This window comes from Clinocottus analis, unplaced genomic scaffold (genome assembly GCF_023055335.1).
Source record: "Clinocottus analis isolate CAN_PGR_092001 unplaced genomic scaffold, fCliAna1.0.p SCAF_16, whole genome shotgun sequence".
In the NCBI taxonomy this organism is placed as follows: domain Eukaryota; kingdom Metazoa; phylum Chordata; class Actinopteri; order Perciformes; family Cottidae; genus Clinocottus; species Clinocottus analis.
The window spans coordinates 5,457,905-5,525,613 of NW_027175887.1; the positions used below are offsets into that span (position 1 = coordinate 5,457,905).

At 46.8% G+C, this 67,709-nt stretch overlaps 9 protein-coding genes across 9 annotated transcripts in view; 4 read left to right on the forward strand and 5 right to left on the reverse strand.

Moving 5' to 3' along the window:
• Positions 1-2,022, forward strand: part of ccdc43 (coiled-coil domain containing 43) — a 2,961-nt gene extending 939 nt beyond the window's left edge. The window contains exons 3-5 of the mRNA XM_068578174.1: positions 702-837; positions 956-1,008; positions 1,226-2,022. Coding sequence (XP_068434275.1) covers positions 702-837; positions 956-1,008; positions 1,226-1,413 — 377 coding nt within the window. The 3' untranslated portion in view covers positions 1,414-2,022. The remainder of the gene's footprint in view (positions 1-701; positions 838-955; positions 1,009-1,225) is intronic.
• moto (minamoto) lies at positions 2,011-8,013 on the reverse strand. The gene is made up of 8 exons (XM_068578172.1): positions 7,709-8,013; positions 7,292-7,407; positions 6,494-6,666; positions 6,015-6,119; positions 4,295-5,810; positions 3,950-4,069; positions 3,421-3,598; positions 2,011-3,344 (listed from the first exon to the last, which is right to left on the reverse strand). Exons 2-8 carry the CDS (start codon positions 7,352-7,354, stop codon positions 3,148-3,150), a joined length of 2,352 nt encoding a protein of 783 aa, XP_068434273.1. The 5' UTR covers positions 7,355-7,407; positions 7,709-8,013; the 3' UTR covers positions 2,011-3,147.
• An 857-nt stretch (positions 8,014-8,870) lies between these two features.
• On the forward strand, positions 8,871-11,334 carry fzd2 (frizzled class receptor 2). The gene has a single exon (XM_068578173.1). The coding sequence runs from the start codon at positions 8,956-8,958 to the stop codon at positions 10,591-10,593; it is 1,638 nt and encodes a 545-aa protein (XP_068434274.1). The 5' UTR covers positions 8,871-8,955; the 3' UTR covers positions 10,594-11,334.
• Positions 11,335-20,366: 9,032 nt separating this feature from the next.
• Positions 20,367-30,245, forward strand: mylk5 (myosin, light chain kinase 5). The gene is made up of 17 exons (XM_068578840.1): positions 20,367-20,561; positions 22,115-22,264; positions 22,771-22,923; positions 23,304-23,483; positions 23,875-23,910; positions 24,874-25,001; positions 25,126-25,279; positions 25,425-25,736; positions 25,818-25,926; positions 26,301-26,504; positions 26,593-26,810; positions 26,895-27,018; positions 27,734-27,886; positions 27,973-28,099; positions 28,187-28,280; positions 28,395-28,535; positions 28,800-30,245. The coding sequence occupies exons 1-17, from the start codon at positions 20,432-20,434 to the stop codon at positions 29,003-29,005; spliced, it is 2,619 nt and encodes an 872-aa protein (XP_068434941.1). The 5' UTR covers positions 20,367-20,431; the 3' UTR covers positions 29,006-30,245.
• On the reverse strand, positions 29,848-30,788 carry LOC137786444 (complement C1q-like protein 3). Its single transcript, XM_068578342.1, has 4 exons — positions 30,742-30,788; positions 30,508-30,560; positions 30,291-30,425; positions 29,848-30,213 (listed from the first exon to the last, which is right to left on the reverse strand). The coding sequence occupies exons 1-4, from the start codon at positions 30,786-30,788 to the stop codon at positions 29,927-29,929; spliced, it is 522 nt and encodes a 173-aa protein (XP_068434443.1). The 3' UTR covers positions 29,848-29,926.
• A 1,355-nt stretch (positions 30,789-32,143) lies between these two features.
• si:ch73-141c7.1 (coenzyme Q-binding protein COQ10 homolog, mitochondrial) lies at positions 32,144-34,695 on the reverse strand. The gene is made up of 5 exons (XM_068578983.1): positions 34,521-34,695; positions 33,937-34,089; positions 33,456-33,648; positions 33,230-33,331; positions 32,144-32,580 (listed from the first exon to the last, which is right to left on the reverse strand). The coding sequence occupies exons 1-5, from the start codon at positions 34,622-34,624 to the stop codon at positions 32,428-32,430; spliced, it is 705 nt and encodes a 234-aa protein (XP_068435084.1). The 5' UTR covers positions 34,625-34,695; the 3' UTR covers positions 32,144-32,427.
• Positions 34,696-36,455: 1,760 nt separating this feature from the next.
• On the reverse strand, positions 36,456-37,446 carry LOC137787029 (complement C1q-like protein 2). The gene is made up of 3 exons (XM_068579215.1): positions 37,174-37,446; positions 36,931-37,065; positions 36,456-36,855 (listed from the first exon to the last, which is right to left on the reverse strand). Exons 1-3 carry the CDS (start codon positions 37,430-37,432, stop codon positions 36,569-36,571), a joined length of 681 nt encoding a protein of 226 aa, XP_068435316.1. The 5' UTR covers positions 37,433-37,446; the 3' UTR covers positions 36,456-36,568.
• A 1,626-nt stretch (positions 37,447-39,072) lies between these two features.
• On the reverse strand, positions 39,073-40,819 carry hsd17b1 (hydroxysteroid (17-beta) dehydrogenase 1). Its single transcript, XM_068579142.1, has 6 exons — positions 40,723-40,819; positions 40,398-40,559; positions 40,120-40,299; positions 39,900-39,993; positions 39,628-39,811; positions 39,073-39,228 (listed from the first exon to the last, which is right to left on the reverse strand). The coding sequence occupies exons 1-6, from the start codon at positions 40,817-40,819 to the stop codon at positions 39,073-39,075; spliced, it is 873 nt and encodes a 290-aa protein (XP_068435243.1).
• An 18,888-nt stretch (positions 40,820-59,707) lies between these two features.
• stk17al (serine/threonine kinase 17a like) overlaps positions 59,708-67,709 on the forward strand; it is an 11,303-nt gene continuing 3,301 nt past the window's right edge. The window contains exons 1-3 of the mRNA XM_068578744.1: positions 59,708-60,018; positions 63,403-63,615; positions 67,216-67,360. Coding sequence (XP_068434845.1) covers positions 59,870-60,018; positions 63,403-63,615; positions 67,216-67,360 — 507 coding nt within the window. The 5' untranslated portion in view covers positions 59,708-59,869. The remainder of the gene's footprint in view (positions 60,019-63,402; positions 63,616-67,215; positions 67,361-67,709) is intronic.

Here is a 67,709-nt window from a genome sequence, read left to right on the forward strand (position 1 = left end):
CTTGAAGTTCTTAAGGGTGGCGGCACCTTGACAAACCTTGCAGAACACCCACATACAGTGCAGTTATAATAATGCAGCCATGGATTACTAACACAACCTGTGTGTGTGTGTGTGTGTGTGTGTGTGTGTGTGTGTGTGTGTGTGTGTGTGTGTGTGTGTGTGTGTGCGCGCGTGTGTGCGTGCGCGTGCGTGCTAGGAGGCTCTTCAGCTCATGTAAATCTTGACTAAACAGAGCAAAGACAGCTGGCTACAGAGTCCTTCGTCAACATCAGTGAAACATACAAGGGGGAATTAGCTCTGTTAGTTTTAAATCATTTGCTTTGAGTTTGGAGCAGAGTGCACAAAGACACGTTAGTCTCACACAGAGATTAACGTTTCCTGGAAAGTTAAAAACATGTAAACAAAAACTGTTTCTGAGAGTGCAGAAAGTTTTTTTTTTCGTTACCCGATGACAAGTAAGTAACTTCCACTGAGTTTGGTTTGTCATCGTTATTACTGGAACGCGTGTTTGCTGCGTACACAACCATAAGGACGTGCACACTGTCTGCAGTCTCACACTCAGATGGCTGCCCTCGTGGCTCCTGTTCGTGTGCCTTCATATTGAGAGAGGAGCAGGTATCTTTTTTGATATTGCAAGTGAAGCCACATGTTATTGTGGTTTATTTACAGCTTGTCTGTGTTCTGCCCTTTCTGTCCTGTAGCCGAGGTCCAGGCCATCGCCAGCATGATACAAAAACAAGCTCAGATTGTGGTGAAGCACAAGGACGTGCCCGAGGAGTCCAAGCAGAGGAAAGAAGCCCTCCTTGCTCAGTACGCCAACATAACAGACGACGAGGAATATCCTTTGTTTTACAAACAGTTGTTTTGCTTCAGTCACACGCGTTCCTTCAACCGTGCGGTTTCATTCTTTCTGTCCACGCTTTTGAGATGTCAGTTATTTCCTTGACAAAAGCACTGAAGCCGAAGAAGAGGAGGCAACAAGTGGAAATAACTTTGCAAGTGAAAAGTGTATCCTTTTTAAGAAGCTGTTCGTATATAATCACTTGGAATTCAGCGTCACTGATTGCAATGTAAATGGTTAATGCAGTAGAAAACCCTGACTTCCCATGACGCACTGCTCCCATCATTTACTCCTCCGCAGCACAGTGGTATAATGTAGTAATGCTAAAATAGCAGAGTACTTTTGGCTTTTATCCAGCGCTGCCTCCTTTACTCAACGTGTCAGCCCTGTTTAAAAACACAAACGTGGAAGAGGTGCTGTGCAGACAAAAGCAAAAGCGGGACCAGGCTCGCGACGACGCCCAGAAGAAGAAGGAAGGGGACAAGATGCAGCGGGAGAAGGACAAACTCTCCAAACAAGACCGCAAAGAAAAGGAGAAGAAGCGCACGCAGAAAGGTGAACGCAAAAGATAAAACCAACGGGAAAGGACACTTTTTACTTGGGGAGGTTTTGTTATGAGTCAAAGATGAAATTGCCTCTTTGTAGCTGAACCTCATTGTCACATTCAGTACACGAACATGTCTTCATCAGACCCTCCATGTTGATCATGCTCCATACTTGTAAAGAACAATGGACTGCATGCTGTGCAGGGCCAACATTTGTATTTCCTTGGACGCCGATATGAAAGGAACAGAATGTTGTCTTGGAATAAAGCTGCTTGTGTTTTAGAGGATGGCGGTCGGTCTCGTGTCCTGTGTGAAGCATGCTCTGGCTGAGCTTTGACACAGTTGCCCCTGAAATGATATGTTATAAGTATGCTCTTGAAATTGGATTGCTCACGGTAGGAGTTGAGGAATGCTTGTAAAGCAACAGAGCTCCCGCTAGTCTCCTCTGTGCCAATATGCCTTTTCATTTCTGCACAAATAAACTTTGGGTTTTTAGTTTTGACTGTCTATGCATTTTGCCAGAGAATACAAACAAAAGGAGCGGTAGCTAAATTATACCTCAAATGTGTACATGTGTTATGTTTAACAAGAGGGTCATCATCTTTGGAAATGAATAATAAAAACCGTTTTTCAGCATTGCTTTATTTTAAAAGTTTCCTTTGACAGAACAAGGGACAAGAAAAATAAACAGCATGAACATTAAAATGAGGGCAAAAAAACAACTCATATTCACAAAGCATAGTCAGGGAATATGTCTACAGACTAGAGAAGTGTTGCTTTTAAATAGATGCAAGCTTTCGTCCTGAGCTAAACTGTCGCACTGATAAGAATAATATTTGATAAAACTATCTGGAAATGATGGAAAGTGTGATTAATACATTTAAATTTAAAACGCTGAACTATTAAAGTTTCAGTATATTTCGTTGCAGTTACTATTTCTAGGTTTTACCAAATGGCAAGAGAAAACAAGTTTCCAAAATGTAAAGGATTTAGCACATTGATATCAAACTGCTGATAGAGCTAATCTTCAAAGTCTTAACGGCATACAGAGAATTGCTTTTTTAACTTAGCTATGTTACATTTCACTGATAAGAATATTTTATGTATTTCTAATGGAAAATGTGATTAATACATTTACATTTAAAACACTGAACACTCTCTGAAGTCAGAGTACATTTGCCACAGTTCAGACTTCACCAAATTGCAGTTAAATACGTTTGATTACAACATGTTACGATAACGTGAGAAAAACTAAAGCTGTCAAAATTAATTGGAACATTTTAGAAAACATTTGAATATTTAGCATGTTTGTTTTAAACTACTGCCCTTATGATTCAATTATTGCTTGGGAATACCCAGAACTGAGGTTCCATTACATTCCAATAAATAAGTAAAACAGAAGAATTCACTGAAATCTTCCTCATAAATAGTGCCTTTAAATACAACGGTGATGGAGCACATTCCCGTTCATTTGAAACGGACACTAATTCGATGAAATTAAATTAAGATGCACCAGGACAAATTACATTTCATGCAATTCCCGCACGACATAAGTTAGCCAACTGATGCTCCTGGGTGCCAAGAAGTGCAGCCGTCATCAAGCTTCAAATTGCTCATCTCATATTCTGCAGTGATCACTGTGTTGCAGGTAAAATGTCACTCTAGACTTGCAGGGAACTTTAGTTTTCTTTATGTCACCCTGTTGCCGATGGGAAATTTATAATCAGGGCGTTCTGGAGTAGTTTTAATTTGAATCAGGCCCTAAATCATAACTTTAAAAGAATATCCCTCAAAAGAAGAGGAGCCTCTCTCTGTGTGTGTGGCCTCCCTGTTAGCATGGTGGTCAGGCCTCTGAGCAGCTTTCGGGAGAGTCATCTGGAGAGCACACCACAGGGCTGTGCGCATCTTCCTCGTGGTAGCGGCGAGGTCCTTCAGTGCAATGACCAGCAGCAGGGCGTCTATGGAAACAGAAGCAAGTCAGAACCGGCAGCGTTGGAGAGAGGAACGGACGTCGACCGTTGCAACACGGCTTACCTCTGTCCTCGGAGAAGGGAGCTCTCTGCCGCTGGGGTTTGGACATGCTGGTGATCTCCTCCTTGCGTCTCGCCTGGGTGATACAAATAGCCATGTGATGCCTCTCCAGCGCCGTGTGGATGTTGGCGTGGAAGGGAGTGTTGCACAAACACTCCATTCTATCCAGAAGGCTCACCACCTGCAACACAGCAACATCATCAACACTTGTATTCCCGTCCTTGCCCTTAGAAATGTCCGACATTCTGCGACAAGGGCACAGTGGCTTATTAATTAGCCATCACACAACACATAACTGCACAAAAATAGATAATTCATCAACAAGACATTATGGAAGATAAACTGTTTGCGCTTTTGAGGTCTGCGTTGTACTGTGTATGTAAAAGTATGGTTTATATTCCACACAAAAGAAATGTAAAGGAAAGCAGTTTTCTGTAGCTGCAAATACCAAACTTCCTTAAAATAATGAGGCTGCGATGACAGAATCAGCCTGTAGATGGCAGTGTGAACGCAATGTACTGACGGGTCTCACCCTCGCTTGCTCTTTCATCTGATTGACGATGAGGTGGTCGACTCTTGTGGGATTTGGTGGAGTTTTGGGCACGTTAGCATTGGCCACTGCGGCAGTCCTTTTCCCAAGAAATGTCTCGGTCTGAAATAATAATTTTAAAAAATCAAGTGAGAATAACAACCTAACACTTTTGAAAAATATGTGTTTATATTGTTCCAATTCAAAAGGTAAATGCTTAATAAGGTAACAACAAATGAAAGTACTGTTGTAACATATGTTAATAATTTGCTCAGCCAAACATAAATAAATAGGTTGATACAATGCTTGTATTTTTGGCAAAGAAAAAAATAGATTTTAAAAGCATACCCTCTTCCTCTCCCTCTCCAAACCCCTCAGTTGCTCATAACTCTCGTCCAGGTAGAAGTAGAGCTGGATCATCGGTCCTCCTTGATTCATCACCATTGAAGTTGTCATGGCCGAGGCCATGCCATGATAAGTGTTCTCTCCTCTGCAGGTCAACATGTCACTGACATAGGAGTTGAAGACGGCAGACTCTTTGGCTGACATTATATCGCCCATGTCCATGCCAGGCACGTAGCCTCCATACGGCAGTGTGGATCTGGAGTTGAAGTGGGAGGGTTTGACGGGCACGTTGGAGTACCTTCTGGGGTCATTCACAGCATACATGTACGGCAAGAGCTGCTGTGTACTCCCTGCACTGAGCATGCCGTTTTCGCCATCAAACCTGTGAGACTGCATGCTCCCCAGGTGGTCATGGTTTGGGTTTTTAGAGAATGCCTGTTTCTTCTCTCCCCCTCTCATGTTCGTGTTGCTCAGGGGTCGTGTGGAGAAGCCTTCTCCAAGAAAACCGGACATATTATGCATCCTCTTCTTTTCCCTCTGCACCTGTGGCTTGAGCTTGCTCTGCATCAGGCCCTGCTGGATGTGATGCTTTGAATACTGGTTCATGCCCGTGTTCATGGGGAGTGAAGTGTTCTCTCTGTGCATGGCCATGTTGCTCTGATATTGCTTGGGGAAGTTGAGAGGTGCAGAGAACGGCTTGGGCTGGTAGTACTCTGTGTTTTGTGGGCCGACACCAGGTAGATCTTGACATGCATCGCGCCTAAACGTTGGTCTCCTCACTCCCCCGTTTCTTTCCACCTGCACTGTTCCAAATTCTCCCACCAGCTGTTTCTGGGTCTGCATTGCAGGAACACTTTGTGTTGACATTGTGGGGCTGGTGATTTTCCATTGTTCAACCATGCTGTCTTCATGCTGCACACCCACGGTCTGCCTGTGCATGCTTGGGAAGTCTCCCCCATATAAGCTGTCATGGTCACCAGCCATGAACGACTGAAAGCTGCTGACCAGTTGGTTAATGTCTGGCGGCCCAGACTGCTCGTTGCTGATGCTCTGGATGTACTGGTCTTCATAATAAGGATGAAAGCATGAGCTGTTCATTTCGCTTTGAGGTCTAAAGACATTACTAAGGTCAGGTAAATTATTAACGGGCTGACTATTCCCTCTGTCTTTCTCAGATGACATGTAGTCGTATTTGCTCCGCGGTGCCTGTGACAAATATGTGTTTCCTCGGCTGGGCATTGATAAACCTGGTGGCAGTTTCTGAGGACGAACAGTGTAGCTGTCCTGGTCTCCATTAGGCAGCCATTGTTGCTTGGTAGAAATGCCATTGGACCGTTGATACAACTCTTTGATGTCTCTGTCCACTGACTGTCCTTGTGCTTTACTTAAAGTCTCACGGGATACATAGTTAGGGGGAAAGGTTGGGTGATCTTGCATTTTTGCCTCTGATTGAAAATACTGGAGCAGTTCTTCTCTCAATGTCTTTGGAGACCAGACGGGATTACATGTAGGTAGGCTTCTGAAAGGATTAAAAGAGACTTTCTTTAATGTCAGAGTGTATAAAACCACGACAGCATATATGAAATATATAATACATTTTTTTTAAATGTTTTTTTGTGCACAACAGCCCTAAATCCTAGAAATATAGTTATATACAATATAGTTATATATTGTACTGTACCAAGTGTAAAATACAATGTGAAAACCAGACAACATGACATACCCTTCACTGAAGTAGCTGTCCTGTGAATCTGCTTCATCCAAAATATTTGACACAAGACCCTGAAGATCAGTCTCGCCTTCACAGTCAGTACTATCAGTAAGTTTCCTGCAAACAAAACAAAACATGTCCCTAAGATTGCACTCCCATCTTTTCTTTGTTTCTTCGAGGGCTATCGTTTAACTTTCATGACTTTAATCACTTCAACCTGTGCAATATTAATACTGTTCATAATCATAGTTACATATTTGTTGTCTGTGTGTGTGTGTGTGTGTATAGAGAGAGAGAGAGAGAGAGAGAGATAATTATGAACAACTGAATATTATTATTCATTACTTGTTTCGATTTTTTATTATGTCTCTTGTGTGCACTTTACCCAGTTTAACCCACTGCGGGACTTATAAAAGAACTACATCTGAATAACAGAATAAAATCCCAAACCTATTTGAAAAATCAGTAAACCCGAACATAGTTCAAAGTACCTGATTTTAATGTTGTTCTGGGCACAACTGATAAGGCCATAGGGATCATCGTACGCATTGTGAGACCAGGGCAAGTAGGATGCAGTGTTCTGCTCCTGTAGGGAGACACTGGGGATGGCAACGAAGGGCAATGTCACGCTGTCATTGTTTCCACTACCTACATTACCACTGGCCTGAAAGAAAGAAAAGCAATGGTTAATCAATCTCAAGATCACATGAAAAAATAAAATACAAAAACTGAGTTATTTCTCTTCCTTACACAAATCAGATAAGACTAATTGTCGGTGGCACAGAAACTTTAAAATTCTTAATAATACTGCTGGGATACGGTAAACCAATATTAATAAGAATTAAGAAAGCAATCAATTCAATTGTGAGGATTTGCTGCACTTTTGATTAATATAATTGTTAAGTGAATATTTGGTTTGGCCACCCTGCTGGTCAGACAAAACAACAAGTAATATCATTCCGGGAGTTGAGAAACATTGACTGCGTTCCGGTATTTCACAGGCTGGGTGATTAATCTATAAAATAGTCCACAATTTTGACTGAGATGACTGTTCGTTCCAGCTTCATTTAGAGACAGTAATACGCATCAACAATGTAGCACTAAGCTATAAATTAAGAAACAAAAGTTACGGCATGAAGGACGTGACCTGTCTCAGATTTCACCATTAACTGTTCCGTTACAACGCATGTGTATGGCTATTGCAAAAACTCAACGAAAATAATATCTCACCGCAGCGATCACTCTAAAATAATATCTCACCACGATCTGACCCTAAAATGATGCCTTACCTGGTGTTGGTATGTGGAAAAGAGGGAACTCGCAAATGTGCTCTGATGTCCGTCAAACGCCATCTTGAACTCCCGTGAACTTGGACTGATTCTTTACTCCATTAACGTAACTGGTTCTAGGAAAAATAACAAACACACAAGTAGCTCAATGTTAAAATGCGGCACAGCCGACACGGGAGAAAAGTTTGAGATAACACAAAGTATTAGCTAACCGCTATCTCCGAAAAAATAAATCCCCTCCGCCATTAAAGCTAACGAACAGTTAACCCCTAAGCTAGCTACCATCGCTTAAGCTAGCAGGTCGTCAAGCTCAACGCAAACTCGGACTAAAACTTTTGTTTTAAAACGCTCGTCAAGCTTGGTTAACTTGGCCTCAACAAACCGCGTTAGCTCTATTAAAATACGGGATCGACCTACCACAGTACGCCAAGTAACGTCCACTTCGGGAGTTTTCTTCACAGTCTGTACATTATGCTCCAGCGGTCTCGTGCGTCCCTCAGTTCGGCCCTCGCGACCCTCGCCCACATTGGCTGAGCCCGGACGAATCTGTCGTTTCGCCCAATTAACGTCAAGTAGGAGATCCAGGCGCATAGCAACGGCCGGCGTCACCCCCTCCCCCATGGACCGGCGGTTAGGAGGTACGGCACAGGTGGTCTCGTGCGTAGAGATACACGCGCACACACACGCAAGCACACGAACGCACACACACAGACACACGTGTTATGTATTTGTAATTAATTTTTCTTTCTTTCGTGTCATTCCTCTGTTCAATTCAGTTCTGTATATATATATATTTTTTTTTACTTCAGTTTAACTGAAGAAGGTTCAAATTTATTAAAATGTATTTTTACTAAACACAATTTCAGACATTACTAGCACCAAATTACTTTATACATGCGAGTGACTGGTTGGTCACTGGATTGTGGCATTTAAAATGGAATATGAACATGACATGGACATTAAAGTACACTAGGTGGGGAAGTCTACTTCTACATGTGGAAAGTCTCGTCGGGCCCATAGACTGGATGTGATAGGAGCACGCGAGCCAGCTGTGGAGCAAAGTTTAACAACGTCACCGACAATATGACCAACATTTCCTTCAAAATAAAAAAATGCTCGTTGAAGCATACAACTTAATACGATTGCCTTTAAAACATGTCATAATATCGATGCTGTCCACTCATGAATATTATTATGATGTTTTATATAATAATCATTTAGTACTGACGAGGAATACGAATAATAAATATTTTTATTTTATTAGTATTATTAATACCAATAATATTAGTAATAGTAGTACACATACGTTTTTGTTGATGAAGTTATACATACATATTAGTCATTATTTTATACAAAATACAAGCTACGCTAATTCTACAAACTTGTCAAATTCATCGTTTAGGATCTTATTTTGAAAGTCATTACCGGAAGTTATGTTTCTTATTGAGGCTGCCTTGATGTAATGAGGGACTCAGAGTTGTAGAAAAGAAAAAAGTCAGCCAGCAGTTCTCTGCGGAGACCAGGGAGCAGCGTGCAGGTCTTCACCTCCGGATTTTCACTTTAGAAAGTTACGCTCTCTGAACAACTACTTGCAGAACTGATGATACACACATAGCAAGTTCACAGCGAAGTTATATCGGGCTGAAGTTGCTAAACTTGGGAAGATGATTTCTTGCCAGATCTGGTCGGCTGCGCTCCTGCTGCCTCTGCTGATATCAGCCCAGTATCAGGGGGACAACGGAATTGTCGTCCCGGAGCATGGATTCTGTCAGCCGATTTCCATCCCTCTGTGCACGGACATCGCCTACAACCAGACCATCATGCCGAACCTCGTGGGCCATTACAACCAGGAGGACGCGGGGCTCGAGGTGCACCAGTTCTACCCGCTCGTGAAGGTACAGTGCTCTCCGGAGCTGAAATTCTTCCTGTGCTCCATGTACGCGCCCGTGTGCACGGTCCTGGAGAAGGCCATCCCTCCCTGCAGGTCCATCTGCGAGAGGGCCAAGCAGGGCTGCGAGGCCCTCATGAACAAGTTTGGCTTCCAATGGCCGGACCGCCTGCGCTGCGAGAACTTCCCGGTGCTGGGAGACGGACAGATCTGCGTGGGCCAAAACGACTCCTCCGCCGCCACCGTCCCGCCCATCATCCCCGTGCCGGGCACCCACGACCTCAGCGACGTCACCACACACGAGAGGATTTTCCGTTGCCCGCCCGTCCTCAAAGTGCCCCCCTATTTGAACTACAAGTTCTTAGAGGTGAAGGACTGCGCAGCTCCCTGTGACCCGTCGAGGAGCGGCGGGTACATGTTTTTCAGCGACAAAGAGATCCGGTTCTCCCGCATATGGATCCTGGTCTGGTCGGTGCTTTGCTGCGCGTCCACGTTGTTCACGGTGACCACCTATTTGGTGGACATGCAGCGCTTCAGGTACCCCGAGCGACCCATCATCTTCCTGTCCGGCTGCTACACCATGGTCTCCGTGGCCTACATAGCCGGATACTTCCTGGGAGACAAAGTGGTGTGCAACGACAGCTTCAGCCCGGATCGCTACAAAACCATCGTCCAAGGCACCAAGAAGGAAGGCTGCACCATCCTCTTCATGATGCTCTACTTCTTCAGCATGGCCAGCTCCATCTGGTGGGTCATCCTGTCGCTCACCTGGTTCCTGGCAGCAGGTATGAAGTGGGGCCACGAGGCCATCGAGGCCCACTCTCAGTACTTTCACCTGGCCGCCTGGGCGGTGCCGGCCGCCAAGACCATCAGCATCCTGGCCATCGGGCAGATCGAGGGCGACGTGCTCAGCGGCGTCTGCTTCGTCAGCCTGAGCAGCCTGGACCCTCTACGGGGCTTCGTGCTGGCGCCCCTCTTCATCTACCTCTTCATCGGCACCTCCTTCCTGCTGGCCGGCTTCGTGTCGCTGTTCCGCATCCGCACCATCATGAAGCACGACGGCACCAAGACGGAGAAGCTGGAGCGGCTGATGGTGCGGATCGGCGTGTTCAGCGTGCTCTACACGGTGCCCGCCACCATCGTCATCGCCTGCGTCTTCTACGAGCAGTCCTTCCGCCCACACTGGGAGCGCAGCTGGGTCAGCCACAACTGCCGGGGCCTGGCCATCCCCTGCCCTCTGCAGACCGGGCCCCGCATGACCCCCGACTTCACCGTCTACATGATCAAGTACCTCATGACGCTGATAGTGGGCATCACCTCCGGCTTCTGGATCTGGTCTGGAAAGACTCTCCAGTCCTGGCATAAGTTCTACACGAGGCTGACGAACGGCAAACAAGGCGAGACCACAGTGTAGAATACGGGGACAACCGAATGTTTCCGGGGGGGATGTTGTGTGGGTTACTACCTGTTTGTCATGTGATGGGTAAGCAGCACAGAGAGTAGCCTTATAGGTTCTCACAGCATTTGTATTCGCCTCAGCCTTAAAGCCACACATACATGCCAAACGGAGGGTCAGGGTTTGACAAAAGGGCAAGCTGGATAAACAAGGACTGAGCCGGACTGTCTGAACAAATAACAAGCATGGCTATGGACGCCATGTGCTGAAACGCTCTCCCCCCGCCCCCCTCTCTCTTAAAGCCTCCATAAGCTCACGTTGAGAGACGATCCAGCAGCCAAGGAGCACAGAGAATGAGCGGCGGGTTGTTCTCTCTGTGAAAGCTTTCAAATGTAATTAAATGAAATTGTAAATAGTATTTGTAAAAACATGAAATTATATATTTGTATTTATAGAAAGTAAACACGTTTCCTTGTCCGCCAGTGTACCTAACTTTACTGTTGCACTGTCATGATGCCACATCCTGTAGATCTAGATTATTAATTGCTGTTTTTGAATTACGTTGTTGTTGTATGGATTAAGAGAAAATGTCAGTCCGTCGGACTACATGCAGGAAGCTTTTTTTTTGTCTTAGCCCACTGTATTATAAGTCTTTTAAAAAAACAAAACATGTGCTGGGTGTCAGCAGGATATGCAGATATAATCACCTATAAATCAAATGTTTGAGTTTTATTCCCTTGTTCAAAGGGGAAAAACTGTTTTTTTTCATTACGACTTCCCTTCCTTTTGTTGAGAATTTTATGATTAAATAATGTTGTGTTACTCTCTTTGACAAAAGACCAACCATGCTGTTTTCTTAAGGAGGGGGTGAAGTGAAGGTGTCACATGGTGTCACACCTGAACATCTGTTGCCTCAGACCGGCAGTAAAAGAGAGCATTGTCATTCTTAACGGAGTTAGCGTCTCACACAAGACCACGAAACACAAGGAGCGAGCTGCATACCGAGACAATTGGACACACCTCTCCTGTTATATTCCAACATATTCCGAGATACTTCACATCCAAGTGTTTTGTGACTGAGAAACTGGGGCCGACCTGTAAGAACGCCTTTGCGTGCCAAACAAAACAAGAATCATTTATTAGCCCGTTTTTTCTTTTTTGGAGAGGGCTCGCTTAAATCAACAGGAGTCATCCGTTTCTGTTGCATAATTGTGAAGGAAAAAAAAAAAAAAAAAGTCCCTGCCCTCTCTGTGTTTGGCGAAGGGAAAAACTTGGGTGTTCAGATTTGCCGTCGTGTTACGCCGGTGCCAAGTCGGAGAGCCCCCGAGCCACGCATGGCTGAAATTGAACCGTCTCTCCGGATGATGTCATGAAGTTAGATGGGTGTGTTTGGGGAAAGTTGATCCCTCTCGCCTCAGAGCGAAGGCTTTAAGCCGGAGGCAGACGTTGGAGAATTGCACGCACACACACACACACACACACACAGTACAGTACTGTGTGTGTGTGTGTGTTCCTATTGTTACCGCAACACAATCACTGCATCAGGCTGCATCGCTCTGGTTTACAGTGTCTCTACAGCGTCAGTAGCGCTTATGACCTGGTGGACAAGTCCATGTTTTGTCTTGTATTTTCATCTGGCTTTGGATAAAGAAACGTAATAACAGACAGGTAAGAGGTGGAAACTGATACTCCGAGGAGGGGTGAGTGGGGGGGCATAAATCTTCCCTCATACACCCCCCCCCCCCCTTCGTCTCCACCCTCCTCCCCGCTCTCTGCTCAGATGATTGGGGGGAATGCGAGTGAGTCAGTGGAGCGGTGCTGGGCCTTTGCCTAGTGACAGACAGTCTCCTGTGAGCTGCTCACTTCAAAGCGCCGCTGAAACCTGACTAGCTCCTTGTAAACAGTGCCGCCTGGCCCGAAGGCCCACTTCCTGCGCTTAACTCAACTTAATGGCTGGCTTGTTTGGCTTTGCACCGAAGCAGAGAGACGAGTGAAGAGCGAGAGAACGAAGACAAGCGGCGCGGGGCGGGTGGGGTGCTGGTGGTGGAGAGAGGGGGAGATGGTTTTTAGGGTTTGGCGGCGGCGAGAGGGGGGGGGGGAGGGGCGTGATGGAAAACCTGGTTTTATTTGGTTGCTTTTGTCTTTCTCCAGCGGGAAACAACAAAGGAAGAAAGGCAAGGAGAATCAAAATGAGGAGACGTGTGTGTGATTTAGTGAATATTTCAGTCGAAAAGTTGCACGCAGACCAAACTAAATGGAATCAGATGCTCTCCATTCAACTCTTTGAGGGGAAAAAAACAAAGAAACTTTTCAAGTCGTCAGAAAATCTCGACGTGTGAGAGGTTTTCACAGGCTTCACCTGGTGGCTTCTTCTGTTCATACGCAGAGATGAAAAACACCTCCTGTGTGAAACTGCTCCCATCAAGCGAGCACGAGGCGCTGCCTGTCCAGAGGAAATCTTTTCCTCTTTAATGTCGGTGCCCAGTCTTTCAGCGGCAGCCGTCTGCCCCCGTTGTTGATCTCAGATCTTAAATCTTGCATGCAGCCGTTTCCTGCTCGCTGGAAGGCAAGAAGGGACAAGCCGAGGATTTGGGGGTAAGACAGGAAGAATGCTCCCGGAGTCGATATTATGATGTCGCTCCGCCGGGGAGAAGAAGGCCTTGGCATGTCAGAAAAGGATCATGTTGTGAGTCACAAGCGCCAGTGTTCTTGCTGCTGCCGCAGCTATTGATTAAGTGTGTGCAAACTATATTTTTTTTACTGTATAAGAATTACAGCCGGCCTACGAAGGGGGCCTGCAAATGGACAAAGGAAATCAGGAATGGGGAAAAGAGGAAAAAAAGAAGAAAAAAAAACTCTCCAGACATGAAGTAAGTCTGTTTCTAATCAAATCTTGGCACAAGCTCAAGAACTGTTGCTCTGAAGGCTAACACTGGATTAGTTGCAGTCATACATTATCCTAACCATAGGAGAGCAGCTGAGACTTTCCAGAGCACGTACTATATCTATCTGTCTCGCTCTCCCTCGAAATCTCAACAGGAAGTGCAATATGTTCTTTCTCCTCCTATCATTGCTCTCCGAGGCGGCCACTGTGAGTGGGATGGAGCGTAACCAGTTGGCAGATTTAAATGTGCGTTTTCAGTTTCTGACTTTGATTCAGGGCTTCCAGCCATAAATGCTGGTCCCTCACAGCCGCCGTGAAGAGACGTCCTGCTTCTCTCCACTCAAATCACTTTTTAAAAGACTTTTTTCTTTTTTTTTTTAACTTGACAGACACTTTACTCTCGTTGAATTCAGAGGCAGATTTTTCCACCGAAAAATGTTCACCATAAAACACTCAACTTTTATTTGTTTTAATATCACTGTGGTGTCTTGTCCTCCTGGTCTCTTTAAAGCCAGCATCATGTCCAGCTGCTCCTAAATCACCAAACACAGCCTTTCATACCTCATTGCAGAAATAATCAGGCCAACATGTGGGCCTTGCAGCGAAGAGCAAATATAGTAGGACTGGTGGAAAAGAGTTCAGCCCACCGAGCTTCCTAACTCCCGGTGGCTCATTCTCATGCCTCGCACACACACCATGTGTCTGGGATTTTATTGCTCAGAAGCGCACGGAGCACTCAGTCGTTGCTTCGACAAGTAAACAAACACCGGTGGGGGCGAGCACGACGCCGCCGACGACAGAGGGCTTCATTTGCTCCCCTGTCCTTCAGGGCGAGGGAGCACAGTATCAGGGCTCGCCGGCGAGGGAGTGCCCCGGAGCCTCTCCAGCTGCTGAGCCGAGAGGTGCCGACAGCTGCGTGACAGATATTTTGGGAGCCTGCAGCACGCCTGGGATAATAATGGGCTTGATTGGGAGGAGCGTGCGTGGAGAGGAGGGAATGGTTAGTGTGCATGCAGACACCGCAGCGTGTACACAACCAGGCCACTCTCGTAAACTTTCGGGGTGATGGCGCAAGTAGCAAATGACAACACAGGGAGGGATGAGGTGTCTGAAGTGTTTTAAAGCTCTTGGTGTCATGCCATTGTTTCAGAACTAGGCTTTTTTTTTTGGCAAAGCCTGAGAGCTGAGTAGGCATCGAAACTAGACAAGCTTTTACCTGTTGAAATAATATGACATGGGGATGTTATCCGACACAAGAGGTTGGGATAACAATGTCTGTGGTTCACAGGCACGAAGCTACAGAGATGGATCACCTTTCAGAGTGTGAATGCACTGATGGCCCAAAGCATTCTGTTTAATGTGTCGTGTCTTGTAACGCATCTAGTAAGATGTGAGATAAGAGTAAGATGTTGTGTAGCTCGTGTGACATAGTGAGTCACAGTTTGACTGTTAGGCAGAGACCATATCGGCAGTTGCAATGGCACCTTTTGTTTTGAAACTCTTGGGCAGCGCTGCTGTATAATACTTCAAAACATAGTTCAACATTTTTCTGAGCCAAACCATCAGTCGGTGGAATTAGGAGATGATTGTTTCTTCAAAAACAATCAAACAAACAGGGTTTTCTTCCTGTGCAGCAGGGGCTCAAGCCCCTCCCCCAATTCCACAGCTGTGCAAGTAAGCGCAGAGCTTTTAATTGATGAGTCAATCAACCCCCTGCAGAAACATCACACGGCGCTAAACCGATTCTTTGATGTCAGGCTCTCAACACCTGTATCTCCAGGTGAGCGGGGCGTGCGGAACAGGGCGCCGTACGCGCCTCTAAATCCAGTCTGCGGCTCTCGTGACTCTCCCGTGGGGGCCCCAGCGAGGCCTCGGGCTTCGGCGATGACTTATTGAGTCGGCTCCTCTCTGGCGAGCGCCCCCCCCCCCGCCCCTCCATAACCCCCACCCTCTTGTTTTAATGGAGGCGCTCTTAACAGCACTTTCTGAGGAATTTACAGCCCCACTCCCGTCCAGGAGAGGGAGGGAGGCACACTGCGGCCTTGTCCCAACAGAGCCAGCAGTGGAAACGCACAGCCTCGGGCAAGGTGGCAGCAGAGCTCCTGTGTGAGAGAGCGTGTGTGTGTGTGTGTGTGTGTGTGTGTGTGTGTGTGTGTGTGCGCCTGTCTGCGCCCTCGTATCTGCGTGTGTTCACTCGGCTCCGCTGCGCTCTCCGAGCTGGCGCTCATGTGTGTCAAACCCGAGTGAATGAGCGAGTGGTTATAGGAGGGCTCCAGTTGAGAAGGTTCCCTCTGTAATTTCACTCTGCACGGTGTAATCGCTTCCATGTGGGCCCTCACCAACAACAGAGCGGCGGAGGGGCCTCATCGCAAAGGTGGGAGTTGAACACATTGACTCACAAATGCACTCGCTCATGGAAAAGGACTGCCGAGCCTGTTCACTAATGCAACAGAAGGCCAGAAGATTATTCTGCTGAGGTTATTAGAAACTGTTGGGTGTTACTTTAATTCTGTGTGATGTATTTTTTTTTTTTTTAAAGGGTTTTCAAAGTTGGATTAAAAAAAGGAAAACTACCGCATGTTTTTTTCCGTTGGCATATCGAATCACAAACGTCTCAGGCCTGCATGCAAACAAGATACAATCTTAATACTCCAATCCCTCGGTGAAATAGCAGGAAGGCCCGTGTTCATTAGTGATTTCCTTTGGAGATATTCAGGAGTTTGGTGGTTTTCCTTTGCATCCTGTGTTTTTTGGCTCCATCCACACGCGTCGAACTGTCGGTTGAGGGGTGTGTGTGTGTGTGTGTGTGTGTGTAGGGTGGGGGGGGGGGCCCTAAGGACTGCTGGGCCGGAGGGTCACGGTCAATGTGCGAAGCCAACAGAGCAGAAAACAACAGCTCCTTTTGCACAACAGGGTCGGTTTGAAGACACCTCGACAGAGCTCACTCGCTCTTTCAGCCTCAGGGAAGACAAACTATAAAAAAAAAAAAATTCAAAACGATGATAGATGAGATGGCGTAAGGAAGTGTGTACATGTCAAAAAATGTAAAGACTGAACCGAGACTGAGCTTTGAAAGCAAACATTTCATTCAAAGATCCGATTACAGCTGCAGATAATGTTAATATTGCTATGGTGAACGACGCCCCCTGCTGCTTCGGCTCATTTACTGCCACAATACCAACTCTTGTGAACACACAAGTCTATTTCATCCCAAATCCAGGCCCTGTGCAGGAACACATGCTCTTCAGTGGCAATGTGAGTGAGTGTCCTTGGCCAGCAGGCCTCTGGGCCCTGCAGCCTGGGGCCACGCACGCCTTCTTGTCTTGTCAGCCCGGGAGCTGCCGCGCGAGACGTTTAGGGGTCACCGGTCGGCTCAAGTGTGACATTTTTCCCGGCGCCTTGGACGCTTCATAATATTCACACCCGAGAGTTGCATGGGTATGTGTTTTATAAAGTCAGCACCGAATGTCAGCAAGTTCGTCAAGCTCAGCAGCTTGTGAAGGCGTGAGGAGAAAATGTATCTGTGGTGCAGGGGTGGAAGGAGTACTGCACTTACTGAAGCAACAAGTAGCAATACAACGAGTAAAAGATGCATATATATTTAAAATTATATATATATATATTAATATATACACACCCACATCACTGGAATGGCTGTGACGCACTAAATAGAATGAGACTAGAATGACTTTGTTCAATTACACCTGTGTTTAACCTGCTCTGCGACTCAAAATGGAGGCCTGCATGTCTGGTGGCATACAGTGTTTCTCTTTTATGTCAGAGAATAAAGCATCTTTGTCTCCCGGGTGCAGGAGATCCCCTCCTCTAAAGGTCACCGTGAGACTAAAGAGTGTTTTATTAAACCCGTCCATGAGGCCGGATGCAGCTGAAAAGACTGACGGTGTGGGTTCAATGTATGTTCGCCTGTGTCCCTTTACTGGTGCGTTCAGGGCACCTGACACATCGCCTTCAAGCCAAAGCCTGGACAGAGTAAAGAGAGATTATGGGATCGCAATGCAGATTTGAATAAATACAGCGGAGGAATATGACGACCCCTGTCTTTGAGGTGTTGTGTCAGATGCCAGTAGCTGTGAGCCGGTCATCAATGAGCCTACTGGGAACAGCTGGGAACATCCCAGTTGTATGAGAGCACACGCCCAGGAGGAACTCTGCTCCCTGCGCTGCATGCTAATAAATGCATACATGTGTCCCCTCCCGTGATGTGACGTTGTTTCGAGCCGGCTCTGACAACAAGAAGATTGCCGCGCTGACAGAGTGGATCACTACTCTGTCTTAAAGGACGATAAGAGTCCGCGCACAGGAAAGGAGCTGAGGATGTAGGAAGTGATGCCCATGCCGGCATGTACACCGCTGCCCTCCAGGTGGAGCCAGCGTCTTCCCATTTGGTGTGAAGGACTGCATGAAGAGGTGTAATCAACGAAACATGCATGGATCATGAGTGTTAATTGGGTGTCAGGGTTTCTTGTTTGACCCGTTGACTGCTTCATTTGCTGAATAGTTAACTACACTTGACTCTTTGTCCTCTTGGAGATGCCAACCTGACTCAACCTGCAGCAGTCCTTCTGCAAAAAAGCAAACAAAGACACTTTCCACCTGAGGGCGCTGCGGTTCCCCCTATAATCTACTTAATGAATATGCATTTGATACGTTCTCTTGTGTCAGTTTAACTACTTTTCCAATTATCTTTTTTTTTTAATCCGCTACAACTTCCTGAAACAGATCAAGACACATGCTCACAAAAGAATCAGCCGCTCAATAAGATCGAACTTTCTAAATTGTGTTGACTGCATCCAGTTTGCCGTGTGTACTGAAGCACCATGTGATATATGCTTTGCATATATAACAGTTTCAGATCCTGTCATATGAGGCTGATGCTATTGATGAGGTCATCACCTTTTGTTTGTTTTGTCAACGTAATTGTTTCATGTCCACTCACGTTGCATCAGTTTCCTCTTTGAAGCTCGACACAAATTCCTCTCCACAGACCTAATCCTGCCTTCGGTCTGCCGCGACTATCTCCAGTCTACATCTAACCCCTTCATGTTGAGCTCGAGGAGTCACGGCGGATCGTTGTGGAAACACAGGGGGGTTTTATCACAAGGAGAGAGAGCAGACCAAACTACCTGCACGCATCACCGTCAGCTGGTGAAAGCTGCAGCATGCGGGGGGAAGGAGTCGACGGATGGGTCGGTCGCCATGTCCCCTCCGGCTCTGTTCTCCTCTATTGTGTGCCCTAAGTGGCCCCGGGCCGACATTTCATTCATTATGCTCCTCCGGGCCGAGGCTCTGTGGGAGAGATGCAGCATTATCTGCTGGGTTTCCTCTCGCCAAGCATCACTGAAGCCTCACAGTCCCTGCCAACTTTCCCCGGGTGTGTTTTCTTTCTCCCACAAAGCTGTCTCATTTTATGAGAGGCATTGAGTCTGACCTAATTCAATAACGTGTTTGTTATGATGTGCAAGCACGTATACCACTGTGATTTGCTCTACTATTTGCTTCACCTGGAGGACCCATTTGCATCACTCAAACAGGGAGAGTGGTGTATGGTGGCTTGGTTGTTTGGAGCCGGAGGTTGTGTGATAACAAACAAGGCATGGAGGATATCCGTCTCCTGCAAATGAGAAAAGTAAAGAGTGTGAACGGTCTCATCCGCAGTATTACGCCAGCTTCTGAGTAAACAATATGATGTTTTTTTTTTTCATTTTAACAGGGAGGTTTGAGCGAATTCCAGCGATTTCATCCCTTCTCTGCTTTCAGTCTTATCTCAGTGACGGGATGTTTAGCAGGGACACGGGCTGGGACAGGAGCACAGCAGCACTTGCAGAAACATGCTCGCCAAACTTCTCTGGAACAGCAAAAGATCTCACATATTTACACGATAATACGGAATGAATAAAACTCTACATTATCAAACTGCCCTTACAATGGAGTCTCTGTGTGTGCAGCCTTTTGGTAAATGTTTGATTCGGGGATTCTTCCCTCACAGAAACTAAAAACAAGCCCCTCACAGTGCTTTTCTGTGTGATCACTGATGTGGAATTCAGGGCTCAGGCATGGGAGCAGGAAGAGATGTTATGATCACCTCACTGGGCCTCTGTTGTGTTCACTGGGGCGGATATATTCCTCCCCTCACGGCTGCATCCCATCGTATAGAATGCGGGTCGTGTGATCTGTTGGGTCTCAACAACACGCGTGCTCATCGCATCGCTCACGAGACGTCCGTGCTTACCATGGCAGCGGGCGGGTCTGTTGAAAAGCCGCTGTTCCCCTGGAAACCTGTATGTGTGTGTGTGTGTCTGTGTGTGTGTGTGTGTGCTGGGATATACTGCACCAAGGGCCGGCGCTCCGGCTCAAGGCCGCGTGGGATTTACAATCATTGCTTTTTTCAACCCTCAGGCGTGAAGTGAATCTCTGCGTCACCGCCATCACAAAGTTCAATTGCAACATTGATAAGTGTGAGGGCAAACAGGCAAATCGATAAACGGCAGCGCATTCGACAAACAACACACAATACGACCTTTGGCTGGTTGGGTAGATAAGTCCTCCACCCTCCCACTTTCTGTCTTCCTTTGTTTATGTGTGTCTATTAGCCACATTCACAAAGACGAGGGGTCTGAGCATTGTGGGTGGGGGCGCGGGTGGGGTCTGGCATCGGGTGACCTTTGGAGAGATAAGCGGAGCCTGCCTGAGAAGGCCAACAACATAAAAGAGAAAGATGTGTGCTGTAGGTGGAGTTAGAGTTGATCAGGGGAGGGTGAGAAAGTGGAGTTTGAACATGTGCAGAGACTTGTGAGTGAGGGCAGAGCTGCGCTGGCTGTGTGGGGAGCGCTGCCTTCACAGACACACACAGCAGTGGCAGAGGGAAGGAAGTGTGATAACCGGCTGGGGAAATGACTGCGTGACTTATTTGTTGTTTTTTTTCCGAGGCAATTTCTGTGTTCTCGCACAGAAATGAACGGCGATGGCGGCAAACGGCGTTTTGTGTCAACCTTCTCGATGCAAATCAAGCCCCACCGAGAACCGCCGGCACCGCCCGCACCGGGGGGAGGTGTTGACACCACAGACAGATGTAGTGACACAGGTAAGGTGAGGGCTGCGTGAGATCTGAACGTGTGTGTTGATGTTGGAAGGAGCTCAGCCGGTTGAATTGATCATGTCAGGACACGGTGACGTGATGGTGACATGTATCTTCACTGAGACCACACACTCCAAAGGTGTTGCTTTTAAAGTTAATATCCTGATTGTTCAGTGTAATAGGGACCTCATATTATCACGCTGAACATAATCATAAAAGCTCTAAAAGAAGAGCAAACTGCCTTTCTTTCTCATCCTACTAATATATAACTCTTTGGTGGCTTTGGTTGTGAAACTGAAAGAGTTTGAAAGGGTTGCACAGTCAGGTTTCATCATTTGGTCACCTGCATGTCATGTAATGTCTGCTTGTTAAACATTTGTATCTGTGTAAATTGTGACTTGACAGACATCAACACACACACACACACACACACACACACACACACACACGCACACACATCTGCCTATCACATGACGGTCTTTCACAGGAGTTCTTACACGCCAAAAACATCAGGAACAAATAAAAAAGGTCTACGTGGCCGTGGCGCCTCAATACACTTTTTACAGCGACCTGTATGCGTTTAGTTCAGCTCAGGGTTCACTGACTTGCTAATAAAAGCTTTGAGGTCTGCGCGTATCAGAAAAACAGAGTGATGTGAGAAGGGCGTGTGAGACGCTACCTCTCAGTGTGCAGCTCAAAGGAGGAAACATCTGGCTTCACGGTGAACACCTGAGGATTGTAAACGCTGGCAAAAGGTTGATGGGAGAACTGGTACTGCACCGGTGATACGAGTCACTGTCAATAGAACAGGATTGTGACAGCGCAGCTGTGAGCAGTGTCTTTCATGAAACAACTCAAAGTCACGCAAACAAAACAGAACATCGAGCTCAGCCGCGAGCCGGATTGCCGGTTCCAACTAGATCCATCAGCCCGGAGATCTTGGGGAGGAGAGACTCATTGACCTTTGTTGACCTGCCTGATAATTAGGCCGGCTCCAGGTGTTTCTCTCCCCTCACACGTCTGGCTGGAATGTGGGTGCTTCTAATTACCCCGCCAGTCAGCCTGCAGGGCAGTGTTTTAGGGGGCGTGGCTTTCTTTGGAATAACCACCAACAGGTTTTAACCCAGGATCCAGTTTTAATATCATCGATACTGCATTTAAAAACAAGATGGAAACGAAGAAAATTAAAAACATGATCCTCTTACCATGACGTATATATATTTGTATATCATGGAGGATTGATGTCATTGAAGTTATTTGAATTCATTTTATGTTTAAGAGAGAGAAGAAAAAGAGGAAGTGGTGTGTGTTTGGGTAGATGAGAGGATGCCGCACGCTTGCATAGCATTTCATTTAGTTTGTCTAGAAGGTGTTACTTCTCTTTTAAGACAAGGCCAAAGACATCAGTGTGAGGACGTTTAGTGGGTGAATTGATGTAAAAACACTAGTTTGTTAAGCTAAATTGAGAACTCTTGTAAAGATGAATTTATGAAAAGTCTGTAAACACTTGATATAAATGTGCTGACTTGTCTCCTCTTTCCCCTCTCCTCCGCATCCAGGGTCCGTGAACCTCTCTGCTCTTAAGGGTCTGGATCCACCCGTCTTCATAGAGCCACTGAAAGACTGCTGCGTGGACGAAGGAGGTGACATCGCACTGCGGGGGGTTCTCGCCGGGAGTCAGCCCATCAAAGTGTCGTGGTTGCACAATGGTGAGCTGTGACAATTTACACCGATACAGTAACGCTAGATCAACAAAAGCTGCCAGAACTCACATTTGGTTCAAAAACCGGTCCTTATCGAACCAACCCTCTGACATTTTGCCTTGAGGTTGTACCTTCAGCAAACTGAAACAACTCATTGTGACATTTCACATGACGGTGTTGTGTTTGTGCATGCTCCAAGCCAATGATGCATATATTACTCTACCCGCCTCTTTCCTAATTGCCCATACATTCCTGTTTAACTCAGCCTGGCTATTTAGTCATTTTGGAGAATTTGGGATATTCTTTATGATTAAAAACACAAGCTTAGGTTTGACCAATGCCTGGCCAGACAGCGAACGTTTGTACCAACAGACACACAACAGGGATCAAGAGGTTATCTGGCCTCTCTGTCGGCCCTTCCTCTCTCGCTGGCTCCTCTTCATGGCTCTTCCTTGCACATTCCACCAGCGGGAGAGAGAGTTTCTAGTTTGCTTGTTTGCTCCTATGGGCAGGTGAAGTGGCCCGTTTTGGGAATCCTTCCTCCAACGGCACGGAGACGAGCTTTGTGGTGAGGGAGTGCTTGCCAGAAGATGCCGGCGCCTACACCTGTTTGGCAGAGAACGCCGCAGGGAAGACGTCCTGCTGCGCCGCGGTGTTCGTCAAAGGTGAGGGCCCACTGGGACACAGCGGGAGATACTGCGATCCACTGGGACACACTGAGACACACTGGGACACACTGGGACACATTTAGACATACTGGGACACACTGGGAGACCCACTGGGACCCACTGGGACCAACTAGGACACACTGGGACACACTGGGAGACACACTGGGACCAACTAGGACACACTGGGACACACTGGGAGACCCACTGGGACCCACTGGGACCCACAAGTTTGATGACAACAACGTCTGCTTCTGATTTTAAAGTTGTAACACAAGCAAATTCAACACAATATCCATTTTGTTCACAGCTCGGATCACAATAAGTATCACTTCTGATTTGTCTCTTCTCCTCTTCCTCTTCCTGACAAACTGATCCAGACTTTGAAACTATCTGCGGTGTGCAGAATCGTGTCTCAAATGTCTCGACTTCTGCTTCCAAGAGGATTGTGGGTAATGGAAGGCCGCAGCCTCCCAAAGAGGAACTGCAGGAGTTCAAAGGATCTGTTTGTACTTCGGCAGCAGGCTCTGATAAGCTGAGCCCGGTCTCAACTCCAAGAGGTAATGAGATAAATACTCACATCACATATTTATGTTCAAAGGATTTGATTATTCTCGATATTTTAGGAGTACATTTCACAACACAAGAAACTGCAGCTTGTGCCAGGAAATATCTTACAACCATTATTTTGACTTCTTCAGGGTGTTGCATCTGTACATAAATACGAAACGCATCATTCCCCGTCCGTGTCTGATTGGTTGTCAGGCAACACGTGAACCAGTCAGGGATTATGCTAAAGGTGCTGGGTCCCAAGTGAGCGCCATGTAGGGAAGTGGACGGTGCACAGTACAGTGAAGCTTTATGAGCAGGTTGATTGATAGCGTAGAACAGAAGAGCAGAGCCGCGCCTCCGTCCCATTAAAACCTACCTGCGCTTCACCTGTCTCTGCAGAAGTCATCCCAAAGAAGAGAGCCAACTCGGGGTCAGGTGAGAAAGACGTTTCCTCTCTCTCACTGCCGCTGCCAAATGACAGAGCAATGCATCTGTTTTTCCATCATCCACTTGCCTTTCTGCTTCTCATCCTTCACTTCTATATTGTCTGACTTCTGCTTGTTCATGTTAATGTTACTGATTCATGAGAGTCTGTTTGTGTGTGTTTGAGTGGCTACTGGTGCTGCTGTGGTTTGCCCTGGAGGGGATACACCTTTTTGTTTTGGCCTTTGTTCTTTATATAATGTTGTCTGGCTCTAAGCTATTGTGCTCCACTCCACTGGGGAACTTTACCTTAGGGTGTAGGCTGCAGCAATAAAAACACGAGCAGTTTATATAATATGGTCTGAATGTGCACAGGATATGTAATACTGCTTTTTGTAGCTTTATGAATTATACACAATTGATGTTTAAAGCTGGATAATTTAGAGTTTGTTTTAAGAAGGTAAACTGTAAAGCCATTAAACACTTTATCAGATTGTCTCGAGTCAAATTCCCCATCATGAGGCCACGCTATTTGAATAATGATAGCTTGAGGCTTGACATTGACTCCAGCTCTTATATAGAACTTTCCATGCTGATCTAAATATATGGTCATGTTATATTACAAGAACACAGTTCATACTTCAATTGTGTGTTTGTTCCTTTATGGATATTTATCTCAGTAAATAGATCTGAATGTGAAACGTTTTTGAACTGGAATGCAACAGGTGATCTAGATTGACATATTTTTCACTTGAATGACTGCATGTACTTGTGTGAAGGAGGTCATTCACGTTTTGCATTTGTTTCCAGTTGAGACACTTAGTCTGCTGCATGCGACAATAATGAGGGCCTCGGGGCGGAAGGGACACACAGCACTAACCACTGATGATGTCACGTCTTTATCTCACACTCACACAATGGATAGTTTCCTTCTGGTCGGGTCGAACGCTCAATTCTTTTTTTCTTCATTTGCAGGTCCAGCATTACATTTTGAAAACCCTCCACAGCACCTCGAGGTGAAGGTGGGACAAACTGCACGAGTGACGTGTTTGTTCACCGGACGTCCTCCCGTCGTGTCGTGTTGGATCAGACACAAAGAACAGGTGTCACTTTAAGCCTGATTTAGAAAGTACGCACTTCCTGCAAATTGATCTTCATTTCCCTCAATATTAACCCTCTCTCTCTCTCTCTCTCTCTCTCTCTCTCTCTCTCTCTCTCTCGGTCCAGATAGTGGATGGTCCAGAGCTGTGGGCAGAAAGCACTGACAGGAGCAGCACACTAGTCATAGCGGAGGCTCAACCACATCACACAGGACGCTACGCTGTCGTGGTGAAGGACCGCAGGAGCTCAGCAGAACACACGCTCACCCTCTCTGTCATAGGTAATGCAACAACACACACACACACACACACACACACACACACACACACACACACACACACACACTTTAGCAGCTCGAACCTAAAGTGAGTTTGCAGTGACTTGAGTTCCTCCTTCATCACCCTCATCATTATCATCCCACCCAGAGCGGCCTCAGCCCCCGGCCTCCGGTCCCGTGGTCTCCCTCGTATCCGCCGACAGCCTCGTGCTGTCCTGGTCGGGTCCCTGCTACGACGGCGGCAGTGCCATCCTGGGTTACGTGGTCGAGGTGAAGAACCGACACCCCGTTGAGTCTGGGGATTGGAGCGAGATCACCGGCCAGTGTGAGAGCACCTCGCTCAAAGTGCGCTCCGGGCTGCAGCCGGGTCGGAAATACTGCTTCAGAGTGAGGGCCTACAACGCAGTAGGAGCAAGTGAGCCGGGACCAGTGTCACCAGTAGTCAAGATGGAGGAGAAAGGTGAGGCGACATGGGTTAGTGAGGCCACAAAACCGGACACAAATATAATGAGCCTACAGCTGATGTGCCTTTTTTGTGTAGGTGTCGAGAAGCCCAAAGGAGAAGAGGCCCCGCAAGCGTATCACTGTGTCACTATTAACACTTCAGAAAAGGTCACAGATCACTACAGTTTGCAGGAGAGACTGGGCATGTGAGTATCAGGCAGGAACAAACTTGTTGTTTCAAGCAGAAATTCGGATGAACAAGCAACCTTGACCTTTACAAGAAAAAGAAACATCCTTTCGTCAGTGCGGGCTGCATGTCAGAACGGCTGTCTGCCAAGTGAGAAAGAGGGAGGATTCAAAAACAAGTAGAGACACAGTTCTGCTCAATAAACATCAGATGTACACACTGCTGGTTTGAGAACACCAGCGTCTTAAAAAGTAAATGAAGGCAAAAAATAAATGCCCTTAATCTTACCCTTTGACAGGCGAAGGATTAGAATGACAGATTGTTTAACATTTCTTTCTTAAAGTCTTAGAGATAAAAATAAAAAAAAACAACTAAAACGTGTTTCTTGTTCAGGGGAAAGTTCGGCCTGGTGTTCAAGCTCAACCACAAAGAGACGGGACGCGTTTTCGCAGGGAAGTTCTACAAAGGTCGACGTGCCAAGGAGAGGGAGGATGCTCGTAAGGAGATAGAGTTGATGAACTACCTCCACCACCCCAAACTGGTCCAGTGCCTCGCGGCGTACGACCACAAGCCCGAGATGGTCATGGTCATGGAGTTGTGAGTATAGCGTCATGAAAGTGTTTGGAATCCTGCACTTTTTTGTGTTCCGGTTGCATGCAAAATAACGCGGCGTGTCTGCGTGTAGTATCGCCGGCGGGGAACTGTTCGAGCGCATCGTGGACGACAACTTCGAGCACACGGAGTCGAACAGCGTGCGCTACATGCATCAGATCCTGGAGGGGGTTGCCTTCATGCATCAGCAGAGCATCGTCCACCTGGACATCAAACCGGAAAACATTGTGTGTGTTGACACCACCGGCACCTCCATAAAGATCATTGACTTCGGATTAGCCTGCAGGCTCGGTTCGTGCAATGAAACGCTTTAATACCTCCTTGTCATTCTCGCGACGGTCCCGGGAGTAATTTTGGTGATTTGTGTTTCAACAGTTGGCGACACGCCCCTCAAGGTGATGCACGGGACTCCAGAGTTTGTGGCGCCTGAAGTGATCAACTATGAGCCTGTGTTTTTGACCACTGACATGTGGAGCGTAGGAGTCATCTGCTACATATTGTGAGTCACACGATCACTCTTTCTACGTTCAAGGAATGGTTTGACGTTTTGGGAAACATGCGTTAGGTGCTGATTTAAGGTGGATTTACATACTTTTGAGCTCGCGGTGTCCCCCTGTTTGCAGGCTTTATGCTAAGCTAAACTAGCCTGGTGATGGTGGCGGTGGCTTCATATTTATCGCACAGACAAACGAGTGTTTTCTATCTAAGTCTTAGCAAGAAAACTAAGTATATCTCTCAAAATGTAGCACTATTCATTTAAAGATTTATTTTGTGTGTGTCATGCACATCAGTCGTATTTTGTTCCACTTACAATTGGCATAACTCCCAATAACCACTTAAAGAGATTTATAAAGGCTGTTAACCTCAAAAATACATATTTTTCTTATCAGTCTGGCTTATTTTGGTAAGAGTTGTTTTGAACATATCAGCCATGGAGATGTCTGCCTTCTTTCAAATATAACAGGACTAAACGGCACTCTGATTTTTTTTTTTAAAGAAAGTAGTTCCCATATAAAACTGCTCCAAATGAGGCCTGTGGATGATTTTGAGTAACTGGTGCATGGTTTCTGGATTTAGAAGACGGATAGGACTGTGGTAATAGTCAACACGGATCGACCGCCTGTTGGTCCAGACTTTCAATGCTGCTTTGTGGTTGTAGGCTGAAACAGTGAATACAATAATCACTCCGCCGTCTCTCATTCGCTGGTCTTCAGACTGAGCGGCGAGTCTCCATTCCAGGGTAACAACGACGTAGAGACCCTCGCCCTGGTCACAGCTGCCCAGTGGGAGTTTGATGAGGAGAGCTTTGAGGAGATTACAGACGAGGCCAAAAACTTCATCAGCTCCCTGCTCAACAAAGACACCAGGTGATTTCAGAGACGCACAGCTGTGACACAGATAGCTCCAGACATCCCCACTCACAACCAGCTACAACCCTCTGTGTGTTCCCCAGGCGGAGGATGTCCTGCGAGCAGGCACTTCACCACCCTTGGATGGCGTTTGAGTCTGGAGATCTTGCCACCAACAGGAGTCTGTCCAAGGAGAAGATGAAGAGGTTTTTAGCCAGGCAGAAGTGGAAGGTAAACACCTCATCACAGTACTTTATAGTTTACCGTTGAGTTTAAGGTGTTGCTTTGTGCTCGACACCGGTTTTTTTTGTCCCATAGAAAGCAGGAAAGGCCTTGTTAGCTCTGAAGAGAATGGCTCTGCTGACGAAAGTCGATAGTTCTGCCTCTGGATCTCTGACCAGCCCGGTAGAAGGTAGGGTACTCACTTCCTTCTCTCATCTTCTAGTCCGGACCTTTTTACCTTTCTGGTTTAACGTTGTCCCTCGTTTTCCATCTCCTGTCTGCTTCCTCCCCCTCCATGTCCCAGACTCACCCCTGAGCCCGGAGGCAGAGCTCGCCCTGCTGTCTCTGGAGCGCAGGATGCAGGGGCCACCCCACTTCACCCAGAGCCTGGAGGACCAGACGGCGGATCAGGGATCCAGCGCCCGTCTCTCGTGTCACCTCACAGGTACACACAACTTCATTCAAGAGCTCGAGCTATACCTGAGTTCCTCTTTGTGATATTCTGTGTGCTTTTGTTGTTGAGCAGTGACTTGACTTGAAAAATAAGCACATGTGGGACATGTGTTCTGTCATGTTATTGGTCAGCATTCAGGCCAGAAAGACTCCTGGACTCACCACTTGAACTTTCCCCAAAACAGCTTTGTTCTTTGTTTATTTCAGAGGTTCTGCTTTATTAAACTTGGCCGCTCTCCTCCCTCTTTCTCGGCAGGATACCCTGACCCAGAGGTTGTTTGGCTGCGTGGTGAAGAGCCCGTGGTGGAGTCCCCGACAGTGCAGATAGAGTACGAGGAAGATGGCCGCTGCACTCTGGTCTTAGCCAAAGTTGGCCGAGAGGACGCCGACGTTTACACGTGTAGAGCCACCAATGACCACGGGGAGGCATCCTGCTCAGCCAAACTCATGGTTCAAAAGTAGAGCCATGAGATTTTTATTTGCAGAGATAAAAATAAAAACATATGGTTATTGGGTGCCTTAAACTGTACATCCTGTACTGTGGCTGGAATTATATAATACATGTATTATTGTACAGTACGTATGGACAGATGAATACTGTTACAGAGCTACTACAAGCATTTTTGAAGGTTTAGATTTCTTTATGGGACGACGGCAACATTACAGTTCACTTAAACAACAAGATGTTATTAAAAAATCCTTACTTTGGCTTGTGGGTGAAATATTTGTAGGTTTCCTTACAAACCTTTAGCTGGCAATATGGAGAAATCTCTTTTAAGAAGCAAACGGGCCTAAGATGATGCTGTTCCACATAGCGGAGATCTGACTTGTGCTTTCTGAAACAGCTTTTGTTGGGTGAAATAAAAATGGTAAACCTATAAAGCATGAACATATGGTTTGATATGCAGTTGTTCACACCAGGATAGCTGCAGTCTTTTTTCTTCTGAAAGGTACATGTGTTTAGTGTACACAGAAAATGGTGTAAATACTAGTCTGATCTTGACAAATAATAACCTCCCAGGAAGCTGTGTTATTATACCATCAGCGAGATCTCTGCTGTTTTCTTCACTTTGACAGTCTGTGCTTGTTGGGACTGACCTGATTTTACCCCCTGGTCTGATTAGACGTTGGAACTTTTGTGCTCCTTTCACAAGATGGTCTACGGTAATATTATTATAATCTTTTCTACAACATTTGTACCCTCAATACAAATAGCCACACTTTAAGGAAACGTGTCCAAATGATAAAATCCAAACATCACAAGATGAAAATAGAGACACAGGCCTTGTACAAATAAAGCTTGATATTTATTATTAATACAGCATCTCAAACAAATTGCTGTCACATTTCCTGTTTACGTAGTTTGGCTTCATGTATTTTAGATCAAGCAGTGAAGAGCAGAAACCCGCTGAAGCTGTTGTAGTTCATGCCATCATCATAGACCCTCCTGTTGGCCTGGAGGTCCACGTACACGTTGTCTCCCACCTGCAGGGCGATGACCACAGCGTTGCTGCCCATGTCATTGGCATCAGACCCTGAGGTGTCCCAGACGGACACCAGGCGCTCTGCGTTCTTCATGAGGCTCACAACAGAGTTGGGGGTAGAATTGAGGTTGTTGAACATTGAGAATCGAAAGACGTACGTCCCGCTGACGATTGCTGTGAAGATGCCTGCCAGAATAAAGAGATTGCTGTTGAATTTCGTCTGTCCCTCTCTTTGTCTCTTTCTATGTAACACACACACATACCTGTTGAAGGATTGTAGACATTGCCAATGTTGGAGAAGACCTTCTCATACTTCAATGGGGTATTAGTGGTGAAAGGTCCGATGTCTCCAGAGCCAGACTCCCTCAGAGTTGCAGAAAAGGGCTCCTGAGGTTTGCCTGAGAGGCAGGAATTAAAATCTGCAAACGCCTGTGGTGAAGACTATGAAGAGATGGATCAATGAGGCCAAGCTGGAGCTACAATCCTGCTTTGCCTCCACTGATTGGAGTGTTTTTGAGACCTCGATGAGCTGACTGACAATGTGACATCATACATCAGTTTTTGTGAGGACATGTTGTTCCACTGCCGACTAAAACCTTCTGCACATACAACAACAATAAATCCTAGTGGTTGACTGCAAAACTCAGACAGCTTCGTGGAGGCCTACAGAGGTGGGGACAGGATTCTGTACAACCAGACCATGAACACACTGACGGTGTGTCCCCCTCCTGCCTGAAGGTCTGTGACCAGCTGGTCGCCATCTTTACGCTGATCTTCAACCGATCACAGGAGCTGTGTGAAGAACCCTCCTGCTTCAAGCGCTCTATGATCATCCCGGTCCCCAAGAAATCCTCCATCACAGGATTAAATGACTACAGACCCGTCGCCCTGACGTCTGTGGTCATGAAATCCTTTGAGAGGCTGGTGTTGACCCATCTGAGGGACATCGCAGCTGCTGGACCTCCTGCAGTTTGCCTACCGAGCAAACAGGTCGGTGGATGATGCGGTCAACATGCACCATATGCTGCAACACCTCGACTCCCCAGGGACATACGCAAGGGTCCTGTTTGTAGACTTCAGCTCTGAATTTAACACAATCATCCCAGAGGTATTTCAACCAAAAACTCTCCCAGCTCACCGTGCCAGCCCCCACCTGTCAGTGGATCACAAACTTCCTGACAGACAGGCAGCAGCAGGTGAAGCTGGGATAAGTCACATCCAGCACCCGGACCGAAAGCACTGGCGCCCCGCAGGGATGTGTGCTCTCCCCACTGCTCTTGCCCTACACCTGCACCAGCTCAGGAAGTACAACCTGCCTCAGGAGCTGCTGATCCGGTTATCACTGTGTGGTTTAGCCACCAAACAAGACAGAGACCGACTACAACAGATAGTCAGGTCCGCAGAGAGAATGATTGGTTGCAGCCTGGACTTGTACACCTCGAGTCAGGAAGCGGTCCCTCACAGCTTGTACATATAGTTTCAGTCACGTCTTTTTATTCCTTTAACCCTGAGCAGAACCTATGGTCAGAGATAACACCAAAGTTTTGTTGTGAACTCACCTGAACCACAGAATTGAAGCTTTTCTTCAACATTATGACATGAATTGTCCCCCAAATAAAATATTTCTCATATTGTATTTATGAACTGTTCAAGTTTCTATTATCCATTACGTTTAGGTACGCTCAAGTACTTTCATACACATTTTTATTCCATTTGTATATTTCATTTTCCTCTCACTGTTTAATTTTGTTTTATTATTCTTATTTTTGTATGACTAGATTTGTATCTGTATTTACTTGTGAGCAATGCTGCTGTAATCCTGTAATTTCCCCACTGAGGGACCAATAAAGGATTATCTTATTTTATTATGTGTCTGCTGACATCATCTGTATGTCTCCTACTTGTTATAGGTGCAAAGTAAACCAGGTGCAGATTTGAACAAGGTTTTTTCCTTCATGGTTTTGTGAGTAAACAGATGTTGATACAATCCACTACACTGGAAATCTTTGCTTGCCCAGTCACCAGCTACCGGGGTCCATCGCAATTGTTTTTATAAATGCAGCCCATAAAAAATATAAATGCAGAAAAACGAGGCTTGGACATGGATTTACCGAAATGAAAGCTTTTTAATTCCACCGACAACAACTGAACAAAAATCGCTCTAAACCCTTTTATAGATGTTTCAGTGTTCAATCCCCAATCTTACAAAGAAACGTGACCATTTGAAACCATGCATTTATGCCGTACCTTTAAGGAACTAAAACATGTAGAATACAATAAATAAATTAACTTGTGGATTACAAATAAATAGTAACTCAAGTGTAATGATGGGTTTGTGCAAAAAGAAGAACCAGCTTCCTGTGTAAGACAAGCGTAGATATCAGGGTTTGGTTGAAGGTCTCATGTGGACCGCCTCCTCAACGGCGCCTCCTGCTGGTTCTTATAAAGTGTCGCAGCTCGTGACTCGAAGGCGTTGACCATCTGTTTCACCACTTCGTCAAAGAAGACGTTGGCCAGCTGAGAGTGCAAAAGAGACTTGAACTCAAATGACACCTACAGAGGACACAAGGGGGGAACAACTTGTCGTGAGTTGGTTCTACGATCGCAACCAAAGACGTCTTTGGCTGAGTTCAAAGACGCGCTTGACCGTCACGACCTTTACTTCATTGAAATATCCAGCTCATGGTGTTCCATTGAAATATAACTACTTCCTGGCTGACGCTGACGTAATCTGAGCCAACATTTAGGTCAAACTGCCTCTCAGCAGCTTCTTCACACTGTTCTCTGCCCTGACTGTTATTTCAGGCCTCCTGGGACACCAGCATGCCACTCAAGACCACATTTAGAGCATAATGAGATTGTAACCTCTTTGAATCTTGTGATCCATTCACAATAGTACAATACCTGAAACCAGTCTCTTTAAGCATGCAATCTAAGCCCCTAAGTCCCATGGTCAAGTCATTTTATTTTGATCAGTGGGTTTTATAATACTACTACTACTACTACTACTACTACTACTACTACTACTACTACTACTACTACTACTACTAATGTCACATGCTATTTGACTCCTTTCGTTGATTACATTGTTCTATTTTCATTGCAGATTTCTACTTCTAATTCAAATTACAGTGGGCGGTGCAAAAACTGGATTTCTTCATGACCCTCGGGGTCCGATACTAATGTCATCTCATAGACTTACAGAGAACTCCACTTTGCAGGAGGCTGGCAGGTCTTTGTCTGCAGGGGCGAACCTCCATATTGTTTCAAGATGGCTGAAGAGGGATCCGTCGGTACACACCGCCTGTTACAAAAGAAATGACTCTTCAATTTTTATTGACTGCCAAAAGTTAAAGTGTTAAAGTATTTTGCTTTGGAAGAGAATACTTGTCATGGTTGTTTTCTGGAGCTGGCAGACTGGGACCTACCCTGACTTGGTGGTTTGGGACGAAGGTGACCTCAGAGGTGTAGCGCTCCACAATGGGGGGGAAACCTATTTCGAGCTCCGCCCGGACGCGGCCGTTTTGTCCCTTTATGAGCCGAGACCTCTTGCACCAGGGAACAAAGTGTCGGTACTGGTCCACACTGGCCACCACATTGTACATCTGCTCTGGAGAATACCTGAACGCAGTCACATCGAGACAGGGCCACATGAGATATTTAATACAATTTCAAATTCGTGCTCAGTTTTGCATTTGTATTTCTTTTTGTGAAATCAATAAATCATATTTCTAAATGTTACCTAAACCAATTTTTCTTTGTCGAAATATTTGCATCTCAACTTTCTGATTGTCGACTAATCCATGAATTGACTCCTAACCTGTCCGTGTACAACGTTCAGATCAGGGGCTTTGTTTGGGGGCTATTGTGTTGGTATTTCAGTGGTCTGTGTCATTTTAGGGCACTCACTCTAGTGTCCGGCACTCGTTGTAGTCCATCCTGCGCCTGCTGATGGGGGACGCCAGGTTTATGAAGCTGCAGCTGTGTGTGCTGATGGGGGCGGGGCGGAGAGGCAGGCCGGCCCTTCTCAATGCCAGGGCCCCACAGGAGCCCCACAAGTGCCTGAAGGGGAAGACATACATGAGTTAGTGGGATTATATATAGTAGTTTCGAAAAAAAAAAAAAAAAACATTACATGACAGACTGGATTGAAATGTCCCTATGTATCCTCCAGTAATTATTCCTTAGCTGGTTGAAAGCACGAGACGTTATCACCACAATAGGGAGCCACAGAGTCGCGTGACTGCAGGTCAGTTGTGCGCTTCTATCACACACACACGCACACACTCTCTCACACACACACACACACTACACTCACAGTATAACTCATGCAGAAGGCAATAACAAACCGGGAATGTCATGAATATAAAGTTTAATATTTAAATCCCACCAGCCACCACATTTCGAGAAACCTCGGACTAATGGCATTTGATCGTATCTCGCCCTCCTGACGTCACGCGTCGTCTCTGCCGGGCAGTCCCGTCTTCACTCACATGATAGTCGCTCCTCTCCCGGTGCCTCGCGCCGCTTTGGAGGGCTGGGCTCCGGACAGCTCGCGCATGGCCCTGAGGAGCCGGGGGGTCGTCCTGCTGGTCATGGCGGCGTTCACGAGCTGGAGACTGGCACGAGCGCTCTCAGGAGACACGGAGGCACTCGCACCCCGGCGGCAGCAGCAGCAACCCGGCTTTGTTCCGACTGAAGAGCCGCTCCACTTGTCCGATACGGAATGCAGTGACGTAGCAGGAGGCTGCGGCCAATCAGAGAGTCCGGCCGAGTTTAAAAGTCACTTATTTGTGAATTGAGGTCCAGCTGGACTTTTTTTTTTTAGTTTTTTTTTTCTCTCTTCATTTCAGATGTTATCTCTTTTGATTGAACGTGACTTGTTTCCATGATTTCTAGTAGAAAATGCATCATAAGCAGTATTGTGATTATGGATGGAAATATAATGGTTGGGAATAATCTGGGTTACTCAGAGAGAGTTGTGAATTTAGACTGACACTTTTACTCTCATCACGCCAAAATAGATAAGGAAATGCATATGTGTGTGTTGTTCTACTCTTCTACACATTTGTGATTAAATCAATGAACACATTTGACTCCATGGGTTCAAGGGGTTTTGAGGTTTTGATCCAAAGGTGACCAGGCAAAGCATGCTGTGCTCATGACTCACCCTGGACTTTGGCGCTGCATCGTCTCCAATCAAATGAAATGTATGAAGCTGAGGTCGATACCAGTATGATTGTAAACTCCATTTCATTTGAATGTGCCAGTCTGTATAACTCATAATTATTCTGCATAACACTGCAGGCTCTAAGAGGCTGTAACACCTCTGTTAGAACAGGTCCAGCAGGATCCAGTTCAGGAGCTTCAGACTGGAATTAAGGCACTTGATCAGGGAGGATTTGAGAACCTCAGCCATGCAATTAAAGGCCGGAGACGTAATGCGTAGACGTAGAGACAAGGTAACACATTCAGGTGACAAGACAACATTAATGATTAACGGCCCTTCAGTCATGCGTCTAGTAGACAAATGTCATGTCATACTGAAAAGCTGGGAAAAAAAGTTTTCAGCCAACGACCCCCCGTCAGTTTGGAGAGGCCTGGAAGTACTCACCAACTACAATAGACAACACCCCCCCCCCCCCGCCCCCCCCACACACACACTAAGGAAAATCATCGACACCATCGACCTGAATGGGTTCTATTGCAGCTTCGATAAGCCCACTTCCCCTCCGCCCAACTACCCCATCAGCGAACAATCACCTTCACCACCTCCACTCTCTGCCTCCTTCTCACCTCACCCATTCAGCCCGCCCCCTCCCCCCCCCTCCTCGTCCCCCCCTCTTCGATCTCTGCTGTTTTATTCACTTTGAGAGTCTGTGTGTGTTGGGTCTGCCCCGATTTACCCCCTGGTCTGATTAGACGTTGGAACTTTTGTGCTCCTATCACAAGATGGTCTAGTACAAAATTAGCAGAGCTGGGATTCAAACCTTTGATCCTCTACTTATAAGACAGACATGCAAACCGTAATTGATGTGAGCACTGATATTATTGTGTTAGAAGTCGTTAGAAGGGTGAAGTCGTGAAAGTGGCGTCACAAACGTGTCACAAAGCGAGAGGATCTGCAGAGGAGAACCCGGGCAGAAAAACACAGGGCTGATTTTTGGTCTTTATGTTTCTAGGTAATTGTTAAAAGACCTTAAATTAGAGTTTATCGTCTAAAAACCTTCACCAATGATTTAAACATAAAGAAACATTGTCGTTAATTATGCGTTATTATGCTGTGATTTTACTGGTCCGAGTTTGACACCCCTGGTCTACGGTAATATTAATCTAATCTTTTCTACAACATTTGTACCCTCAATACAAATAACCACACTTTAAGGAAACGTGTTCAAATGAGAAAATCCAAACATCACAAGATGAAAATAGAGACACAGGCCTTGTACAAATAAAGCTTGATATTTATTATTAATACAGCATCTCAAACAAATTGCTGTCACATTTCCTGTTTACGTAGTTTGGCTTCATGTATTTTAGATCAAGCAGTGAAGAGCAGAAACCCGCTGAAGCTGTTGTAGTTCATGCCATCATCATAGACCCTCCTGTTGGCCTGGAGGTCCACGTACACGTTGTCTCCCACCTGCAGGGCGATGACCACAGCGTTGCTGCCCATGTCATTGCCATCAGACCCTGAGGTGTCCCAGACGGACACCAGGCGCTCTGCGTTCTTCATGAGGCTCACAACAGAGTTGGGGGTAGAATTGAGGTTGTTGAACATTGAGAATCGAAAGAAGTACGTCCCGCTGACGATTGCTGTGAAGATGCCTGCCAGAATAAAGAGATTGCTGTTGAATTTCGTCTGTCCCTCTCTTTGTCTCTTTCTATGTAACACACACATACCTGTTGAAGGATTGTAGCCATTGCCAATGTTGGAGAAGACCTTCTTGTACTTCAATGGGGTATTAGTGGTGAAAGGTCCGATGTCTCCAGAGCCAGACTCCCTCAGAGTTGCAGAAAAGGCCACTTTAGGTTTGCCTGAGAGCATCAAATTACCACAAACATATCAAAAGTTAGAATTTACTGTACATAGGAAGACGGATAACGTGATTATTACATGAAATGGTTCTCTCTTCGTTAGCCTACCTCCTGTCAGGCTCCGCAGCTCCAGGACTTCTTTCTCAGTGTTGAGCAACTTGGCCTCCAGGAGCGTTATTTTCTCCGCCATGTTGGCGACCTTCTCTCCCACAGCTCCCAGGGTTTGACTCAGTGAGGTGAGGGAGCAGATGTCACTGCAGCTGGTGGATCCTGGGCAATGACGGTCGTTGCCATTGTTTTTAATGACTGGCACCTCTTCACATACGCAGCAGCTGAACGCTAGAATCAGGACCGCAATCTTCTTCATCCTCGTGGTTTTGAGATATCTGCCTCTGTGCAGTCCTTCTGTCAGACGCCTCCCTTTTATACTTCACAAGACATTGTGTAAGAAAAGATAAAACAGTTCCTGAACACTTCCTCATTTATAAAGTAACTTCCTTATTGATACACATTGGGAAACTCAATCCTGCTTTGCCTCCACTGATTGGAGTGTTTTTGAGACCTAGATGAGCTGACTGACAATGTGACATCATACATCCGTTTTTGTGAGGACATGTTGTTCCACTGCCGACTAAAACCTTCTGCACATACAACAACAATAAATCCTAGAGGTTCACTGCAAAACTCAGACAGCTTCGTCAGGCTAAAGTGGAGACCTGCAGAGGTGGGGACAGGATTCTGTACAACCAGACCATGAACACACTGACGGTGTGTCCCCCTCCTGCCTGAAGGTCTGTGACCAGCTGGCCGCCATCTTCACGCTGATCTTCAACCGATCACAGGAGCTGTGTGAAGATCCCTCCTGGTTCAAGCGCTCTATGATCATCCCGGTCCCCAAGAAATCCTCCATCACAGGATTAAATGACTACAGACCCGTCGCCCTGACGTCTGTGGTCATGAAATCCTTTGAGAGGCTGGTGTTGACCCATCTGAAGGACATCCAGCTGCTGGAGTGAGTAATACATGCATGTAATAGTCTTTTATACAATGTGCATGTATTACTTATTTATACACTGTGCATGTATTACTCATTTATACTCGGAGCATGTATTAATCATTAACAGGTCTTCATTCATAGAAAACGGTCATGACATATCATGTCATGTCATTTATCTTCTGACATTTTATTTGCACCTGGCCACTTTCAAAGCAGCACTTAAAACCCATTTATTTAAATATGCATTTAGCCTGTAATACAAGTTTTTTTATTTCTTGTTGCTTCCATTGTTTTTCTTTACCATGTGAAGCGCCTTATACCTTTAAAAGTACTATACTTCTTCTTTTTTTTTTAAAACAAAGGATTTTTCCACTTCGACAAAATACCAATAACAAAATGCAGAATTCGATCAGTATGTACCGTGTTTCTCCTCGTTGCCTTTATTATGAAGTAAGTAAGTAAGGTACAACTGCACAGAGTGTAATAACAGACATCATCCAGTTTGGTTCAAGTACTTCAGTACTTGAAGCATGGAATGAAGAAATGAAACTTTTCTTCATTCCTTGCTTTGGAACAAGGAAGTTGTTCATGTTGCTCCAGGAAGCCAATCAAAAACATAATGAGCGAATTCTTGGAGCGTTTTATATTTAGTAGGGCGGTAACGTCGAGAAGCTCGCCGATCCCTTTGAAACTATGCCAACCGGTGTGGCGGGAAAACCATTGAAAGACAGAAACGCGTTGAAAACATAACCCATTTCCAATAATTCCACCAAGCAGGAAATGATCTATTTTTTATCCTTATAAATACAACTTTTGATAAGTGACAGACAAAAACAGACGCAGGGAGTCGCTCCGTGTGAACTAACACAACTGAACTCACCGCCCTTCGAACAACCAGTGAGTCACAGCACGTCAACTTTATTCACCAAATCTGGAAGAGAAGAAATGTTGACCTGTGCACGTAAAGAAGGGGAAGAGGAAGTGATGGCTTGGTGGAAAACGAGGCAACGTTATTGTTCGTCAGCGGAGAACATGATTTTGCTCAAAGCACTGATGTACCGCGAGCCATCTGGATCTGTGACCTTCAGTTTGGTGAGAGGTGGCACTCCACCGCCGGTGAAGTATCTGAAAGCCGGGCTGGCCGCCTGGATGGCCTCCAGAAACACCTTGGAGACGAAAACACACACAAACAAACACACACACACACAAACACACACACACACACACATGCAGGCTGAAGTGGAGCAGGGCTCGTACTTTGACACACTGACTTTGCTGTGATAAACTCAAACTATCGCGGTATTTTGATCTCTACTAAAGTAAAAGTAGCCAGATGAATTTTTTTTTCATTATTATTATTTAAAGTATATTATTACAAATCTGACTTCAAGGGAAAACAAAATCATAGTCAATGCACTTTTAGAATGAAAAGTAGAAGTTATCCATATACATACATCATATATAGTGCAGTTATGATCTAAAACAAGCATTTTGAGAGATGAGCAACTCATGAGCCTTAACGTTAACCTTCTTGGGATTCCCGTCAAATCTTATCTTCAACACACCTTTACGATGTCCTCCGTGTCCTGCGCTGCGTTTTGGAAAACAGAGCCACAGTGCTGCAGGTACTTCTCGTAGAGGCTGAGGGTGAGGGCGTCGACCTGTTGGAGGGACGCGTCCCCGAGCTCCGCCCTCTGCAGGTTGACCAGGAAGTCGGTGTTGACCGGACCACACTCAATGAGACTCACGCTGCGGGATGAAACACGATCAACCTTCACGGTTTACAGCCTCCAAACAAAGGAAAAGAAGACGCATACGACCAACCTTTCAAACTCACTGGATGTTGAAGTGTTGCAGGAGGACAGCCAAACTCTCACACGCTCCCTCTATCGCAAACTTACTGGCACAGTACACCTCATTAAAGGGCAGACCTGCAAGAGAGCGGGAAGCAGGAAGGTGGCTTATTGCGGCAATTTCCTCAAACGCCAACAGCCATTTTCTTCTCGGGATTCCCGTCAAATCGTTTGAAGAACCGCACGACCGCGCACTGGACTCACCCTGAAGCCCTCCGGTGCTCCCGGTGACCAGGATGCGGCCTCGGCCCTGAGCCTTCATGTCCGGCAGGAAAGCCTGGATGGTCTGGATGGTACCGAAGAGGTTGACGTCCAGGATCTGCCTCATCGAGTCCAAGGACTGCGCCTCCAGCGGCCCCATCAAACCCACTCCGGCATTACACACTGTGAGCGGCGAGGGTGAGCCCATTAACGCGCGCGCGCACGCAACGCGACACAAAACCCACAAAACAAAATGTCAACGCGTCGGCACGAGGGCATACCCAGAATGTCCACGCGCTTCTCTGCAACCCTGTCCCTCGCCTCCAGGATGGACTGCCGGACGGTCACGTCCATTTGGAGTATGTCCAAGGTGTCCTTGTGCAGGCTTTTCACACACTCTAAAAGACGCTCCTTCTTGGCCAGGTTTCTCATCGTGGCATACACTGAACAGATGGTTTGAACGTTTCAATGTTTCGCTTTTTTAGACAGATCGCCGGCTGCAGGTTCAAAGTACCGCACGCGGCACACGCTGCACAGCGCACAGTGTCTCCGTGCACCGCAGCGGATCCTGACGTCAGGACTGCGATAAAAGACAGAAGTGCTTACCTTTGAATGTTTTGTTGGGGTCGGAGGCCAAGCGGACAGCCAGGCTGAGGCCGATTCCCGAGGAGCAGCCTGTGATCAGCACCACCGTCTTGTCCATGGAGCCGCCGAGTGGTCCGCTTCGGAGAGCAGCTGGAGCACACAGGATAAGATGGAGGCACGGGAGAGCGCTTCTTCTCATTGTTTTCACATATTTATCTATCACAAGGCCAGTCCACTCTAAACATGGTATCTGCCACCTGGAGTCCTCCATTCTTTTCACACGCCCTTGATGGGACAGACACATGGGAAACAAGTTGATTTGCTTCCTTACCACACATTTGCTGATACAATATAATTAGCTCAGGATGATTTAGTCGGTGGGGGTGCTCGTGTATAGCTCCAGTGACGTAAAGGCCCGATGGTGTGTAATGTATAATAAATGTATTGGAGGTGTCGACCTTGCACCAGGTATAAGCACTAGGTGGCAGCAAAGCATCGTACTAATCGCCACGCTGGCCTCTGGCTGCTCCACTGACCACGACACACAATGAGCATGAGAACAGCCAGAAAGGAGCACAATGGGTTTGAGTTCAGGAGGTCGAGGGGGGAAATCGTTGAGTGCTGTTCTCGGAGACCTCGCATCCTTGTTCCAGGCGTGTGAAATAATGTGTTGTGATGTGTCTCACAGAGAGCTGTCGTTTGCTTTGTTCAATTTCTGACGACGTAATTTCATTTCAGATGTCACATTCTGAGCTTTTGAACCACAACTCGCGGTTTTCACCAGACGATGACCGCTCTGGATGAGGTCTGGAGCTTTGATTTGAGAGTATTTCCCTCTTAAACACGGTTCCCAAGATTAAGAATGAACTTCCATGCTCAAAAATTGAAAATGGTGTTGAACTCGAGTGTTGCTAATCCGTCCCTGTTGGACATTTTATTTCAATCCAGCACTGCTGCTCCCAGTTCAAGATGTGATCTAATCTAGACTAATACAGCTGAAGGGATCAATACGGCTCATATGGATTTTTTAAATGACGTATTTTACAGTTATTAATTCTTTCACTTCAGTAGTGGTCAAGTGTTGATAAGCCTGCTGGTCTTTGTGTCCCTTTTAAGAGGATTATAATACAATAAGGAATATCATAATATAATGTTAATGCTATGCAAACTATAACTATAAAGATGTTTGAACTAAATATGTGTTGTGGTAGGTTTATTGAGCACAGTGGTGTGTCAGAGGAAATGTGGCCCGTTTCAGAGCGAGACGTTCTGACCAAAGCCAACTGCCCCAAGTGTCTTTTATTCAGTATTAATCCAGCATGCAACTTCTGAGCAGTAACCGGAAAATAAGTTTTGCGACAACAAGATGCCATTATATGCAGTTTTCAATAGGTGGCACCACATCCTCAGGGAGGAAGCATTCATCCTCCAGAGCTGCGTTGAGTCTAGCAGAACTATGGACTGACTGCAACAACGCATCTGATCAAACTGTGCAGAAAAACATGACATCGTGCTGGAGTTGGATGCATTCTTTAGGTAAAAAAAAGTGTGATTTCTTCTCCTAAGTGTAGAATATGAACATGACATTTGACTTCATCCTATGTCACGGTCCTCTTCTTCCTCTTTAGTGCCGGGTTGCCATGTTTCTGCATCTAAGCTGGTTTCCCGTCCCATGTGCGTACTCCCACGGCTTTGCCTCCGACCATTCCAAAGAACTTGCATATTTGTGCAACATTTCAGCAGCCTCATTTCAAAGAATTTCTCCTGCTGATGAGAGCAAACCAAGTAGGAATTTCCTGCCATTTTGCTGCGCTCCTCTCGAGATGGCATCAGCTTGGCTGCTGTCCCAGAGTCTGTGGGACAGATAACAGCGGGGTCTTTAACCTCTCTCAAATATCTACGACTCCCGAGCTTTCTTCAAACTCTTGGACCTCCTGACCTCGGACGTTTACTGAGTTTTAGCTGCATTATGATATCCTGTGTGTCATTATTTTCACTAAAAACCTGTTCAGGGTCATGCAACTTGTACCTGCATGTGTGCAGGGAGTTGTTGTTGTTACTGTTCTTGTATAAGAAGTAATGAGGCACATTTACGTTTTTTTTAAACTGGGGTGGAGAAGCTCATCTTCTTCTCTCTCTGTCTGTCTACCACGCAGAGCCAAAGAAGCATGCGCTTCACCTCCTCCATTAGTTGCCTCTGTATCCATCCGTGCTCTAAAGGATGGTGCAGTCTATGGTTCATGGTGTAGGCGGTGGGCCGCTTGCTGCTACATGTGGTCATCGTCTCGCTGTGGCCCAGTAATTACCCAGGGAAGGTCGAAGGGAGGTGCACAGTGGTCTGGAAAAGCTTTTAAAACAACTCCTGGACCAGCTTGGCCCACATAACCCAAACGTAAACAGACTTCTGAAGACCTGACATCCCACATGTGCAGCTGTGTGTCATTTTTGGGAGAAAGGTGAAGTGCTCGTTGGAAGTTGCGCAAACGTACGAGCGAGTGAGGCGTCTGGTCGTGTGCTCACCCTGTGCGGGGCCGGGTGGTGGGAGTCGCATCGGGCCGGGCTGTTCCAGGACAGACGCACGTAATGAGGGCACGGTGGCATGAGTGAGGTGGGACCGCCGAAGCAGATGTGCTCGACAGGATGTCCCGTGTGTGAGAGTGTTGAGCAGAAGTGAAACAGCCGAAGACGTGCCGCGGTGGATGTGGTGAAGCTGAAACGGATCGCTGTAGCTCGGCAACAGAGTCAAATTCGGCAATTGTTTTCCTTTAAGGCCAGACGAAATCTGAAAATCTTTTCTCAGAGAGGATGACTCGCGTTTCAGGCACAAGGTGAAACAGTTAATTGGCCTTTTGAAGCTGATAATGTTAAACTTGTTGTAAAAAGAGGTCCATCATTCTTGTTATCAGCCAATAAAGTACGTGTCAAGGTTGGGTTTACATCTGTGTGGTAAGAGAGAGCAGACAGGGCTCTTTTTAATGAAAACATAAAGCCTTTTGACTTTAGTATAACAGGCATAACTTGCAACTAAGAGTGTGTGCAAAATAGTTCTGTAGAAACTGTCAGCTAAAAGTACAAAACAAATCAAACTGTTAGCTGAAACCGTAAAACAAAAGCAGTAGCTTAAATTGATGAAAACAGTTCAAAGTAATGGTTGAAATTGTCGTCTAAAAGTGTAAATGTTAACATTCTGCACATAGCAATGGAGATATAGAAGACACTGGCTTGGTGTTTTCTTCTGCTGTTGTCTCTATGTCATTGAGTTCACACCAGAGCGTTCACATTATCAACTTCCTTCCTCTCTACTTGTCAGAGAGGTTTGGTTTTGCTTTGTTAAAACCTCCGTTTAAGTTCTTTGTTCTAGACTTAATAGATTATATTATTATGACTCCCCGTCTGCATCTGGTGAGCTAGAGTTACTGTGTCTGTGACCTTTTCTCACCTCTCCTCTCAACACACATTAGATTCATTTAATATCCTTCTTTTCAAATATAATATTTCATCAAACTCTGCAGCCTCTCGACTCTTTAGCCTGTTTTGTCTGGAGACATGTTATTTTGGGGTCCCTCCAGACTTTCTTCTATTCCTCTATTGTATGTGTGCAGCTCTTTGCTCACTATAGTAAATGTCCAAAGTAAACTGCTTGAGTGAAGATATTCCTCTGTGTACGTTACAGCTGGATTTAGCATTCTTATATCAGATGTTTCAGGGATATGTAGCTCTGCGAATCCTATCCAGCCTCCAGGACAGCTGGGACCGGAGTGAGAGATCCAAAGAATTCCCTCCTCTGAGAATTTCATTCAGGATGATAAAGACCCGAACCGAGCAGCTGTAACTTAAGGTACTTCTACACCACCGCCTGCTGAGAGATGTGGCTCCGTCTGTTCTGACGACGAATGGCAGCTTTACTTCAATAAAAGGCGAAGAGAGAGCCTGAGAAACGCACCGAGCGCTTTTCCCAAGGCAGCACAGAGGGAGTGGGATGGTAAAATCATCACGGCTGAAACGGGACCGGAGGTGTGGAAAGCATGAGCGCACTGACACACGGGCAGAATCAGCGTGTTTTAAATGTAATTCTCTGAAACCACTTTAGTACAACAAGCAATAACTTGATAATTATGCCTACTACATGCTGGTTATATTCTCGCAGACAGAGATGCAATCTGTCTGAATGTATTACTAATAACTAAGCTGCAGGACCATCATTTATAAGGCTCCATGAAGACGGAGAGGAAACATGACTGTATAGTCATCCACATCAATATTTCAAGTGCAGTCCAGTCTCGCTGTGGGCCAAAGGTAGAGCTCCGGCCCAAACTTCCATCCCGGACCAAGGTCAAAGGTCGTGTCATGAGCGGGGATTAGAGCGTCATGTTTCATACACGTGTACTTTCCCAGAGTTTGTTGGTGTATGGGATGCAGGGTTAATGGTTGCCTGCTGGACATGTCGCTCTCTACGTCAGCTGTAACCCTCGGGGCCACCGCCTGACCTGCCGGGTTTGCATTCCTCAGGACCGGTTTGTGTACAAAACCCCAGCGCACCAGGAAGTAGCGAGGATTGTGTCATGGGAAAAAGCCCCTCCGTCTTCAGTCAACCGCTCGGGGCATTCTTTCTCTCCGCTCGATCGGGGACATCCTGTTCCTGCTCTTTTCTCGGCCTTCGGGCACTCGATTCTATCCGGAGACGAGGAGCCCTGTGTTTAGCCCAGGGCGCTGGAGTCGTACTCGCGGCTTGAAGCCGGGGGTCAGCGCGGGACATGCATTCCCTCTGCGGCTGCACCATTGTGCTGACTTTCGTTCGGCGCACGGGCACAAACGTATCTGAGAGACGTATCTGAGATGTGTATCGCCGGCTTATTCCGCTGCAAGATCCAGCTAGTTAGAGAAAGTGCACGGGGAAAAAATCAGCTTGTCAAAAAGTGCAGAGGTTTGTGGGGTCAAATCCCTGCTCTGGCTGAGAAAATAGAGTTGGAGACGGCAGACGACTCTGGTTGCACCGGGCCGCTGCAGGGGCTCAATGGTTTAATGTGGAAGGACAGGGACGTGTTCTCACCCTAGACATTACCGAAACATAAATATGAGTATAGAGTGGCTGTATTTTATATTCTTGACTGGGAAATTGTCCCAAACATTCCAGTGTGTTATATCTTTGCCGGCTGCGCGTCCCGTCGCTCCAGGCGCAGCAGGATATCCACGCATCGCTGGCTCACCTGTGATGTGGTGAGATGAAGTGATGGGTGGTGTGTTGGGGCACGGCAAGTGACTCAGGCGTGCTGGTATTCACCCGCTATCACGTAAAAAACACTTCTCGGTAAGTAAATGCCGGCATGTTTTTACCACTCGCACGGCCCTCACGCCAAACGCCCCCCTGCTTGTCTCTCTGTATCTCCACTACGGCTCTCTTTTTTTTTTTTGTTGGCCTGAATTGTTTCTAAATAGCGTCTTCCCGTGCACCTTCTTCCCCCTTCGAAAACAGACACTGAAATCAGCGGCGCGCTCCACCCACCACCTGTTACCAGGAGACGGTGTGTTTACATCTGGGTCTGGGGACACTGTAACTAAGTGTGTAGACATAACATGAGGCATTGTGTGAGTATGCAGGACAGTAAGTGACAAGGCTTCCTCTACGGGCCTTCCTGTAAACATACACACCACACTACGCACTTTAAAAAAAAAAGAGACATTTGCATTTTTCAGTCCATCCTGTGTCTCTTTCTGCAGCTCTTTCCTGTGTTCTCACACAAAGCCACTTCCCCTGGCTCTCAGACGAAGGTGCGCTGCAGTCGTGATATGCAATGCTCAGGCCCGAATAACAAAGTCTGGATCTGATATTTGTCTGAGTGTCGGCATTGTTGCTGTTTTTGTTTGTCACCTCTTTCATTAGCTTGCGGGGAAGCTGCAGTGAAAGCTGTCAATAGGTAGTCACCTCAGAAAAGAACAGGACACATTTCAGTTGCATTGAACACTGCTTATACTTTCGGTTCCCAGAAGCGTGCAAACTCGGTGTCATAACGTTTAACACCCGCCAGACGCCGATCGCCGTCTCTCTCTCCAGTTAACTCTCAACTCCCACAGTTGGGAGTTAATCCTTGCTTTTGCTTCACTGCTTCTCTCACACGCCTCGATAGAAAGAAATGCCCCCCGTCTTCATTTCTAACATACCTGAAGGTTGTCATTGTTTAGTCGAGTTTTCCTACACTGTGTTGCGTTCTCATTGGTTGACTCTGCGACAGTTTCTGTTTACGCTGTGTGAGAAAAAAAAAAAAAAACCGCCGCAGTGAAACAGAGATTGGCATGCCCTGCCAAAAAACCAGAGCTACAACTCCACCTTGAATCTCTTACGTAAGTCACATAAATGCTTAGAGTATCTGGGTTGCTCGTGTGTGCTTGATTCCCGCTGTAATTCCTGTCAATTTGAATTAGTCTGTGGTGAGAGCTTGTGAAAGAAAACTAAATTGCCAATATGCCAGATCTCTGACTGCTTGCCTCCTCTACTTGTGCTGCACTACGTTTAAATAAAATGTATTTTTTTGTAATCTTTATCTCTTCTTCTTTTCTCTGGAGCTGGATGATTGACAGCTCGACTCCAGCCTGCTGCGTTGAGGTCGCCTCCCGTCAGTAACTTTGATTACAACTTCAAATTTCCATTTTGTGTTTGGTCCAGAAACTGAAATAACGTTATAAAATGATGTCGTGCCACATGAAAGAGTAAGTCCAAGTTAAAGTAAATTATCAAAAAAATATCAAATTAAAGAGGAGAGTAATATGCCTCTTAAAATCTGAAACACTTCTTGGCTCCCTTCTCGCCAGAGACTTTTTACTCAAAATAAACAGTGGATTATGTAAATGTCCATTTCTTCAACAACCTTCCTGAACAAGCCGCAGACGCAGATAGAAAACATTCCAAGGGACCATCTGGGTCTTATCGCCTCTCAACATCATTTCCTTCACATAAAATGACCAAGACCAGGAGCCAAGTCCTTAAAGTGTGCTTGTGCAGGCGGTAAACGCCGCTACGTGCGAATCGCACATCCCTCCCTATCCCGTCACGTCAGTCGCCCTTCATCGTATCGCTAATGTAGATCTATCTTCCTCTTCTTCAGCCAATAATCTGTCCATGCTCTGTTTGGACAGAGATAGAACGAGTCACAGTGACTTGCTGGCGAACCTCTCTGACACCCTTCTGTCCAGCATTTATGAGATGACGGGGCAAAGGTCGATAGAAAGCTCTGGGAAACGTGCCGCGCTGCATGATCCTCCGGGTAGACGTCCTCCAGCAGCTTAGTAATTATTATATAACAACCTTTCGGGGCCTATAATTTGGGTTGAAGCAGACGCTGTGTGGTGGCAGCCGATAACATTAGAGGAGAGAAACCCGAACGCACGACTATTAGCTGCGGGTTACATACGTTTTATTTCCGTGACTTCTCCGAACCAAGAACTCAAGTGGAACTCTGGGAGTGACGTGCGTGGCGAACTCCATGGCAGGCGAGGGGGGGAACGCCGTGGCATCGAGGCCTCATATGGGCAGTCGACGGAGCGGATGGGAAGGTTCGACTCTCAATAGCATTCCTGCTCCTTCTGGTTTCTGCTCATCGAGCTGCGGGGAACTCACCTTCACATTCCTGCCTTGTTTACGACTCATTTCAGAAACGTGACGGGATTAGTGTGTCTGAACACAGTGAGGCGTTCCTGCCCTCCACGCCCTTGCACTTACAGTAAACTGAGACACTTGACTGGTTCGTAAGTGTCATTTGTCAATTTGAGGAGGACTGTACTGTACACAGTGTTTATAAGTTATAATGGTTTATCATCTTAATGCTTTCTTAGATAAGTAATCCATCACAGGGGCTTGACAGTTTGTCCACTTAACTTAAACGGGTATGTGCTGCAGAGCCTCCACTGATGGAAGGAGTAGACAGGTCCTTGCCTTCAGTAAACGTGATGTATGTTGAAGTATGTAAAGAAAGTTCTCGCCCTGCATAAGCAGCATTTTAATGCTGCAGCTGCTCCAGATATAGATGTGTGCTCTACTTTAAATACAGTTAAGTGGTTCAATCCAGTGGTTCCCAAGCTAAAGGCGGCTGACCCCTCTAAAAGGTCACAATATACATTTCAGGTTGTGTGATGAATAATGGAAAAGGAAAGAAGAAAAAACTGCCAGAGCTGCTAAAAAAAACAAGCAGAGAGCTCAACCATGCACACAGCTTTTTGTTCAGGGTCGCAAGCCCCAGAGGTTAGAAATCACTGGTTTATTCTTGTGTTATTAGATTACAATAGTTTTTAAGTTAACTCTCACTTTGTAAAATGGATGCAAAACAACCTCAAAGAGACACAAAACAGCTACAAATAAACACAAAATGTCCATAAAAAGATGATTCATACCTACAAAAACAACCCAAGACTTGACAGTGTACCTTCAGCTGAAGGTGCCAGGTTGTAACGCTGATAGAATCCTATAAACACGACAAAAAGATGAACTTCATTTGCATACACGTGAAAATGTATTTTTCTGTTACTTTAAGCGCATACTAGCAACAAGGAAACACCTCTGGGCCTCATCATTGAGAGCTTTGAATTGATTTAATTCACAAATTGGCTGTCTGAGTCTCCGTGGACTCACATGACTGTCTCCGGTTCTTTGATCCGGGCCTTGGATCACGTACTGCAGTGGACATGTGCTGCTCTCCTCATTATCGTTCACCATCCAGACAAAAGGTGAAACCACATCAAAGGTGCTGGAAACCTCTCCCAGGAGAGATGTCAGACTAGATTTGGGGTATTCTCCTTTGCATGAGAGTTTTTCTCGTTTCCTTTGTGCGATTGTAAAATCATTTTTGCACCACCACTGAGAAAATCATCAAATAATTTAGTAAAAAGAGCTATTTTTTGATATAAAGAAAGCATGTGATGCGTCTGAAAGGCTTCTGTTCACACCACAGTTTCTTCATGTGAAAAAAAAAAAAAGGCCCGCAGGCTGGTCTGTATTTAAACAATGAAGAGATTTGTAGTCTCGAAATGATTCATCCGTCTTCATTGCTGCCGTCTGAGTCTTGTCTCGGGTTTAACATTGATGTGGCAGCAGATTCCTCCGGCCTGGCTTTGCGTCAGCGGGGGGATTCCTGGGGATCCGGCATCTGGGTGCTGCATTCTTGCCGTCCCTACACACATTGCCGTCGCAGCCCTCACGGGACGCGATAGAGTCGCTTCCTGTCCTCCTCCCCCCGCTCCCCTCCCGGCTGGAGTGAGGGGTGTGAGAAACATGCTCGTCGATGCTCAGGGTTGCGGACAAGAGTGGCGAATAACTCCCTCCCACAGTGACGATGGTCCGCTCTTCAACAAACCCAACAGACGAGGACGTTGGACAAAAGAGCGATTCAGTCTCCGTTAACACAAGCGGCCCTGTGTATCATAAATACTATGAATGAAGGTAAAGATGTGTCGGCTTTTATGGCCCAATACATGAGATCATAAACACGCATCACACAAAAATCAGGATCACACACTTGGAATTGATCGGGGAGGCGTAAAAACCTAACAGATGGAGGCAGCGCTTGCCTTCATGTGTGGTGGGGTTTCAGGGTTTAGAGTTAGAGGAGCGCCGGTCCGGGGCGGTGTCCCATCAAAGCGATGACACGCCCTCAGGGTGGCCACAGACGTTGGGGCCGCAGGGCGGCCCTGGAGGGTGTTTCATGTTCCCTTTCAGCCTGAGGAAAGAGCTGCAGGCCACTGGAAGCTGGACACCCTGCGGCTCTTTATCATTCAAAGATAAAGTCATTTTTTACTTCTACACATTCTGTTATCACAGGTTCAACCTCGCAGGAGCAAACGGGAGCGCTCGCTTCTGTAAAAAAAGGGCAGCAAAACACATTCCTTCCTGTGGAAAATTAGAGTTCAGTAACGTTTGATTCATTGGCAGCTGGTCTGGTTCGTGATGGGATCAGCTGAAGAGCGGAGGGCTGTGATGAAGAGGCCGTTTTAACAGGGAGGCCTGAAGGGACGCGTGAATAACTGTCTGTCAGCGTGAGCTATAAGTCATAGCCGTCGGGTCCTCGAGTGCCAAGCCAGTGGAAACACACACATATGAGTGCACACTTAGGTCTAGGTGTCTCCTTGGGAGGTCTCGTCAGGGTAAAAGCAAACGAACTGAAGACAGTGGCAACAGAATGCAAAATGACGGGAGCGAATGAGCTGCCGTGTAAGTTCATCGCGGGGTGCTCGAGGTGGCCCCTTGATTTACGGAGGCCAAAGTAGTATTTGTTTGTGTTAAAGGGAAGAAAACACAGGATCACAGAAGCAGGCTCCTGGCCATCAATAGTCCTCCTCTCTGAGGCTTTGAAGGAAGTAGAAAATAAATAAATCCACTTCACGAAAGGAAATGCTTTTATTGCTTGTATAACTCAAGTCTGTTTTTTTATGTGCTTTTTCGCCTTCTGTGTTAAAGTTTTTGTCCATGGTAAATATATTTTGGAATAAGACAATTTTGGTTCTGCGTGGACCTCCAGACCTTCTACCACCACCACGACACAAGTTCCCCCTGACCAGCACTCTAGTCCAAGTCTCCAGGTATCAAAACGTTATAGCTTGAAATTAGTATTAACACTTCTTCAGTATTAAGATGGTTATTCCCATTGATTTTGGTGACCAGCTCACATTTCCTCTCGTGCCACCATGAAAACAGGATTCACTTGCGATAAATATTATATCGCCGTCATTATTTATAACTTAGATCTAATTCTGGTGAACCACCTTAAGAAAGTTTTCTAAAGATCTCTAAACAGAGAAGACTCTGAATGAAGGCCTTTGCACTGCAGGAGCATCTCAAACAAATGACCCGAAAATGCAAAATAGATGCAAACAACTCACATCAGAACTGTTCATCGCTGCAGCAATGCAAATTTGCAACAGTTGCAACCCTTTTTACATATATTCATGTTTTAAAAAAACTGTATCCTATTGACCCAGAGCAGCTTCTGGTGGCCTGGAAACAAAGGGATGTCAAATAGTTGAGAAATGCACTCATACTTCCTCAAAATGACAATTAGCAGTTTTATGTCCTCCACATATTGACTCTAAGCAGATGGCAGGCTGTGACCAGCAATTGTGCTAAGCTAAGCTATGCTAACCGGCTTCTGGCTGAACAGATGTGAGAATCTTCTTATTTAGCTCTCGGCCAGAAAAGCCTATTCCCAAAATGTCAAACTATTCTTTGAAGACAAAAGGCATTAGTAGGCGGTGCACCTGTTCGCCGCATGAATAAAAGAGTTGCAGCAAAAAAGAGAAGGTTATCCCCTGGGTCTGACCTCTGACCCTCACCTCCCCTCACCTCGTTCCTCATGCGAGTCACAAAGGGCCACGCGGTGACAGAGCGAGCTGCCCGCTCATTACGAACACAAAACACCAACGCAAACATACACAGGAACCGTCAAACACCAATGACACACACACACACGCAGAAGCACACTCCGGCTCCAGACTGAACCGGTACATTTAGCATCGATGAATACACAGTGGGACGTCTCATGCCAGCCTGCGGGCCTTTCCGCTCATGAGGACTGTGCTGCACCTTGTGCGGTTTGTGCCTCACAGAATCTTGACCCGTTTCTGGATTTCTTTACGAGGCCCGTTCGGATATTTCACCTCATTTAAAGTTGAGACCTTCCCTTAAAAACCCAAAACCACAAAGCTCTCCCCGGTGGCCTTGTGGTGGGGCAGATAAAAGGCCGAGGCTCTTTAAAGATCCTCTTGGCTACGGTCTCGAGCGAACTCGTCCTCCCACGCACACGTTCAACCTCGAGGGAAAGACATATCTTCATGGGATTTGACTTCATTAAGTGATCGTGGCTTTTCTAGAGTTTCATATTGAATGCCGTACTTATTTCTGAACTCGTGGCCCGTTGACGATAAAGCTGTGGGTTGATAACGCGGCTTATCGCACTGTCACCTCAGCGCCGCAAACAAACATAAGCGGCACGCTTCAGCAGGTAATCATTAGCAGCGAGCCGACCTTTGACCCCTCCGCCACGCCTCAGATGGCATACGGTCGCGTCGACCTGCTGTTGCTGGAGTCGCTGGAGTCGCGTTACCCGGTGGGATGCAAATGCAGCGACCGCGCAGCAACAGAAGGTGCAGGTTTAAGAGCTAAACAGTAATTTACAAGTAGCAGGAGCACAGCTTACTTATATTGTGTCAACAGTTTGTTCCCCAGAGGTATCGTGTGTCTGTGTGGGTGAACATTTCCTTTCATGCAACAAACCCACTTTTTAAAAGATAATCCGGGAATTCCCTTGGCGAGCGCCCGCCACAACAAACAGCGTGGAAACGAGAGTCGGGCATTCATCTTGTGCGCGCTTGTTTTTCTGTTGTCTTCGTTCTTCTTTTCAATTTGTCGAGCTTTCTTGACATGTTCTTCCCTCGCTGGTGTATCTGTCTGCCGGACCAACACGGCCCTGTTTCTTAATGCTCATCATTCCTCCTCCTCCTCCTACCTCCCGCGCTCAGCTGCCAATTAAAATATTTCTTTTTCCATTTCTCTCCTGAGTCAGACATTCCAAATGGATTTCTCTGCTTCCCCATTTCCTCTGTTTCACTCTCTCGTCCTCCTTCCACCCACCGGCATGTCGTCTTCTGTTACCCTCCTTCCCATGTGGGCCATCAAGGGTATATTCTTCCATCTAGGGCTAGTTTAGGTTTATCTGACCATCTCAGAAAGGAGCAGAAAGCCAACACCCCCCAATCATAATTTGTATCTGGGATTACTGGCAATCCATGTGCCATCAGACTGCAAATGTTATTTTTTAGAGCTTTATTTTCCCATGTCATTAAGCGCCAACTGAGACAACAAGTAATTTGTTTTGGCAACCGACCCACACAGATAAGCTTTTGATGGATGGCCACGGGTGCAGGACCTTATTGGCCGGTGCTTTTTCCATCTGGTCCCAGACGGTGTCAGCTTTTAAAAATTTCCCAAAGTTATGTTTAATCCCGTCTGATATGATGTGAATAATGCTGCTATTGTGTCGGCATGAAGCGCGTACAGTGAATTGAGCTGTGAAAAGGCTTCATGTTGTCTGTTGTTGGGATTAATGAGACAATGATGTGGCTGTGATGGGGGATGGAGACCGGAGACGGCGGCAACAGCTGAGAAAGCCCTTTCAGTTTCTAAGTTGGTCTGCCTGTCTGTGGTTACGCCTGGCTGCGTCTGTTAATGCCCACACCCCAATGGCATTTAGGGTGGCGCAGTATCTAAATCTGCATGCAGCTATTTTGACCAATCTAGACACGCTTTGATGAGCTACTCGGAGAGCTCTCGCACGTCGGAGTCATCGAGACGGAGCTCAACGACGTGTCGCGTCTATTCTCTACTTTGTGGAGACAGATGAAAAGATGATCTCATACTTTTTTTTCATCCCATGTGAACACACAGCGTTGCATGGCTGCAGCAGAACTTGCTCAAGCCTAACTAAGTCATTCAGATGCGTTGAACACGCTCATTTTGTTGTTGTTTGTTTGATTTTCGCCTGGAGAAAATGAGCACTTATTACCACAGTTACTCTGTCCTCACATGCACCGCGTCTAGCAGACGTGTGCGTGCTTAGTTGTAGTTTGTGCATTCCTTCGGTCTGGGAGGTCATGTTGCCAAAAAAACGAGGCAGGATGTGGCAACGCGTCTCTTCGGATGCCTCTACCTGAGAGCTGCAGCTTTCATCTCTCCTCTCTTCCTGTGCTGCTGCTCTGCAACAACCCACTCAGTGTGAGCTTCCAGAAAACAAATCAGCTGCTGCAACCAGGGGGGAAAAAAGAAGATAGAATAAATGGTAAAAAAGTAAAGCCAATTTCATATTTGTGGGCAAAAGAAAAGATGTGCAGTTCACACTCAATATTTCCACTGCTATCAGCATGGTTTGCAAACACAAGCGCTCCCAACTCGTGTTGCTTTCCCGTGCATTTATCTGGAACGCCGTGTCACTTTTTCCCCCCGGTGGGTTTTCTGGTCAGGAGCGATGAACCAAAACCAGCCGTTCAAATTTGATTAACACCCAGACCGGCCGACCCCGCTCCCGTTGCTGATCATGGCTGTCGGCTTTAGCCGATTTGTAACACGCCATGCGGTCAGAGGTGTACATCGTGCATGTATGTTGGCCTACAGGGAGACGCTGGACAAATGAGGGGTTGAAAAACATGTTCACTCGCTCAATTTGTCATGATGTGAGGTTATGGATCCTTTGTTTCATTCTAAATACTCCTTTCATTACTCCCTGCTTTGCTTCCTGTGTGTTCGCCACCTGTGTGATTGTCCTGATGAGTTTCACCTGTTGCTCATCAGACCCTGCTGTCACCTGTCCCTCGTTATCGCCCCCCCCCCCCCCCTTGTGCCTCGAGGCCCAATCCCAATCCACACTCAGACTTTGCTCCCACAAAGTCCTCACTAAACTCACGAGGGTTTAGTTTTGTCCCACTGTCGAATCCTCGAGTGTTTGAGATCATTTTGAGCCCGTTAATAACCCTTTCTATAAATCAGCATTAAATGCATATTTTGCCCAAGAGAATTACCCACAATTTATTGCTTTGTGCTGTTAAACACGGGGCAACCACGCAGAGAGACAACAAAACAAAAGGAAACAAAGAGGATGGCACATTGTACTCGGAGACATTAGGATTAAAGGTGGGACACAAAAACACAATGAAATCTGAGGAATGCAAGCAGAGACTATATTACACAAATGTATTCATCAAATTGTATTTTGTTATTGTAGCTGTTTTGGCAAAAACAAGTAAACTATAATTATTATTTTAAATGACCTCATCTGGTGAGGAAAGAAAGAGCCTGGAAGACGTTCAGTATCACAGCCTCTCACTCAACCACTGAACAGATGACGTCGGTCCCTGAGGGTTCAGGCTTGAAGGCCTTAGGGGAACACTGGGATTGGGCCTCCGTTGTGTGTGTGTGTGTGTGTGTGCGTGTGTGTGCTTTGGTCAGTTTGCATTGTTGCCGCTCGGCTACCTTCTTGCCATCTGGTCTCTTTCCTTAAGCTTCTTTTTTTTCATTTGACCCACAGTTGAGTTAGTCGAGCTGAAATTACAATAGTAAAAAGACAAACACCACTTGTTTGATCTTATCTTTATTTAAACGTCATAAATAACCATCAACTGAACATAATGAGGGAACTGTTCTATCAGAAGCTTTAAAGACAACCTCACATCAAAAAAATACTGCAATAACTAAAATCCAAATTGAGGATTCCCAACGAGGCCACACACCGCCTTCCCTCTCCCGGCCTGTTTGCCAAGTGTTGTCTTTAGATTACAAACAAGGCAATGAGATCTCGAGCCCACTCTGATGTCTTATTTTTATCCCTCCTTCGGTGTTTTTCTCTGTTGCCAGAAGGATTAGGGAACTTATCCTTAAATACCGCTCGAGCGTCAGCCCTGCACGTCATCCTGAGGTGAATGACTTCCAGCTCCGGCGTTTTGGAGGCCTGCTGATCCTCCTCCGTCAGCCCACAGAGGACACGTTTGTCCTTTTTGTCTCACACCACAGCAGTGGATGCGGCCGAAATGCCAGCGGCAGCGTAGAGGCGAGAGAGAAAGGGCTAAGACGTGGGTGGTGCGTTAAGCATTTAAATCAACCGGAGCTATTGGGCTGTTTAGTTTTATGAGGTGCCAGACCTTTGCCACTCCATTCAGGCTGCTTTACACTGAGGTCACCGCAAACAGATTAAAGATCACACCAGTGTGTGACCCGGGCTCGTCACCATTACGCCACTGCACGAATGATTTATGGAGATAATGAAAGCATGACATCATGTATTACATCGGCTGACTGTCAGCCTTCCCTAACCCCGTAAGTGGTAACATGCACGCTATCTGCGCAAGCAAATTAGGGTTTGCCAGTGCAGAGACATGGATCTTCTTCTCTTTTTTTTGCCAAAGCATCAGTTGCTTGTTAATTACAAATTGCACAACCAAAGAAGACAGGGAACACTTATCGACTGAGGTGAGATTACCAAGTAGCCCTCTGAGTCTGAACCCATTCATTACGTGGAATCCTCTTTCTGCATAAACAATCGTTTACAACTAAGAACCGTAAACAGAGAATTTGGACAGTTTGCAATCATGCTCTGTAAAGGGTTCAGCCTTTTGCCGTGGTGCAGATGTCATCTTGTTAACAAGGCGAATTTCCGAAGTAAGGTTGATGGCTTTTTCCTTCTCACGAAACTGTCGCTCCTTTTGCTGCACGCTGCCCGCCGTCGGCAGGCTCTCGTTCAGAGGCGGGGGCGAGACCAGGGAAACCTGGGAAAGGGCCTCAAAAACATGTCATCATGGAGAGCTGTTTCCCCTCAAAACCTCACAGCACAGGGACACAACTCATCAGTCAGACGCCTGCTGGTGCCGGATGATGGCATGCCTCCTCAATCATACCTCCTCCATGCTCTAAGTGAGGGGTGGAAACAGGTCATTGTGGTCCTTCAAGCAGAAAGGAACAGTCTGGGATGTTATCAGAGTAGGACATCTTAACACAACCGCACGGGCCTCCAGGCAGACTCATACAGGACCAGCAGCTCATTTAACAGCACACTGTCACAAAGTCAAAAAACAACACTTACACAATGAGACCCCCACCCCTTCACGTTCCCTCTCTCGCTTTTTACACACCCAACGGCGACAAGGAAAGAAAGAAATCTTTGGACAAATGTGGACAAAAGACTGTCTGTCTCTCGCACACATTTACCTCAGGGAGTGGTTTGAGAGCTTAATCGTGTACGTTCACCGCGAGAGCTTATGAGCGTCTCTGCACTTCCTAATCATAAATACAAACTCCTGTACCCGAGTTAAAGTCATGGAAACCCCTCTTTCACATCAATCAGATCCATATCTTGGACACTTGTTTGGCCCGGACCCAGGGAGAGCCCTGTTTTCTGACCGAGTCATGACAAGACCTATTTGTTCCAGCGGCTCGGAGTGTTTGCGTTCCCCAGGTCACGGCTGAACTTCTCATATTTATGTTAGCCTAACTGCCGGCTGGCAGGCTAATTCGCTGGTATGTGTTTTCATTAGGTCTCTGGGGCCGAGTAGAGCTCCCGCACTAGCGTGGCTCCTCTGAACTCTGACCCCGGCTTTAATGGGAAGGCTGGCAGAGGAAAGAGGGTCAAGGCCTCGGAGTGGGCTCGCTGAGACTTAAGGTAACAATTTGAGGAGGCGAAACAGGTTATGTAACCTTGTCGCGGGACACTAATGACGCGGTCGGGCCTGAGGAATGCCCCCCTCCCATCAATAGGTCTCTTTTACATCAGTTGCTGTTTGTGGCAACACAATTAGCTTTGGTATGGTAAGATAGGACAACTCCTGCTCTGTGTGCAAGATGACGGTGGGCATGTGACAAACTACTTGCAATGTGATCAGCATGGGCCGTAAAAGCAGCACAGAGGGAGCTGTCATCCCGACTTGTTCTTCACTCCTTCCCTCCCCTGGAGGCAGCACACACGCTCATGTTCTCATTTAGAAACATGAAGAGTGCAGGCTGGTATGAGCCTCTCCCTCCTGCAGGAAAATGCAAGATGGCAAGAGTGCTGAAACAATGAGTTGACCCTGGATACAGCTTTTTAAATAAGCCACGGAAATTCAGGAAGTCATCTTATTGTGTTTATTCTAGATTATTATCAGCAATGAAAACAACTGAGAGCTGTAGAACTAGACGGCAGCGACCGACGGCTTCTTTGCCAACGAGGTTACGCCAAAGCTTTCAAAGGAGGCGAAGGTCTCACGCTGTCTGCCATGGTCTCCTTCACGCCAGGCCTGAACTGAGGCAGAGACACACAGCTTCCACCAGCGTGTCCTTCCTCTGCTGATGTGTGTGTGTGTGTGTGTGTGTGTGTGTGTGTGTGTGTGTGTGTGTGTGTGTGTGTGGTGCTCTGTTTCGCTTGGAGTCAGCCCAGGCCTCGTCCTCCTAACAGCTTCACAGCTTCAGCATCATCAAGCCTCTGGAGCTTAGGTGACACATTTCCAGGTCACTGGCAACTCGGGCCATAAATACCAAACCCTGCTCCTCACTCTTTACATTCTCTGTCCTGCCCACAGAGTGACTTGTGATGTTTTCTGATTCTAATCGAATGTGAAATTTAATTAAATTCCCCTCTGAGTCACCTAATCGTCGCCGTGCTCTCCCTTCCAAACCGTGTAACTGCCACGCATACTGATGAGCTGGCTGAAGAGATGTTTTTAATTCTTCTTTCATGAAGCGCATGTTCAATGAGCCGACCAACAACCCTCCCACAGGCTTCGCAGAGCGCTCCCATGGCCCCGAGGCAGCTTCACACTCCTTCACAGCGAGTGTGAGAAGAAGTCTCACCTGTAGCGCAGCCAAGCCCCAGATCCAAGCGGCACGGAAACAATGCCAACGATGACAAACATGTCTGAAATGTGTGCTTGTGTTTGTGTTTGATGATGAGTGCTGGGTTTCCTTTTGCCTTTTAGTTTTTTTTAGGAGAACATTTGGGGGTGAGGCACATTCTGGGGTTAAAAGTAGAGACAGAAAAGGGCTTGATTTATGTTAATTATTAATAAGAAGCTTGCAAATAACTACTTTCCGACCTTGTTAAGTTAAATAACTGTAAGGCTCACACACCTAAAGTGAGACCTCACAACTATAGTAAATTATATAGGGGATAAAGTAGTTTGACCTCATTTATGTTGACGTTCTTATGAGTGTGTGTGTGCGTGCGTGCGTGTGTGTGTCATGTTTAATCATTGCCATAATTGTGTGAGTTGAAGTCAACATGAGAACCATTCGACTGAAACTAATGATAAAAGTCTTTGTTTATGTTTGTGTGCCCGCGCCGATAAGCTGCTGTCACTTGAACGCACCACTCGCAGCTGACTTGCGCCTCCTCTTCTGCGCCTCCATTGGCTCTGCGCTGCGCCGCGTCAGCGCGAGGGGGGCCGGCCCCGAGGAGCAGTTTATTGTCAGGAATGTGTAGTAGCACTCAAACTAATTCACCGCACCGACTGTGCCGCACTCCCCGCAGGGCATCATCCTCTTGGTTTTTGGGGGGCAACGCGCGCGCTGGATTATCTCTCTTTGGCACCGCCGCCGTGGGCTCGACAAGCGACTTTCACCATGACAGCTCTGACTTGAAGGAGCCCCGTCACTGCTGCGTGTCATATTTGGTGGATGAAGCTTGTTTCACGTCAATTCAGCGCGACTTCAATGCCAGATTCTGCAAAGATGAGCAAGAACGGAATGCTGACGCAGATCCACACGAGGATCCGAGCGGACCCGTTCACAGCCAATTACGAGCTGGTGGGCAGAGAGCTGGGCAGGTGAGCGCGTGTGTTGTTCCCAGCATTCACGGGATGAAACGCTGGTCCGCGTGCTGGCTCCTGGAATGTGCTACACTATGTTAATGCGCTTGTGCAAAGCTGGTAATCACATTAGATTTGCGCCCTATGCGGGTTAATGGGAAGTGTGTTAATTGGACATTCCCAAACCCGCATTCCCTCTCGGGTAAAACGCGCGTGAAGGCGACGCGCTGTGGCACGCGCAACGGTATTGTGTCCTGTGTGGACTTTCGTTGCTGTTGTAAAGTTTTTGCACCTTGTGATGATTTAGATAAGAAATAATGAACAGATGTTGGAGTCTAACGAGTTGAAGACAATGTTGTTTCATGTCGGCCATCGGAGAGGTGAAAGCAGGACATTTGAGTTTTGAAACTCCAATCCTATTGTTTGGATTAGAAAATGTTATTAATCCTCAGTGGGGAAACTAATTTGTCACAAATTCATACTGACAACAATAGACTCACACTGACAACAGACAACGTGCACAGTAGACAACACATTACAAGGAACCAACACCAGAAAATGTCATATGAAATTTATCTCCATGACCACTTGTGTAGTCTAGTAGTTTCTAGTGTAGTCTAGTAGTTTCTAGTGTAGTCTAGTAGTTTCTCGTGTAGTCTAGTAGTTCTCGTGTATGTGGTGGTGAAAATGTAAACTTCCTCAAATGCCACGAGCTGAACTACGTTATCAATTTGGTCATATCGCAGTAGAGGTCACAGAGGTAAGACATGCAGTACAACAATGCCCATGAAGGAATGCTGTATGCACTTTTAGTGTAAATCAGAACGTGTTTATAGACTATATCTTTTTTTAAATTTCTTTCCCCCCTCCCAACATGAATTATACCTTTTTCTTCTGTCGGTGGGTCACTCACTGATATGTGGATCCCAGTAACAGAAGCTGTATTTAAGTGGGGAATCCCCATAGTGCCAGATGATAATGATAACTTTCCACAGAAACCATTCTGAATTCTTAGGTTTTGAGCCAATTCTGCATCTGTCTCCAAAAGTCAAATTTTCAGTGTACGTTTGCTGCTCTGCAGAGAGTGGTGGGACAGCCGAGATAAAGAGTCAGTTGGTAGTCGTCAGTATCCCTTGTCCGACTCCCTGGGACATCCTGGGACAGCAGCCAGGACCGACGGGGGGTTGACTTGAAGCTGCAGCCTCTAAACGCCCCCTCTTCCTCCTCTCACCCCTTCATCCTCCTCTTCCCATGAGTTCGACCCAACAACATCCTGGGATCAGGTCTCATAATCGCATTAAGTGCAGGAATGTATACCGGCAGATCAGTCTGTACATTCAGAGGGGTGCCGCCCATATTGGAGCAGCTCGTAGGTGAAGGAGTTGAATTCCTTCTCTAGCAATAAGTCACTTGGTCTGCGTTTCCAAAAGCTTTGCATCATCGAGCTCTGCATTGTGACTTGTCGTGCCCCTGCAGAGCAGGAAGAGGAAGTCGTGTTGCGCGTCAGTCTGCCTGTGAAACCGGCAAACGAGAGCTGTCGTTTCTCACCGCGCTTCAGACATGAGTCAACGGCCCGCTGAGGGAGACAAAACGCAGACTCTGCAGGAAACCAACTTCTCAATCAAATTATCACCATCTCCAGTGGCGGCGAGGAGTTAGTTAAATGTGGCCCAGTAAAGTTGATGATTGACTGGTTTCCGACTTTTACAGAGTCGGAAAACCCTGCAAACGAGCTGTTTAAACGTCTCTGGAGGCGCAGACGAGGTGTTTGAGAACACGCCTAACTGTGTGATTTAATGCAACAACAAAAAAAGAACAGCCCGATGGGTAGAATAATACATGAAAGCACTGTGACGTTACGATTTAGTGACTCTGCCCAGTGACGTGGCAGAGTGTGAACGTAGCCGGCTGGAAAAAGCTGTACTCAGTAACCTTTGACCTGTTGTCAGCCTTTTAAAAAAAAAAAACGCCTCCTGTTGCTCCGTTTTCGTGGCCAGCGATCATTCCTTTTCACTCCGTATGGAGTTCCCAGCCCACCGAGAGCTGCTCTGAACTTGGCTAATTAAGGATGAAAAGCCTCTGACGAGTTTTGCCTTTTCACTCCGAACAATGAGTCGTCGCCCATTCTGCGAGACTGTGGTGGGGGGAGGGGATGCGGACGGAGGGGGTTGGAGGAGGAACAGGCCTCGTAGCAGCCGGGGCGCTAGCCAAAACCCAACCGGGCTCTGACCAGAACAGTTGCTGTTTTTTGCTCGGCAGCGGCACAGCGGGCCTTGGAGCCACGCTGTGTGGGAAAATGTCCGGCACCATGCTGGCCGGGCCAGAGATTCCCTTCACGGTCATCTTTTCCTCCGGCCCCTGACAGCGAATCTGTAACGCGCGGCCCATTGAAACGCTGAGATGTTCGCTGGACGTAGACGCTGAGGTTCCCGTGTCCATTTTAGCGCGCTGCCGAGGCTCCAGCATGACTGCAGAGGCAGTGACCCCCTGCCTGGCCGACCCAGCAGAGGTCTGGTGGGTGGTCCTTGGGGTGTAGGGGGCGGGGGGCTTGCTGCTGTATCAGCCGACCGGTCAGCTTTTGTGCGATTGTCAAAAGAGGAGCAGGCTCTGGCCGAGGGTCTGGGCGGAGGTGTCAACACAATCCCATTTGTCCCTGCTGCTGTCAGCTGTGAAGAAAGGGAAGTGGACGAGGCCTCATTATCAGCCTGGGAGGGACGGCTGGTGATTGTGGTCGGCTTGACGCTGCGAGGCAATTCTGCACACATCTGACGTCCTGCCCACACCCGCGGCTGACCCCTTTACACCACCGACGCATCCGTCAATGTATATGTGTGTATATCGCGTCCAGCAACCGAGCCGTTCTTTCTATCTCTTTTTGCTTTTGCTTGTTGACCCCGGGCTTTATCACGGCCCTGCTGCCCGCCGGTCAGCAGCCTTATCTGCCTCCTGTCAGCCCCGCCTGACGGCTGGAGGAGGAAGAGGAGGAGAAACTTTAAAAATCTCCAATGACGCATCCACAGCGGAGCATATCAGTGCTGCGTGTAGCACGATTTCAAATGATGCCTGCGGACCTTCTTATCTGTGAACTGGTCTTCAACCTCGCCTACAGTGTTGCACTCGTGGGCTTTTCCTCACTGTAATCTAGGTTCCACCTCACGGCCGTTTAACTGTCACAAGTGTGTCCAGTAATTTTGGTCTTTCATACGCTGCAGTTTCAATGACCTACATTTAATCCAGCGGCCCCGTTGGCTGCTTGGAGGGGAAGAACAGAATCTCCAAACTAAATGTATTTGAAAAGCCAGTGAAGTGGTTGCAATTATTATTATTATTATTATTATCCGCCTTTCGACTCACTCTCTCTTTCTCTCTCTCTCTCTCTCTCTCTTCTCTTTGTTCTCCCAGGGGAAAGTTTGCGGTGGTAAAGAAGTGCATTGAGAAGGCAACGGGGAAGCAGTGCGCTGCGAAGTTCCTCCGAAAGCGACGGAAGGGCGAGGACTGCCGCATGGACATCTTGAACGAGATCGCCGTGCTGGAGTCGGCCATGGCTAACCCCTATGTGGTGGCGCTGTACGAGGTCTACGAAACCAACGCCGAAATCATCCTCGTCCTGGAGTGGTAAGACATGACATGGTCAACACAAACGTTCACTATGAAAAAGACATGTGAGCAGCTGTCTGTCACTCCAAAGTTTGTTCAAACTCTTGCGCACCACCGGTTTGAAGGGCCTTTTAAAGTTTCCTCACGTAAAACAGGGACAAGAACCATGAAAGTCTATTTAAATCCTCCTCCTTTCCCCATTCAACATGCCTGAGTTCACCTTCTGAGTGCACCAAACTGGCTTCTCGAAAAAACTCCCAAATATATTTGTTAATTTCTACTGAACAGGCGTGCCGAGAATGTCACAGCGTTGGTGTTTTCATATGAATTGTCAGCTTTTATCTCAATCTGTCTGCTCTGTGAGAAAAAAAACAACAACACTTCTCTCGCTTTGAGTTATGTGCCGGTTGCTGAGGGCACAGCTGCAAGTCATTCTCACCTCAAAGAAGAAGAAGAAAAAAAAACTTAAAACCCACACGCACGTGTGAGAAATGCATCGCGCTCACACTATTGTGACACGACTCCAGCCTTAAATGGAAATGATTTCTCTCTCTCTCTCTCTCTCTCTCTCTCTCTCTCTCTCTCTCTCTCTCTCTCTCTCTCTCTCTCTCTCTCTCTCTCTCTCTCTCTCTCTGTGGTGAGTCGCTCGTCTCGTCGTAGCCTCAGCGTCTCGGTTTCTTGTTATGCAAAATGGCTGTCGGGAACCGTCGCTTTAAATACCAAATGTGGCAGAACGGCGCAGAAAAAAAGAAGAAGAAAGAAAAAAAACTCAGCTCAAACTGTCGGGCTACAAATGAGTCGGGCACAGGACGCTCTGCTCGGCGCTCTAGACTCAACAAGCAGGTGAAGTTCAGTGACGGTTCAGTGATCCTGAAGGTCATCCCGGCTGTCTGGCTGCGGGCCGTTGTGGTCGGGTGTTAACTGACGTGATGCATATCCAGCAAGTGTTCTCTGACCGCTCTAATGACGGCCTCTAATTAGGGTTTGGAGAGGACACTTAGCGTCTTAATTACCTCGCTCGCCTCATTACGGGGAGATAACGCGGGGCAATTACGCCAGCGCCACGTCGCCCCCCTGACCCCGCTCCTGAACTGCTCGCTGCTCGGGCAGGAAGCCCTCCACCCCCCCCCCCCCGGTCCTCATCCCGATCCCAGACATGGAAGGCCTCCTCAGAACAAAGGTCTCTCTGTGGGGGGGGGATGTGTTTGACCTCTGACTGAAGTGTGAAAGGGGAAGTAGCACCACCGTTCACCCCTGCATGCCTGCAGTGAAAACACAGCAGGAGGTCAATCGGCTCCGGGCCACGGTTCCTCTTTGGCTCGGAGCTGCTCTCTCTGAGCATTTCAGATCAAGCAGCAATATTTTAAAACTCAGTGCCGTTTTTTTAAATGCCAGCTCATGCTTTTTTTTACTTCTTTTTTTTTTAACCATTTTTCCCCCTCTATATAAAAGCTGCAGTGACACTCTACAGAGAGAGCGTTCGCATACCGAGAAGCTGCATCTTCAAACTGTCTGACCTCAACATGAGTTTCAAGAATTGCAAAACCATTTTCCACTTCTTGTGGGTTCAAATGTAACCAGCGAGCGAGGTTTCCAAAAGTAGCACACAGCACCGCTCGGGTATATAGTGTTGTTATGCACACACGCAAACGCGCACACGCACGCACGCACGCACGCACGCGCTTCTTGTAGCCGCAACCACATCCTTGGTATAATGTCAGAGAAATGGAAGCTAAGAGTTGAATCCTAATCACGTTGGAGCGCTCAGTGTGCGTCAGTACCAGAGAAACCCCAGCGTAATGACTAGTTACAGAGATGGTCACTTTGATGAAAAATGAAGGTGCATCACAATTTTTCTTTTTTGCGTGCACAGTAGCTGCGCTTTTCTGGAGAATTCATGACCAGTGACCGTGAACCAGAAAGCAGTCTTTCGTTTCCTGCTTTTAAAGGAAAGTCTACTGTACAAATGTCAGCCAGGAAGCAGTTTTGACTTAGTTTGCTGCTTTGAAATGGAGAAAAGCTTCATATCTTCCCAGCTCGAGCCTTCAGATGGTTGTTTAGCTCGTCCGTGTGCAGGAGAGGCCGTCTCCCCGTCCACTGAAGCAGTGTGTACATTAACTCTGTTGGCAGGAGGGGAGCGCGGGACAGTATTCAGACTTCAGGGGAAGTATCCGATCATTCCTAAGTGCTCGGCCAGAATGTGTGCAGTCTGTTGAATTTAAACAAGACGGCCTTTATCGAGATTTTAAATCCTCTCGGGCGCCGTGTTGACAGCTTAACGAAGCTATCAAAGAACTTTGTATCGTCGAGCAATTGATTGGTCGGACGGGTCCGGCGATGGTTCAATGTCCGTGTTAAGTTGACATGATGCAAGTTCAAGTGCAATATAACAGCAAGAGACAGGATTGATTGTTCTATTGCAGTTTTCAACTTCCTCCTCTCCTCAATGAAAACATTTACCAGGATTGCTTGCCTTTTTAATTTACATGTGTGTGTCTCCTCTGCTGCAATGTCTGCAGCAGGTCAAGTAATCTGTACCCCCCCCCCCCCCCCCCCAAAAAAGGGAAAGATTTTATGGACCAAAGACGGATATCCTCAAAATCCCCCAAAACATGAGTGTTATTTTCACAGCTGAGGAGAGTACAGGGGGGTTGGTTATGTAACGCTCGTGCCCAGGGCCGGTCAAAAAAAAAAAAAAAAGTCCTCCTGAAGATAAAAAGCATGTGTGCCATCTAAATCCCCCACACATGGTCCTGGTTGTGAGGGTGAGCTGTCCGCTTCAGGCATTGATCTGACTGATGGAGCATCCAACGTAAATCCAGCATGTCTCCACTTCACTTAACTTTGTTACACAAGCGCGGCAAGACCAGGCAGGACGATGCCGTCCACAGAAATGTGAGAAGTTGCCATTGGCTTGTCTAATTACTAACACCCCAACACACACGCACACCCACACACACACACACACACACACACGCACACACACGCCTACAATAACAAAAACAGCTAATCCCTCGCTTGCAATTTGTTTTGAACATACGAGCAATAAACTATGCAGGCTGACACAGTATCTGGTTACACAACTCCTCTGCCACCTTCCGTGGCTCATTTCTAGCTTTCTAGCTGCTTTCTACTTTATTGCTTTTTTCAGTTATCCAGCGTTGGCTTCTGTTTCCCCTGGTATGATTTAGTGAGTTAACCTGAAGTCGTTCAGGCTGTGCAGGCTTATCTGCATCGACTGTAACATGATAGGACCGTTCTTATCTCCACTAACATTCCTGCTAATGGAAAGGTACATGTAGGGACTGTGAAATTATATTGATTCACGTTGGACTCTCATGCAAAGCGTGGATGTGGCTGGACTTGGTTCCTCCAAGCCAAAGTACACTAATGAGGACAAGTTGTAATTTGCTATTTTGAGCTGACTCAAACTAAGACGAAGGGCGTTTATCTCCAGCTTAAAGTGCAATTTATTATAACAAGTTCAAGTGAATAATCAGAAATGAAAGGAAGCCAAACTAAACTCCACTGGGGGGGGGGGGCTGCACATCTCCTTTTTCTCCCCCTCCTCTCCTTGTTTAGTTTTCTCAGTTTTCCCTTCCTGTGCTTTCCTTCCAGCGCCGCCGGTGGAGAAATCTTTAACCAATGTGTTGCCGACAACGACGAGGCCTTCACGGAGAAAGATGTGATCCGGCTGGCCAAGCAGATCCTGGCGGGAGTGGCCTTCCTGCATCGGAACAATGTGGTGCACCTGGATCTGAAAGTGAGTACGCTGAAACATTCTTGGACAATGCAGGGCAGTCTGCTCCCCCCGGGTGGCAGCCTGCCGGAGATATGATTTCTGTTACGCAACCACAACTCGTCCACTGTGTCACGACCCCGTTCCCACGAGGAATCAGTCGGTAAAGGAACCCGACGGAGCTATTGCGTTTTCCTTTTTAAAGCCCCCTAGGCGGTAATGAGGCGGCCGTCATTGAGGTTTTCTTCTTGCTTCGCATCTCGCAAATTTAACCAAGTCTCTGGTTTCTCAAAACATGTCATGCAACTCCGTTTACAAAGCCAGTTCTGACCCAGAATTTAAAAACAGTCGTACGTACACACGCCGGTACTCG

What these genes read in the sequence shown, in the direction of transcription:
- hsd17b1 (XM_068579142.1), bottom strand. Translation starts at nt 40,819, where the DNA reads ATGGACAAGACGGTGGTGCTGATCACAGGCTGCTCCTCGGGAATCGGC. An exon ending in GAAGCGCGTGGACATTCTGG is followed by an intron (nt 40,300 to 40,397) that starts GTATGCCCTCGT and finishes CGCCGCTCACAG; the next exon opens with TGTGTAATGCCGGAGTGGGT. An exon ending in ACACGGAGGACATCGTAAAG is followed by an intron (nt 39,229 to 39,627) that starts GTGTGTTGAAGA and finishes TTCGTCTCCAAG; the next exon opens with GTGTTTCTGGAGGCCATCCA.
- mylk5 (XM_068578840.1), top strand. Translation starts at nt 20,432, where the DNA reads ATGAACGGCGATGGCGGCAAACGGCGTTTTGTGTCAACCTTCTCGATG. An exon ending in AGTGTCGTGGTTGCACAATG is followed by an intron (nt 22,265 to 22,770) that starts GTGAGCTGTGAC and finishes TCCTATGGGCAG; the next exon opens with GTGAAGTGGCCCGTTTTGGG. An exon ending in GAGAGCCAACTCGGGGTCAG is followed by an intron (nt 23,911 to 24,873) that starts GTGAGAAAGACG and finishes CTTCATTTGCAG; the next exon opens with GTCCAGCATTACATTTTGAA.
- si:ch73-141c7.1 (XM_068578983.1), bottom strand. Translation starts at nt 34,624, where the DNA reads ATGACCAGCAGGACGACCCCCCGGCTCCTCAGGGCCATGCGCGAGCTG. An exon ending in GGGAGAGGAGCGACTATCAT is followed by an intron (nt 34,090 to 34,520) that starts GTGAGTGAAGAC and finishes CTTCCCCTTCAG; the next exon opens with GCACTTGTGGGGCTCCTGTG. An exon ending in AACGAGTGCCGGACACTAGA is followed by an intron (nt 33,649 to 33,936) that starts GTGAGTGCCCTA and finishes GACTGCGTTCAG; the next exon opens with GTATTCTCCAGAGCAGATGT.
- fzd2 (XM_068578173.1), top strand. Translation starts at nt 8,956, where the DNA reads ATGATTTCTTGCCAGATCTGGTCGGCTGCGCTCCTGCTGCCTCTGCTG.
- moto (XM_068578172.1), bottom strand. Translation starts at nt 7,354, where the DNA reads ATGGCGTTTGACGGACATCAGAGCACATTTGCGAGTTCCCTCTTTTCC. An exon ending in TTTCCACATACCAACACCAG is followed by an intron (nt 6,667 to 7,291) that starts GTAAGGCATCAT and finishes TCTTTCTTTCAG; the next exon opens with GCCAGTGGTAATGTAGGTAG. An exon ending in TCCCTTCTCCGAGGACAGAG is followed by an intron (nt 3,345 to 3,420) that starts GTAAGCCGTGTT and finishes CTGTTTCCATAG; the next exon opens with ACGCCCTGCTGCTGGTCATT.
- LOC137786444 (XM_068578342.1), bottom strand. Translation starts at nt 30,788, where the DNA reads ATGGCGACCAGCTGGTCACAGACCTTCAGGCAGGAGGGGGACACACC. An exon ending in AGTGGAGGCAAAGCAGGATT is followed by an intron (nt 30,426 to 30,507) that starts GTAGCTCCAGCT and finishes CCTGCCTCTCAG; the next exon opens with GCAAACCTCAGGAGCCCTTT. An exon ending in TGTCTACAATCCTTCAACAG is followed by an intron (nt 30,214 to 30,290) that starts GTATGTGTGTGT and finishes TTATTCTGGCAG; the next exon opens with GCATCTTCACAGCAATCGTC.
- LOC137787029 (XM_068579215.1), bottom strand. Translation starts at nt 37,432, where the DNA reads ATGAAGAAGATTGCGGTCCTGATTCTAGCGTTCAGCTGCTGCGTATGT. An exon ending in GCTGCGGAGCCTGACAGGAG is followed by an intron (nt 37,066 to 37,173) that starts GTAGGCTAACGA and finishes TGATGCTCTCAG; the next exon opens with GCAAACCTAAAGTGGCCTTT. An exon ending in TGGCTACAATCCTTCAACAG is followed by an intron (nt 36,856 to 36,930) that starts GTATGTGTGTGT and finishes TTATTCTGGCAG; the next exon opens with GCATCTTCACAGCAATCGTC.